The 67,419-nt window shown below is 35.0% G+C and overlaps 1 protein-coding gene across 1 annotated transcript; it reads left to right on the top strand.

The window, feature by feature from the left end:
* Positions 1 to 11,249: 11,249 nt before the first annotated feature.
* On the top strand, positions 11,250 to 58,562 carry Qser1 (glutamine and serine rich 1). The gene is made up of 12 exons (XM_015477743.2): positions 11,250 to 11,584; positions 11,944 to 12,105; positions 15,348 to 19,040; positions 39,104 to 39,429; positions 40,643 to 40,759; positions 41,337 to 41,470; positions 42,285 to 42,499; positions 47,395 to 47,532; positions 49,572 to 49,669; positions 51,214 to 51,366; positions 52,572 to 52,667; positions 54,833 to 58,562. Exons 2-12 carry the CDS (start codon positions 11,955 to 11,957, stop codon positions 54,971 to 54,973), a joined length of 5,262 nt encoding a protein of 1,753 aa, XP_015333229.1. The 5' UTR covers positions 11,250 to 11,584; positions 11,944 to 11,954; the 3' UTR covers positions 54,974 to 58,562.
* Positions 58,563 to 67,419: the final 8,857 nt, after the last annotated feature.

Genomic DNA, 67,419 nt, shown 5'->3' on the forward strand with positions numbered 1-67,419 from the left:
TTTTTTTTTTTTTTTTTTTTGGTACTAAGGAATTGTACCAAGGGGGACTTGAGCTATATCTCGTCTTTTTTATTTTTTATTTTTAAAATATTTTTAATATTTATTTTTTAGTTGTAGTTGGATACAATATCATTAATTAATTAATTAATTTTTATGTGGTGCTGAGGATTGAACCCAGGGCCTCGCCCATACTAGGTGAGTGTTCTACCACTGAGCCACAACCCTAGCCCCATCTGTCCTTTTTATTTTTTGAGACAGGGTTTTGCTAAGTTACTGAGGCTGGCCTCAAACTTGTAATCTTCTTGTCTCTTAAAAGCTAATCTAAAAGGCTCTTAAAAGCTTATTTTAAAATAGGAATTTTTTAAAATAGTAAGTTTGTGAATTGTAACAACTGAATAATATTTTGTGAAATCTTTTTTTAGTGTGTAAATTGTTTTAAAATATATACCCTTACTTAAATGTTCATCATAATTTCTCCCTTTACATACCATTTGGTGTGAATCAGTAATCTAGAATAAGAATTAGCCACTTAAAAGTTGATTTTCTCTACTACAAACAACAACACTTTTATTATGGAAATTTGAAACTAAATAAATTTGGAGAGCAAGGTATAATAAATCCCTATGAATTCATTACCCAGCTTTGGTTTCTATTCATAGTCTTTTCCCCTCCATATTTCTTTTTATTAGTACATTATAGCTGTGCATAATGGTGGGGTTTGTTGTTACGGATTCATACATACACATAATATTACAATATAATTTGGCTAATATTATTCCCCAGTATTTTCTCTTTCCTTTACCCCATCCCTCTTCCTGTCCCTTTTATCTACTCTATTGATCTCCCTTATATTTTCATAATTTTCCTGCTTCCCTACTCTCTTTTTCCTCACTAGCTTTCAATCTGAACGAAAACATAATGACCCTTGACTTTCTGAGTTTGGCTTATTTCACTTAAATAAGGTTCCCAAGTTCTATTTTCCTACAAATGATATGATATGATTTATTTATTTATTTATTTATTTATTTATTTATTTAGTAAGTAAGTAAGTAAGTAAGTACCAGGGATTGAACCCAGAGGTGTTTAACCACCGAGCCACATCCCCAGCCCTTCTTTATGATATTAGAAATGGGGTCTTGCTGAGTCACTTTGGGCTTCCCTAAGTTGCTGAGGCTGGGTTTGAACTCAAGAGGCTCCTGCCTTAACTTCCCAAGTCACTGGGATTCCAGGCGTGTGCCACTGCACCTGGTAATTTCATTATTCTTTATGGCTGAATAAAGCTCCTTTGTGTATATATACCACATTTATTAATCCATTCATCCATTGATGGACATCTAGGCTGGTTCCATAGTTTGGCATTTGTAAATTGTACTTCATAGTCTTGTTTCATTTACAATGTTTCCTACATTCTCTTAACTCCCAAATTTCAAAGCAAATTTCAGGCCATTTGTGTATTTCTTTCACCATATTAAGGAAGATATCTCCAAAAGGTAAAGATTTAAAAAATATTTTCTGGGGATCAAAAACAGGCTTTTGTGCATGGTGAACATATGCTCCCTCACTGAGCTATATCGCTGGTTCAAAAATGAGGTTTTTAAACATAACCATAATGTGTAGGATATTTTAAAGACTGGGGATGTAGCTCAGTGGTAAAATGCCCCTGGTTCAATTAGTACAACATCAACAACAAAAAGTATAATAGTATCAAGCACTAGGGTTTTTAAAATAGCTTGTTGACTAGTGAGCTTATAACTTTCTGGAAGTTTCTTTAGGAAAATAGAAGTATTAAATCTTTTGAGTTTTTAGGAAATTTAGATTACTTTTCTAAAAATTTGTAGAGAAAATAGTATATTGAGTATTAAAATGGATATTGTAACTTTGAACTTTGATTTACCTTAATTATTTTTTCAGGGCTAGAGGGTATAGCTTAATGGTAGAATTCTTATTTAGCATGCAGGAGGCCCTGGGTTTCATCCCCAGCACTGAACAACAACAAAACATTTTTGCTACCCTAAAATATTCAAAGATGTAGAAATGTTTATCTGTAAATCTAGTACACAGAGGTGAATTATTGTGATAAATGCATATCTTTATAGTTTTCTTAACTAATGCCAGAAATCTTATAACATGCTAATAATAATGAATAAAATTTGTCTTGTAAAATATTGGCTTCACTTGTTTCTCAAACAAGGAAGAAAATTTAATTTTGGTTAAAGAACATCATACTAGGCTATAAACAAACAAACAAAAAAAGATGCATTAAAGATGAAATAACATTTCATAGGACCCATACATTTGAGTCATGGAAATATGAACTTTATACTATGTGTTGTGAAAAGTGAGCAGGTATGTATTAATTATTTTTAAATAATTCTTTTTAGCCCAAAATGAGAGACTCATTTAGGATCCATGTGATCTTTTTTATATCACTCTTAAACCTTGTCTGAACTTTACAAATAGTTAATACGTGTGACAATTTGAACCACAGAACAAGAGGCTTTGACAGATGTTATTTCTTTTAGAAGAAAATAATTATATAAAAATAATGGGAAAATAGGATTTAAAAACTCTTTGTTCAGAGGAAAGGTTAGTGATGCAGGTATGATAGAAATACAAGAGGAAGATGATAAAAAGAATTTTTTTAAAAATTTATATTTTCTTGGGCTAGGGTTTTGGCTCAGTGGTAGAGCACTCACCTTGCACGTACGAGACCCTGGGTTCGATCCTTAGCACTACATAAAAATAAATAAGTGAAATAAAGGTATTATGTCCAAATACAACTAAAAAAATTTTTAAAAATTATATTTTCTTGATGCTGGGAGTGCAATCCAGGGCCTCACTCATACTAGGGAAGTGTTTAACCACTAAGCTACACCTCTAGCCTGATTTTTTTTTTTTTTTAATTTAGTTTTGGGTATATGCATGCTAGGCAAGCATGGTACCCCTGAGCTAAACCCCTAGTCCTGAAATGGAATTTTGGACTTGTATTCAATCCAGGTTTTGTTGTCATGGGTACAGATATGATGTATTCACACTTTAGGAATTACTCATAAAGCAACAGACAAACTCTTAGTCTTGACTTTGACAATGTTTTCTTGGGCACCTATTACAAATACCAATAATGTTTTATTGTTTTGAATCTTATTTGGACCTGAAAGATTGTTTTTTGAGTATACTCTTACCATTCTACTGAATGGGAAGTTTCATATTGTGTTCTTTATTTCGCTTATTATTTTTCCCCCCAGTACTGGTGTTTGAACCCAGGGGCACTCTACCACTTAGCTAGTTTTTAAATTTTATTTTGAGACAGGATCTTGCTAAGTTGCTCAGGCTAAACTTGTGATTTGCCTGCCTTAGCTTGCCGAGTAGCTGAAACTACCATTGCATGCCACTGCACACAATATTTATTTTTATTTTTTTAAAGAATTTAATCTTTATTTTATTTGTTGTTTATGTGGTACTGAGGATCGAAGCCAGGGCCTCACCAGTGCTAGGCAAGCGCTCTACCACTGAGCCACAATGTCAGCCTCTAATATTCATTTTTAAAGCAATTTTCATGGAACTTGGAACTACTTGGATAGTGATGTATTATATAGGTGGTTTGGTCATGATATTCAGAGGTATATGCATTTGTTTTTAGAATTTGTTCTGATTTTAGTTTGGTAATGAGGTAAGTTTTACAGCTGGTAGTTGTCTTTAAAAATATGTAATTTAGTCACTCCTATGCTTAAAAAAAAATCTTTGGTTTTCCATTGCACTTGCAGTAAAATCCATACACCTTATTGTGCCTACAAGGTTTTCAGTGTCTGAACCTTGCCTTGCCACCTCTCCTGCCTCATCCCTTCCCTCATATATGCTAATTCTGTTGGTCTTCTTTAAATTCTCTATTTTCTTTTTTTTTTTAGAGAGATAGAGAGCATTTTTAATATTTATTTTTTAGTTTTTGGCGGACACAACATCTTTGTTTGTATGTGGTGCTGAGGATCGAACCCGGGCCACATGCATGCCAAGCGAGCACGCTACCGCTTGAGCCACATCCCCAGCCCAAATTCTCTATTTTGTATGATTGTTCCCACCTTAGGCCTTCACATAACTGTACCTTCTTCTCTTCCTCTGATTTGGGACAGGACTAGCTTAATATGCTTTATTCAGGGAGGCTTTTGCTCATATTCTCGACCTTTGTATCTATTTTTCTTCAGTTTATTTGATAGAATTTGTAATTATTTAATTAGTTCATACACATTTGTCACCTCACTTCACAACTAAACTATAATCTCTTTGAAGGCACTCATCTTGTCTTTTATACTGTTAATAGCCATAGTGTCTTGCTCATTACCTAATATTTGTCGAATAATGAGATGTGTTTATCCTACTCTACCATAGTTTTTGTTTATTCTGTTTTTTAGAGAAGGCACTTATATTGTTTACTTCCTCATGATTACATGGGTCATGAAGGCTGAAACTTTGCTATGTGTATTTCTTTTCTTTCTTTCTTTTTTTTAAAATATTTTTTTAGTTGTCAGTGGACCTTTATTTTATTTATATGTGGTGTTGAAAATCGAACCCAGTGCCACACATGCTAGGCAAGTGCACCACCATTGAGCTACAACCCAGCCCTGTTATGTGTATTTCTCAACACTAGGAACATATATATACATACACACACACACTCAATAAATACATATGGACTTGAGTTGAGATTTTCCCTTGATAAAATGTTGAGCATGCTGAAATGGCTACATTAGAAATGTTCAACAGCTACACTTGCCAATATTATAGAGTTCTAGAACAATTTTAAGATCAAAGCTAAGTGGAATAAAAACAAAAAATGGAATTTGAACTCTAGAGCATAAGTTATAATTTATATACAGTTTCTTACATCTGTTCCCCATGTTCCACCTTCTTCATGCCAATAAACTACTTCTCCTTGCAGTTGACTTTCTGTTTTGATCCTAGATTTCTTGTCCACAGAACTTTTAAGCGCTAGAGTGTGGAAGAAGGGATAATATAATTATAATGTATATGTAATATGTGTATTAAATATTTTTGATTTGGGATTTGATTTGTCTTTTTTTGTTGTTATTCTGTTTTGCTGTACTGGGGATTGAACCCAGGAGCACTCTACCACTGCGCTACCTCCCTAGACCTTTTTGTTTCGAGACAGTGTCTCACTAAGTGCTGAGTCTAGCCTTGAACTTGGATCCTCCTGCTTCAGACTCTTGAGTAGCTGGGATTATAGGTGAGCACCACTGCTCCTGAGTCTTTGCTTTTAACAGCTGTTACACATTTGCTTCAAGGTTCTTTAGTTTATTTTCCAAATTTATGATAAATAATTTCTAATAGGGCTGATTATTCTTAGGATGCAGTTTTTGTTTTAATTCTCAGGCAATGATTAGCTAAAATAAAATAGTTCTACAAAATATTCTGTCTATAAGTGGGGGAGACATAAGCTAGAACTCCCAATACAAAGTTATTTTAGTGGATTCACTGTTAATATTTTTGTATAAATTTTATAGTAAATACTATCATATACTAGTTAAATAAAAATATTTATCTTCACTCAGAATATTAGAACTACAAAGAGCATTAGGCTTTATAAATAGGAAAACTAGTACTCTACAAGATTACATGCTTTGCCCAAGTCTTTAAGCATTTATTTGCAGCATCAAGACTGAATTGGAACTTCTGATTTTTGAATCCAGAATTTTCATCTTCTTAAGTCTGCAAGTTGATCTATCTAAGTAAGACTTAATATATTCTTATTTATTATTTGTTTGCTTGTATAAGACTAGTATTTCAAAGCTTAAGGAGAATTCTGTTTTTATTATATTCTAGTTTTTAGTAGCTAAATTCTTTTAACACAAAGAGAAGGAAGTGGGATGCTTCTTAAGGTAAAATCATTCATTCAGTGCTTAAGTAATTTACGTGCAAGTACTAACTTGTTTACTTGGGATTTAACATATTTCATGGAACCCCTGCTAATTGACTTTGAAACTTAGAATGTGTTTCATTTCTTAAGCATTATAGATATAAGGGTAGTGCTACCCAAGGAGTAGGTTTATACATTATTATCATTATATAAACCATAAGATAGCTTATTAATATTCAAAGCATTTTTCTTATGATCATATATCATCTTAAATGCCTGACTTGCCATTTTTGGTGAGTTTTTTGTTTCAGCTTTCTCATCTGCCTTAAAGCAATTTTCTTGGTGGGCATGGAGGTGCACTCCTGTAATCCCAGTGACTCAGGAGGCTAAGACCAGAGGATCCCAAGTTTGAGGCCAGCGTCAGCAGTTTAATGAGGCCCTAAGCAGCTTAACAAGACCCTGTCTCAAAATAAAAAGGGCTGGGTGTCTAGCTCAGTGGTAAAGTGCTTCTGGATTCAATCCCCAGTACCAAAAAAAAAAAAAAATCTTATTTTTTATTAAAGTAAATTAGCCCATTAAGTTCCAAGTTTTCAGTTCTGTGAATATTTCAACAAAATTGACACAGGCATATTAAAATACGTTGGGAAGCATAATCTAGAGCTTATATATAATTAATTAATATTATCAATGTCATTATTGTAATTATTAAAATTATAATCTTTGTATTATATTACATATCATAGTTATATATTGTATACTGTATTTAAACTTTTGTGGGTGTTCTACAACTGGAACCATGTGGGTTAAATGAAAATGCTAAGGAAAAGATTTTCATACTTAAACAAAGTAGAAAGTGGTAACTAAATAATCTGGTTTTGTTTATTTTGATTTTGAGGAAAAGGTTAAAAAAATATCCAATTGAAGGGAGATGATACTTTCTCCTGCAAAATTCTGACCCTCCTTATCCTTAAGATTGAGTCCATAACCCACTTACAAGTATATAAGAAGAGGAAGGAAGATTGAAATTTTTATGCTAGGCTGGGAATAAGAAGATTGAGGCATATTTCTTAGCTCATTCCTGCTCTCTAGGCCTCAGCTCAGGTAATGTTTACAGCTTGTAGGGGGATGGTAAAAGTTTCCCACCCACCACCACCATTCAATCAGGCCTTTCAGGTCTTGGGTGTTAGGATCTACTGTGGCTCATAGATCTTCCTATCTTAAATAAATATACATTTATTCAAAAGACATCATTTGTAATGGTTTAAGGAATTAGAAACAAAAAACATGTTTGAGGCATGTTTTTCCTAGCAGAATTAAGGAAAAAAAATCTAACTTTTGTTTAAAAAATAAACAACCTCAACAAACAATGAATATCAGATTATTTCAAGGATTAAACCTTCTGAAATCTATTTTAAAACCATAAGCATTATATACAGATATTTTTGGGAAGCAATGCTGGGGATCAAACTCAGGACCCTCCTGTGTGTTAGGCAAGCACTCTCACTGGGCTGCATCCCCAGACCTTTTTTCATTGTCTTTTGCTATGTTGTTTGATTGAACCCAGGAAGTTGCACATGCTAGGCAAGGGCTCTACCACTGAGCCAAACCCCCAGGACCCTATGTATAGATTTTAAAAAATTATTGTATGGTATATGGAAATGGGTCAGCTGTGGAAGATTGAATAATACATGACAAAAGACATATTAATAAACTGCCTTCTTGTTTGATATGTTGCATAGTTCGTGAAAAATTACCAATGATCCCTAAAGTTGGAAGACTATAGTTTTTGTTGATACATAACATATACCATATAATTGGCTACTTAAAAGTATATAGCTCAGTAGTATTTAGGATATTCACAAGGTTGTGCATCTATCACTACTATCCAATTCTGAAGCAGTTTCTTTGCCTCATAAAGAAACATACCTATCAGCATCCTCTTCCTATTTCTCCCCTATCTCCAGTTCCAGGCAGTCTCAGTAACTCTGTCTCCATGGGTTTGCTTATCCAGGACATTTCATATAAATGGAATTATATGTGATCTTCCGTGTTTGATTTCTTTCACTTGTATAATATTTTCCAGGCTTGTTAATTTGTAGTGGCTATCAGTATTTATTCCTTTCAGTGGTTGAATAATACTCTATTGTATGGCAATATCACGTTTTGTTTACCCATTTATCAATTGTTGGTTATATGGATTATTTCTATATTTTGACTCTTTGTTCTTGGCAGTGCTGGGAATTGCTCTCTGGGCCTTACACATGCTAGTCAAGCCCGCTACCACTGAGCTATATAACTCCAGCTCTACCTACTATGAACATTCATGTACAAGTTTTTGTGTGAACATTTGTTTCAGTTCTCCAGGAGTGAAATTGCTAGGCCGTATGGTAACTGTGTTCAACTTTATAAGAGAAGCTTGGGATTTTAATTGGTTTTCTTGATTCAGTAGACTGTTGTTGCTTTACTGAAACCAAATTTTATATCACAAATAATCTTTCTTCCATTGTACTTACAGATAAATTGACCCACCATATCATTCATATATAAACATATGAATGTATGTATACTAAATACTACTGAGCTATATATTTTTAAGTAGCCAATTATATGTTATATGAGTTATGTATCAACAAAAATTATAGTCATCCAACTTTAGTGATCATTTGTAATTTTTCACAAACAATGCAACTCTATCAAACGAGAAGGCAGTTTATTAATATGTCTTTTGTCATGTATTATTCAATATCCCACAGCTGGCCCATCTCCATATACCATATAATAATTTTTTAAAATCTCTCTCTATATATGTATGTATTCCACACACACACCCTGCAGTGGTAGAACCCAGAGCTCTACCACTGAACTATATCTCCAGCCCCAAAACATCATATCTTATAAAATTGTTGAGAGAGGCCAAGTGTGTTAGTGCAAGCCTATAATTCCAGCCTGGGAAGGCTGAGGCAAGAGGATTGCGAGTTTGAGGCCAGCCTCAGCAATTTAGGTAAAATTCTGTCTCAGAATTTTTAAAAAGGCAGGGCAGGGGCTGGGATTGTGGCTCAGCCGTAGAGCGATCGCCTAGCACGTGCAAGGCCCTGGGTTTGATCCTAACCACCACATAAAAATAAATAAATAAAGGTATTGTGTCCAACTACAATTAAAAAATAAATATTTTTTAAAATAATAATAAAAAAATAAAAAAGCAGGGCACTGGGGAACTGAGGATGTTATTCAGTGGTAGAATGCCTCTAAATTTCAGTCTCAGTACTGCAAAATAGAGCTGGTGATGTAACTCATTGGTAGAACACCCTGGGTTTAATCCTTCATACCAAAAGAATGGACAAAAGGAATTGCTGAGGGTTCTCTAAACAGCATCTCTTGTGTTGCTCTCTTTGTTACTTGGTGTAGAATTTTTAATTTGGGTTCCAGAAATAAACCCATCGGATAATGGCTAAGGTAGGTTTTAACCTGGGTTGAAAACCTTCAGGCAGTACTTAAAATTAATACAAGTCTTGAGTTATTAATATTTTTATTATCATGGACTGACCTACTTACAATCTTTTATTTTTGAGTCCCCAGCCCTTAGTAGGATTCTTGGTAATTGATTAGACACTCAGTGAATGTTTGAGAGATGATTGAACTCAAAGATGATTTCTTTTCTAAAACTGAACATAGACTTTAATTATTTTTGAGTACCTACTAAGTGTCAAATACTATCCTTTGTGCTGGAGATGTAGCATTAAACAAAGCAAAGACCTTTTCCTCGTGGAATTTACATTTTAGTGAATAATAAGCAAACTAGTAAGTATATAGTATGTTGAGAAAAAATAAAAGAGGGTTTAGGGAATGTGGAAAAAGAAGATAGAAGAAAGATCGATGTTATTTTATATGAGGTGGGTCAGGTCAAGTTTGAGCAGAGACCTGAAGGAAAATGAGGTAGTGAACCACCTTTGAGTTTGAAGGATGAGACACACCTATGTGGCTGGAATCAAAAACTGGGGTTTGTTGGCACACCTATAATTTGAGCCACCGGAAAGGCAGAGGTTAGGAGGATCACTTGAGCTTAGGAGTTTGAGGCCAATTTGGACAACAACATATTGCAATGCCCATCTCAGAAAAACAAGGTAAGTAAAAAATAATAAAATAGGAGATACAGAGGTGTAAGAGGGCAGCAGATAGATAATTTAGTGCATTGAGGGTCAAAGAAAGAAGTTTGGCTTTACCTGGGGTAAGATGGGAATCATCTGGAAAAGGTGGAGCAATGGACTTCTCAATGGCCTTCACTTTTCATTTCTCCAAGGAGCCCCAGATCCTTTTTCTCAGAGAATATTAGAGACTGAATTTGAGTAGTAAGTGTGCTCTTTGCTCCTAGAGTATCGTTGCTTTAAGGCTCTGTTTGTTGGCTGACAGAATAAAACCATAATATGTGTGTTACTTTTGCCTGAATATGCAATATGATAGCTAGGATAATTTGAATAGCCGATAAAATGGTAGGGGTGATTTGAAAATAACTATTGGATTTTTGTTGTAGTTGTTGTTGTTAAAAAAAAAAAGAATTACAAATTTCACTAGAAATGAGTAGCAAATGGTTTAGAGAGAGGGAAAAAAACAAACAAACAAAAAACCACCATGTATGTGTCTGTGTATAAGAGACAAAATGTTAACAATTGCCAAATTTTCATTTTGGGAGTATGGGCATCACATTGTATTGTTTTGAATTTTGTTTAAAAATGTTCAAAGTAAAAATCAAAAGAGGAAAAATCTTGTTCTGAATTGCTCTCAGAATGTTTGAGTTCAATTTTTTAGGTGAGTTATTAGGAAATAATACTAATTATTTATTTGAACTATCCGATGTTCCATAGAATTTTAGAACTGAAGAGGCTTTTGAGATAATTTGGTTTTTTTCTTCATATATATGAGGAAATTAGTATGACAGTAATTGAGTCACTTATATATATATCACACTATAATCCAGAGGTTTGGACAGTAAATTAGGCTCTCCTGGTTTCCAGGATGTTCTTTGTACTATGTCATGTTATCTCTGCTAGTAAAGACTGTTCAAGGTAAAGTTGAATTAAGGAAAATGTATGCATCATTCTTCTGTGTAGTAAATTTTCAATTAATTTTTCTTTGTGACAGTATTGTTAAATTATATTTGATGTACTTATCTGCAGGTTAGAATTTGGTCAAAGATTTCTACTATTTTTGTTTTTTATTTGCTACTTCCAGGTGCTTCTTGGTTGAGACGTTTACTGTTTTTTTGCGGGGGTGGGGGGGACACCGGGAGTTGACCCCAGGAACACTTTACCACTGAGCTACATCCCCAACCCACTCCTTCTTTCTTTTTTTAAATTTTGAGACAGGTTCTCACTAATGGCTGGCTTCCAACTTGCAATCTTCTTCCTTCAGCCTTCCAAGTCCAAGCTTACAGGTGTACACCACCACTCCTGGCCAACTTTTATGACTTTTAATGGTTTTTCTAGAAATTTGTTGATGATATGGTTTGGACTCTGTGTCTTTGGTTATTGATTACTTTACTGGTGCATTATAATTATACATAACAGTGGAATCCATTGTATGGTTACTGATTTTTAATATCCTCTAGTTTAAGTTATGAAGAAGGACATCCCTCAGAGTCTGAAACAGATCTCCTTCAGAGACAGACATTTGTAGCCTCTCATCAGATTCCTGGATATGCCTCCACACCTCAACCAACTGGTAACAGTTCTATTGTGAAATATACTATGAATCTGTATACATTTAGTAAATAAGAAAAAAATCAATTTTCATCTTTTGGGTTATAAATATAATGTGTAAAGGAAATATCAGGGGAAATGTTAAAATGAAAATGACATTAAAAGCTTTGTAATTAATAGATTGAGACATCTTTTATGCATCTTTAGGGATTTTAAGTTATGAATATGCTTGGTCAAATTAATACTTGCTTTCTATTTGAAAATAAAACAGTTTAGGATTATAGAATTATTTTACCTCAATTTTCAGAAATAGAGTAGGGAAATAATTTTATTTAAAGTATTTATTTTTACCTTGAGATATATTTTATCCTTCATTTGTAGGTCTTTCGGGAATGTTTGATACTAGCTTGAACAGTGCCAGCACTAACACTAAGGAATCTTCCGTGATGAATTTTCTCTCTACTGCTGAGTCCCGAACTGCTCAGGCTGCTTCTTCAGGAACTACTCTTTTACCACAATTCAGGGCTCCATCCTGGCAGACAGGTGATTCTTTTTTGAAGTCTTCTAAAAATTACTGGTCAAAAATACACTTCTTGGGGCTGGGGTTGTGGCTCAGTGGTAGCACACATGCCTGGCATGCATGAGGCACTGGCTTCGATTCTCAGCACCACATACAAATAAATAAAATAAAGGTCCATCAACAACTTAAAAAAAAAATACACTTCTGTATGCCTCCAATTTGAGTTCCTCCTGCCTTAGCCTCCCGAGTCACTAGAATTACAGGCATGTGTCATTGTGCCCTATCATTATGGTAGTGTGCCTGAGAGTGAATTCCAAAGGCTTTAAAATGGAATTTTTTTCTTTCTTTTTTTTTTTTTAATAATTTTAAGGTAGATAAAATTCAAGAATTTGTAAACAGAAATTCAGTTTTAGCATTCTGAAAACTAGCAAGTTCATATTGAAGGGTTGGCAATCATTTACTGTTTTTTTTTTTTTTTTTTTAAGGATTCCTGGGACTAACTTTAAAAAAAAAAAAAAAAAAAAAACTTCCATTTTATTATTTAATTTATCTTTATGTGGTGCTGAGGATTGAACCCAGTGCCTCACACATGCTAGGCAAGCACTCTACCACGGAGCCACAACCCCAGGCCAGGGTTGGTAATTATTAAAGATAAACTCAGATGTAAAGTTTGTATTTGGCAGTTTAAATACTTGTTCGTTTGGAAGGAGCAAAAATTAAATTTCAATTTTTTTAATGTCTTCTGGCTGGGTATGTATTGCAGTAAAATAATAATCTTATGACCATTTCATTTTTAGTATTCTATAAAATTATCCTTGATCAAAGAGATCAAATCATCACTTAATAAAAACACTACAAGTTTGGGAGTAAGGTTGTAGCTTAGTGTTAAGATCACTTGCTTAGCATGCTTGAAGCCCTGGGCTCAATCCCAGCACCTTAAAAAAAATTCAAAAGCATTACAGTTGATATTATGTTACACTCATTTCCTTCCCTCCTCATTTCCTCCCTTCTGCTCTCCCTCTTCCTCTCTTTCTCCTTCCTTCTTTCATTTCTTTTTTGATAGTGGGGTTTAAATCCAGGGGCGCTTTACTACTGTGTTTTCTTTTGAGGCAGGGTCTTACTAGGTTGCTAAGGGTCTTAAGTACTAGTTTCCCAGGCTGGCCTCCAATTTGAGTTCCTCCTGCCTTAGCCTCCCGAGTCACTAGAATTACAGGCATGTGTCATTGTGCCCAGCTTATTATACTCATTTTTAACAATAATTATAAGGCCCATATGAACTTTTTCTTTATTTGATTTTTCAATTTAAATTTTCAACATTTTAAAAATTACTGTATATTTTTATTTTTTGTAGAATGACATGAAATTTCTTGGGAGAGGCTGTTTGTTTTAAAGAAGAAATGTCAGCATATTTAAGGGTTTTGTTTATTGTGTTGAGTGTTGAACTCAGTGCTGTGTCCATGATAGGCAAGTGCTTTACCACTGAGCTATACCACCAACCCTGAGAAGATATTTTTAAGTAATAACTCATTCTGATATAAATCCCATTAATAGAGCTTCTTACCATTTCTAGCAACATTTTCCCCCTGCTTCTAAAGAGATCATTAATGATTAGTATAAGATAGAACAGTATTTTAAAACCATAGCTTCAGTTTTTCCTTCCAGAAATAATTTTCTTCCTTCCTTTCTTCCCTTTTTTTGGGGGAGAAAGTTGGTGGACAGGGATTGAAGCCCTGACCTCCCCCCTTTTTTCTTTATTTTTAATTTTATTTTGAGATAGGGTGTTGCTTAGTTGGCCAGGTAGTTTTTGATCCTCCTGCCTCAACTTTCTTAGTTCATGCCACATAGTTCCACTTTTTTTAGAGAGGAAGTAATAGCTTGGTATTTATTCTTCTTGACTATTTTTCTGTGTCAAAACATATATTTCTACCTAATCAATATTTATTGTTAGGATATGCCATAAGTTTTTTATGTGTTTTGGTTGTTTGTACTTATAATTGTAAGAACTATAGTACATCGCTTATACAAATCTCTTTGTGTCTAGTTATTCCTATGGAATAATTTTCTAGAAGTGGAACTTTGGGATCAAAAGGGTATGTATATTAGGGCTAGGGTTGTAGCTCAGTGGTAGAGCACTTGCCTAGTATGTGTGAGGACAAAAGTTATATCAGCAACTAAAAAAAAAGAAATTTAGGAAAAAAAAAAGTTGTAGGGGATGGGATTATGGCTCAGCAGTAGTGCACTCGCCTAGCACGTACGACACACTGGGTTCAATCCTCAGTACCACATAAAAAAATAAATAAATAAAGGTATTGTATCCAACTACAACTAAAACAAAATATTTTTTTTTAAAAAAGTTGTATACTTGTGTGTGGCTAGAATGCTGTCCAGGTATGTTAACAGCCTACTGACATAATTAATTTCTGATCAGTCTTGCATAATAATTATTCATTTATTGTTATTGGGAAGTCTATTGTTATATAGGAAGTCAACCTTGAAATGAGAGAGATTTTCAAAATGAATATATTTTGGTAAAAAAACCTTTTCGATGTTAACTTCACTATTATTTTTAGATTGATTTATCATGTTGGATATAGGCAGTTTACTGTTGATTTTCACTTTTATTGTTTTGTACATTTTACCTTATTGGTATTTTGCATTGGGAACTTAAGGTAAATTAATCACTATTGATTACATACATTTTTACTGGTTTCTTAATTTTTTTTTTTAGTTGTTGATAGATATTTATTTCATTTATTTATATGCGGTGCTGAGAATCAAACCCAGTGCCTTACATGTGCCAGGCAAGTGCGTTACCGCTGAGCCCCAGCCCCAGCCCTAGTCCCAGCCCCAGTTTTCTTAATTTTAATATGGCCATGTCCAACTGTATTCTGTTACAATAAAGATATGAATTACTGATACCTTTATAAAATTATTTTTGTTTTAAGAAAGAGAGCTACTTTGAAATATAGTTTTCAATATTTACATAGAGAACTGACTTATGAGGCTTTTAACCTTACAGTACTTTTTTAAAAATATTTTATTTAGTTGTAAGTGGCCCAATACCTTTATTTTATTTATTTATGTGATGCTGAGGATCAAACCCAGGTCCTCACATGTGCGAGGCGAGTACTGTAACACTGAGCCACAACCCCAGCCCAACCTTACAGTACTTTGATGAATTGAGGGTTACATAATTCACTTCAATGAAAGCATTTATTTATTTGTTCTATAACTGCATAATAATCTTTTTGCTTTCTCTTCATAGGTATGCATTCCTCAGCAGCAACTGAGCTGTTTGTTGCTGGACCTTTGCCAACCACTGGAACTCTTCCACCATCTGCCCCTTCTGCTTATCAGCATCCTACCACCTTTAGCAATAGAAACTTTGCCACCTCCTCACCTTTGGTGCTTCAGGATTCAACTTTTAACACTACATCAAATGGAATTTTAAATCCTCATGACCCTTTGCTACAAATTAAGACTTCCCAGGGAACTCTTCCAACTGCTTTGGCATTTGAGCGCCTGGGCAGTTCTGCATTAAGTAACAGCATACCACCTCAGTCTTCAACATATCGTTCAGCTCAAGAGTCTGCACCCCATCTTTTACAACCTCAATTTAGTTTGTTGCCTTCAGCACTTGGGGGAGCCCAGCAGACTCCTCAAGCCTACAGTTCAACCCTTTTCACTAATTCTACTGCTTCCATTGAAAGAGCTCTTCTTCGAGAATGTAGTGTTATTAAACACCATCAGCGGCCTTCAGGTACCCAGTCTATTCAGTCACAACTGACTGGTTCACAGCATTCCTTACATAGTTATCTATCAAATACAAGTGTAGTTAGCTTTCAGGAAACAACCAGGCAGTCATCCTTATCCTGTAGCCCAATTGGAGATTCTCCTCAGGTGAGCAATGGAGGATTGCAACCCAAGACCCCACAGGTTTCAGTGGAACTTGCTCAGTCTTACTCATCTGCAATTCCATCATCAGGGTATGCTGCTCCTACTACAAAAATAAACAGCTGTTCTACAAAACAACCACTAATATCAACTAAGATCCCAAAACCTCAAAGTATAATTCCTCCTGTACAAACACTAACCTATGCCAAACCTTTACATAACCAGAGTTCTGTAATATCAGGTCAAGCACAGATTTATTCTACAGCACAGCTACCAAGCCTGTTATCAGTTAGTCAGTCCCAAAATTATGGTTTAGTACAGCCACACAATGTGCCATCTATTGTTCATTCACAGGTTTATAGGTCCAGCAAAGTGGAGAAATTGCCATCCTTGTATAAAACATTGACTTTTTCTGGGTCTTCTCGGCCTATAACTTCTGAAAGTCAGACACTCAGTTATTCATCCAATCAACAAGAAGTATTAACTTCAGTTACAAATGAGAATTACCCTGATCATACAAGAGATCTATCTTCAGTCAGTCAGTCTCAAAGTTATTCATCTAGTCACTCTCAGGGTTTATCACCAGTTAGCCAGACCCAGGTTAGTTATTCATCTCAATCACAAGTGTTGTCAGTTGTTAGTCCTTCAGAAAGCTATGCTTCAGGGCAGTCCCTGACATTGACAGCCCCTTCTCTTTCTTATTCTTCTGCCTCACGGGCTCAGAAATTGCCAGACTCTAGCTCAACCCAGAATTATATTTCCATGCATTCTTCTCAAAATGCTCAGACTCAAGATTCATCATCTTCCCAGTCCCAGAAGTTTTTGCCTGCAATCCAGTCATCATCTTTTGCATCCTCTACTCATTGTCAGACGTTACAGAATAACATACCTTCCCCAGATCCAAAGTCTTATGCTGAAAGAAAACTTGACTCAAATGTCTATACATCTTCAAAGCAAGAAGATGATTTTCCAATTCAAGAGTTACAGGCATTGCAGCCACAGTCGTCTTTAGAGACATCAACCTCAAGGCTATCTGATGGGGAAATCAGTGCTCAAGAATCAACTTATAAAGTGTCAAAGGCAGATGACAGATATTCTCAGAGTGTGATCAGAAGTAATTCCCATCTTGAAGATCAAGTTGTTGGGATTACTCCACAAGGGTCAAAAAAAGAAGAAAACTTGGTTGGTTCAGTGACACAACTTAACCAACAAATTGGCCAAGCCAATAATGGAGCAACCCTTGATCTTAAAAAAACTGATTTAATGCAGACTCCACAAATAAGGTTAAATGCTAAAGACCTAAGCCAACAGCATTCTCTTATACATAAGGTTCATGAAGCCAAGGTCCAGGAACAGCATGATCAAATAATTAATGCATCTCAGATTCAAATTCCAAATCATGCTTTAGGACATGGCCACCAGACATCTCTTCCTAATACACAGCTTCTTTTAGATTCTGCCTGTGATTTACAGATTCTTCAACAGTCAATACTACAGGCAGGTTTAGGACAAGTAAAGGCGTCTTTACAAGTTCAGCGTGTCCAAAGTCCTCAACAAGTAGTGAATCCTTTCCTTCAATTGGATGGTCATATTATTCAGAGCAATGGTGATCATTCTCAACAGCAGATCCATCCTCAAAATCCTGAAATTATGAAAATGGACCTCTCTGAATCCTCAAAACCATTACAACATCTTCCAACAAAGGGTCATTTCAGTGAAACAAATCAACATGATTCAAAGAACCAGTTTGTTTCTCTTGGATCAATATGTTTTCCAGAGGCAATGCTTCTCAGTGATGAAAGAAATATTTTATCAAATGTAGATGATATCTTAGCAGCTACAGCAGCAGCTTGTGGAGTTACACCTTCTGATTTTCCCAAGTCAGCTTCAAATGAAAGCATACAAGCTGTTGAAGGTGGTGATTCTAAATCTCATTTTCAGCCAGCATTAGATGTCAGGCATGTGACCTCAGATTTTAACTCTATAACAGCTACAGTAGGAAAGCCACAGAATATAGATGATATTTCTTTAAATGGAAATCAGGTTACTGTAAACCTTTCATCCATACCTACCCTTCAGTCAAAAATGACTCTTGATCAACAGCATGTTGAAACACCTGGTCAAAATATATCAACTAAAGTAACTTCGGCAGTAGTTGGACCAAGTCATGAAGTCCAGGAACAAAACTCTGGCCCATTCAAGAAACAGTCTACTACCAGTAATGAATCTGAAGAAGACAGTGAAGTTCCCATTGATAATACATTAAATAATAACAGAAACCAAGAGTTTGTATCTAGTAGTAGAAGCATAAGTGGAGAAAGTGCTACATCAGAGAGTGAATTTACTTTAGGTGCTGATGATAGTAATGTGTCAATGAACCCCACTAGAAGTGCACTTGCACTGTTGGCCATGGCCCAACCTGGGGATGCAATCAGTGTCAAGATTGAAGAAGAAAACCAAGATCTAATACATTTTAACCTTCCAAAGAAAAAAGCTAAAGGAAAAGGACAAATTAAAGATGAAGACAACAATAATCAGAAACATCTGAAAAGACCTTCCCAAGGCAAACGCCAGAATCCCATGGGAACAGATATATATTTACCCTATACTCCTCCTTCCTCAGAAAGCTGCCATGATGGTTATCAGCATCAAGAAAAAATGAGACAGAAGATCAAAGAAGTAGAGGAAAAACAACCAGAAGTCAAAACAGGATTTATTGCTTCTTTCTTAGATTTTCTGAAATCTGGACCCAAGCAACAGTTTTCTACTCTTGCTGTCCGAATGCCTAACAGGACCAGACGACCAGGAACCCAGATTGTTCGTACGTTTTGTCCCCCACCACTTCCAAAAACTTCATCTACAACACCCACACCTTTAGCGTCTGAAACTGGAGGCAATAATAGTCCATCAGAAAAAGCTGGCAACAAACTTAAAAACTTGGAGCATTTATCTTCATTTTCTTCTGATGAAGAAGATCCTGCTGTATGCAGTCATGATGTTTATAAAAACATCTCTACTCCCTTAACTGCTTTGGATGCAGATTCTGATAAAAAGAAGAAAACAGGTAAAGTTTTAAATAATTCACAGTTAAGACTTTCTACTATTATTTTTCTAGCTATAACCTACCATTTACATTTTTTTGTTTTGTTTTGTTTTTAGCTTAAAGCACGTTTGCAAAATAAATTTTCAGAACATAATGCCTAAACATTTAGCATTTGCCCTGCCTAGGAGAGTTTTTGTTTTAGGTTGAGTAGTTCTGATTTTTCTTGGCTTTTTGCCACAGATAGCTTAACACACAGCATGCTATCTAGACTTCTAATCTGAGACATTTTAAGGTAGCTTTTAGATATGAGGTATGGTATTGGGGGCCCTGTTGTGTAAACCTGGCATATTTTCTTGATATGCCAATTTTACCTGAAGATTGGCATTTTACTTTTAAATACGGTTGTGTGCAGCATGCACATTACTGATCTAATTAAAATAAAACTTTACAATTTTCTACTAGCCTCAAATCATATATCAAATCTTTGGGTATGTGTTTCACTTTATTCTATGATTAATAGAGGAAATGTTTTAAGAAGCACTGTCTTTCTGCAAATAATTGACAGGTAAGTGTAAAAGTTACTATTTTAAGGAGGATTCCAAGAAAAAAATATTTATAACAGGAGTGGAGATATAGCTTAGTTGGTAGCGTGCTTGCCTTGCATGCACAAGGCCCTTGGTTTGATTCCCCAGCACCACCAAAAAAAAAAAAATTACTTATAATAATAATATAGTTATTAGATGTGCATCATTACTTCTGATATACAGATGGTATGACTGAATAAATGAGAACATGGAATCTGAACCCAGATTTGTCTGCATTCCTGCTGAATTCTTTTATATAATCAGAGTTGTGCTTTAAGACTTAATCTCTGTTTCATAATGTACTTCTCAACTTCCTTCCAGACTTGGGACCAGTTGTGACTGCTAGATTGATGTGAAACAGCTGATAATCCAAATAATCTATTAGCACAGGTGTTTGATAATACATACATTTCTAAAGAATTCTCATTTTATTAAACAAGGAAATTAGCATAATAGAAAGTCAGTTTTAGATTCAAAGAAATTACTATGGATATGGGCATCCTAGTAAACTTATAACTTCTTTCCCAATTCAGACTGCTTTGCCATTATTATTATATTTCCTTTTTTTGTTTCTAGAACAAACCTTTAGTAGTCTCTGATCTAAAACATGAATCTAAAACTAGTTTCTTCCAGATGACCATGATTAAATTTTTAATTATAACCATCCCCATCAACTCAATCCTCACTATCAGGTCTCTCTTTACCATCTCTGTTGCTTCATCTACAAGAACTCAGCATTTCACTTGAGCTATTGCAACAGACTTCTAATTAGGTATTTTTTACCAGTCTCTATATCAATCCATCCTCCACATTGTTGTCAGATTTATCTTTATAAAAAAGGAATTTTTTAATTTGATGATGTGAGGGCAATTTGGTTGTGACATCTGTCACACCATTGATTGCTAGAGTTGATTTGAATGATCTGACTGGCTAAGTGAGTGTCCCCTTTCTACCTCACTGCTCTGTGTGCATCCCTCCTAAAGCTGTGCACTTGGTTGAAGAGGACAACCTTCCCCTATAGAGGACTGTTCTTCAGTCAAGGGATACAAGTAGCTATACTCTCTTGCTAGAACCTCCAAATAAGCTCTCAAAAAAGGAAAGTTAATTATTACTTATGCTTTGAAACATTCCTTTGCATTTCATAGGAAAATACAATGATGAGAGGTGACAGACAGGTTTTCCTTTTTCTGTGTTTTACTGTCTTGCTCTTCCAGAATCCTTCTTCTATGATAACTGATTCTTATGTCTTGGATACAAGATCTTGGATATCTGAACCTCTTACACAATTGTGAACCTTTGAACATATTTTTACTTACACTATTTTTTTCTCCATTTTTCAGTCCAGCAGATAATTCATTATAAGTATGTGTTCCTTTAGGCCAGCAAAGGGTTACAGTTAAGAATTTGAGCTTTGGAGTTAAATCACCTGAGGTTTAAATTAATTCTATGTAACTTCAGACATATTCCTTATCTGTAAAATGGGGACATTTCCTTATCTGTAAACAGCTGACTGTGTTAGTCAGCACTTTGTTGCTGTGACAGAATGCCTAAGAGAAAAACTTACAGGAGGAGAGATGTGTTTTGGTTTATGGTTTCAGTCCATGGTGAGCAGGCTTCATTGCTATGGCCTATGGTGAGGTAGAATAACCATCATGGTGGAACAGAGTTGCTCACCTTATGACACCCAGGAAGCAAAGAAGGAAAGGAAAAGAAGATAAAGAGACAGACACACAGACACCAGGGATAAGATGCAATCTTCTAGAGCATGCCCCCAGTGACCTTCCTCCAATAGGGCGTGACCTCCAGTGGTCTTCACTATCTCCCAATAGTCGGTTCAATTATGAAGCCATCAGTGGGTTAATCCATTCATGAGTTCATAGTTGTCATGATTCAATTACTTACCTAAAGCCCTACCTTTGAATATTGCTGCATAGAGGATCAAACCTTTAATGCATAAGCCTTTGGGGGACATTCCAAATCTAAAATATAACAGATAACAATATACGTTATGCCTCTGCTAGGGTTTTTGAGAAGATTCAGAGATGTAAAGCATTAGTACAGAAAAGGACACTTTTTTAGTTATCATACTATGTTCATCTTTGTCCTTGAAAGCCTGAAATATGGTAGATGCTTAATAAATGGCTGTTAAATGCATGAAGTTATTTAAAAGAAAAGTGAGGACTGGGGGTATGTAACTCCGTGATACAGCACATACTGAGCATGTGCAAATCCCTGAGTTCAGTCTCCAGTACCAAAACAAAATTTAAAAAGTAACAGCCAGGCAGGGTGGCTTACACTTCTCAAGTATCTGGAGGCAGGTGGCAGGAGGATCTCAAATTGGAGGCCAGCCTGGGCAACTGTCTTGAAAGGAAATAAAAAGGGATAGGGGTGCAAGCCAGGGATAATAGTTTGCCTAACATGCTTGAGGCCCTGAGTTCAGTCCTCAGCTCTGGGGGGAAAAAGTGGAGTATGAGTTAAGTTATGTTCCTTGATTTCGCTCTTTTAAATTTTGTGACTAGAATTCTGAATTTTGACAGTTTCAGTGAAGTCACAGAGTATTATGGGCCTGTGGTCCTCCAAATTCCATGATTCTTTGGAAAGTAAGAAGTTTAAAAAGTGGTGGGGGAGGTCAGGGATGGTAGGAATATATCTCAAAATAAAAAAAATAGAAAGTACTGGGGATATAGTTCAGTGGTAAAGCAACCCTGGGTTCAAACCCCAGTACTGAATTAAATTAATAAATATACATCAATCACTGGATTATGAAAAGAAGAACAAAACTATGAAATCTTATCTAAGATTAATTTAAATTATCTCCTGTCCTCTTTTAGGCAAGATGGAGCACAGTCCTATAACACTTTGATTTCTATATTTGCATTAAAATGACGTGGAGGGCTGGGAATGTAGTTCAGTGCCAGAACACTGGCTTACCATGTGAGGCCTTGGATTGGATCTCTAGCACTTCAAATTTAACAACAATAAAAACTGACAAATGGAATATAAAAGGAAGGGAAAATCTGCTTCAATTTTGGAACTAGGAATGGTCACTGTTTTCACAGTTCCCTACTCTCTTCAAATTGAATCCAGTTGCAGTATAAAACTAGTTTTTGCAGAACTATCAAGTGTGAGCTATGCCATTAACGTAGACCTGACATATTTGCATCTTTCTACAATGTCAGAATTTACCAACATATTCATAAGGTATATCACTTCCATCAGTTTTAATTCATTGAGTACTTGTGGGTCACTGGGTAGCCATGAGCAGGATAAGCACAGGAAGTTTTGGTTTTCTTTTGCAGGGGTGGTTGGTACAGGGGTTGAATGAACCCAGGGATACTTAACAACTGAGCCATATTCCCAGCCTTTTTTATATTTTATCTAGAGACAGGGTCTTGCTGAGTTACTTAGGGCCTTGCTAAGTTGCTGAGTCTGGCTTTGAATTCTTGATCTTCCTGCCTCAGCCTCCCAAGCCACTAGGATTACAGATATGTGCTACTGCACCCAGCAAGCACAAGTTCTTTGATTCCAGCTATTACTAATATCTATAACACTCGAGTCACACATCACACTTTATACATACACGCACACACACATATATATATGTATGTATAGATTAACTGGGTAGTAAATATGGGCAGGTAGGGAGTAGCTAGAGGAAGTGAGTGACTGGGGGCATGCATGTGGGGGTATATATTTTGTCCCTGGTAAGCAGAGCTCTGTCTAATCTTCTTTCTAGTGGCCATGTCTATAGTTCCTTTCCTCCTCCACACAGGCCCAGAGCAATGATGTTGGACAGCCATCTATGAACTGAGATCTCTGAAACCATGAGCACCTAATGAACTTTGTCTCCTCTACCTTGTTCTTGTCTGGTGTTTTGATCATAACAACAAAAAAGCTGACTAAAACAGGGTGCTTCTTCCTCTATGGGTTTCAGTATGGGGATTATGTCTGGTGATTCTGGTAGGCTTGTGGGCCTCGTTTTTCTGATATCAATTTAATATGTTTACACAGCTATGTGCTTCTGATTTAGTTTAGTAAGTTTCCAGGTGGTCATTTTTATTAGCATGATTAATTTATCTGTTTGTGATTTATGATTGTGCTATGCAGATGATGGTGGTTTACTTGTACAAACAGTATAGAGTCATTCTACCTTAGCACTTGTACTCAAAATGGAGTAACTCATGGCAAACTCTTGCTTTATAAAATGGACTCAGAGCAGGGTACAGCCTGGTCTCCACAACTATTAAAATGTTTCTGAATCTGTGTCAAATACCGAACTATATGACCTAGCCAGTGGAACAGAATATTAGAGGTTACAATTTCTAGTTACAATTAAGTATATCATTCAAAGTAAATGATATATTTCTTCAAAGTGGAGTCCAACTAAATAGCATTCAGCTTGGACTTCCTGGAGGAGCTCTAGGAGTGCAAAGTAAACTGTTAAGGACATAGGTGACTGAAACCCCAGAGCTCAAGAACATAGTGAAACCAAAAATGCTGTTTCCTTTCAGTTTGTCTGTATCTCTGTGAATAAAATGCATTTGGCTGAAATGTGTTTTAAGCTTAAAAATGAAATGCAGGAGTCCTTTGGTTTGTTTTTTATGGTTCTTGAAGTGTTTTTAAAAACTTTAGGTTTTAATTTTGTTTTGTTTAACTCCTTGCCTATGAAATTTGTTTGAGGTTGTGGGATATTGTAAGGATTTAGCATTTTCCCCAAAAATGGATGTTAAATTATTTAAACACATTTATTGTCTAGTCCATTTCCCCCTATTTGTCTGAAAAATCACTTTTGGTAACTAAATTCTCACACTTGGGGGTCTATTTTTGAACTTTATTCTTTTTCCACTGATCTAGTTGTCTGTTCTCTCTTCAACAATATGTCAGTGCATTAAGTCCTCTGCAGTTACTTCTTTTTATGGTTCTTTTCACTATTATTAGATTTTTCTAATCAAAGAACTTTAGAATCAGTATGTCAAATCCTATTAGGCATTTTGGAAGGATTGTGTTTTTTGTTTGTTTTTTGTTGTTATTATTTTTAAGATATTTTTAAAAGATGCACACAATATTTATTTTTATGTGGTGCTTAGAATTGAACCCAGTGCCTCACATGTGCAAGGCAGGAGCTCTACCGCTGAGCCATAACCCCAGCCCTGGCAGGATTTTTTTTTTAATTAATAGTTTTATAAGGAACTATTTTTGATGTTTGAGCAAGCTGTATAGAAACTGCAAGTGCTATTACATTGCCCTAGCATTTGGGCCGTTCTACTCCTTAGGCTTTAAAGACTAGGGGGAGAGAACAGTGACAGATGTTTGAGACAGATTTAGGATCCAGTCAGAGTTCACTACCATATTTTATTGTTGTATCTCCTTAGTTTTCTTTAGCCTATAGCACAGTCTGCTTCCCCACCTCCCACATTATTATTGTTATTATTATTTTTGGATCCAGGGAGTGTATTCTTCCACTGAGCTACATCTCCAGCCCTTTCTATTATTTGAGATAGGATTTGGGTAACTTGCTGAGGCTGGCCTCAAACTTGTGATCCTCCTGCCTCAGTCTCCTGGGTTGCTAGGATTATAGGTGTGCACCACTGCACCCGACTCCACACTGAATTATTGAAGAATCAAGAAGAGTTTTCTTGTTCAACCCAGTGACTCATGCCTATAATCCCATCATTTCGGGAGGCTGAGGCACAAGGACTGCAAGTTTAAGGCCTTCATGGGCCACTTAGCAAGACCCTGTCTCCAAATTTAAAGATTTTTAAAAAATATTTACTTTCTAGTTATAGTTTGACACGATATCTTTATTTTATTTATTTATTTTTATGTGGTGCTGAATATCAAAACCAATGCCTCACACATGCTAGGCAAGCACTCTTCCACTGAGCCACAATCCCAGCCCCTAGTTTTAGTGTTGTTGTTTTTTTTTTTTAATATCTTTAGTTGTGATGGACACAATACCTTTATTTATTTATTTATTTTTATGTGGTGCTGAGAATTGAGCCCAGTCCCTCGTAAGTGTAAAACAAGCACACCACCACTGAACTAAACCTCAGCCCCAGTTTTAGTATTCTTAATAAGAGCTAATCTCCCCACCCCTTTTCTCTTATTTTTACATTTTACAAATATCACCATGGATACTGTATTTTTAAGTTTCCATACTATAAAATTTATGTACAATTCTGTGCATTTTGATAAACACATAGTTTTATAACAGTCAACCCCCAACTTTTCTTATGTTGTGCCTTTTTAATCACTCCTACCCCCATCCTCAGACATTCATTGATTTATTCTTTCTCCATATTGTTTTCTCATATAAATGGAATCATACAATATGTAGTCTTTATAATGTGGTTTCTTTGACATAACATAAAGCAGGTATTTGAGGTTCATGTGGTAGGCAATCACTCTACCACTAAGCAACACTCCTCGGTCTTTTTTATTTTTTATTTTTAGACAGGGTCTTGCAAGGTTGCTGAGGCTAGTAGCTTCAAACTACTTCAGTCTCCTGAGTCACTGGGATTACAGGTGTGAAGCAGCACACCCAGCTGGTCTTTTTATTCTTATTTTGAGTTTTGAGAATTCTTTATATGTTTTGGAGTCTGGCTCATTTCTAGTTCTCTGTGATTTGTCCAGTACTGGGGATTGAACCCAGGGGTGTTCTACCACCAAAGTACATCCCCAGCCCTTTCTATATTATTTTGACACTACGTTGCTTAGGCTGACACCAAACTTGGAATCCTCCTGCCTCAGCCTCCTGAGTCACTGATATTACAGGTGTGTGCCATCATACTTGGCATTGTTAGCAAAAGTTTCAAGTTATGATAAGCTCTAGTTTAACAATTTTTCTTTTTATAATTATGCTTTTTTTGTATCATAAGAAGCCCATGGTCACAAAATTTTTTTCCTACAAGTTTAGTATTTTATATTTCAACAGGAAAATTTCATAGATTTTAGCTGTTAGTGCCTGTAGCAAAGGATAGGTTAACAAGAGAAAAACAAACTTATTAACAATTATACCTCATGTTTGTTCCCCAAAAAAGCCTAGAGAAATCATTTCTGGAGGAGGTCCAAGGAATTCCCAGAAAGGAGGACCTGAACTCAGGATGAGTGAGATTCTTGACAGTGCAGAAAATAATTTAAGAACGTGTCAGAGGCACAGACAAGAGATGATTTAGAAAACCAGAGATGCTTTCAAGGATGAATGTGCACTATCTCTGGATTAAGAAACAACACTTTGGTCTGGGTGTTAATATTTACTGAGGGACAGTAGTTAGGGACTGGACAGGTGGAGTCAGGGAGGAGTTAAGCAATTTTAAGCCAGTTTTTCTAGAGCTTGCACATTGCCCTCTTATCTTGCTACTTTGTGCAGGCGAGGATGTGTGCTGGATTGCTTACAGGTTGCTTATTTGGCATTCCAACGGTTCAGGCGTATAGGCTTCATTCCAGTGGTTCTTGGGTGCTTCCCTTTCTCTGTATCCCCAAATTCCTATCTCAAAATGAGCAAATCTCTAGAATGGATCTCAAAAGAAAGCATTTAAACACAGGTTAAGTATCATCTTTCTCTGAATCAGTATGGAGAAAGGCCATATTAAAAAGAGATGGTCAGAAAAGCCCCTTTTAAACAAGTTTCTTATTTGTGAGGCTTTTTCTGCGGTGTGTATGTATTGCTAGGGATTGAACCCAGGACCTTGTGCATGCAAGGCAAGCACTCTACCAGCTAAGCTATATCCCTAGCCCTTGTTCTGCAGGTTTGAGTTTGTGCCTTTTCCATTGATTAAATATATCTGGTAACTTTGTCATCCTTTTTTTTTTTCCTGGTACAGAGAAGGATACTTCCTTTCCATTTTGATACATAAATTTCTCATCAAAATATTTACTTTTCAGAATTTCTTTGGTCTCTAGTTTCTCAAAATAATTTATATGCCTATTCTGGTCTCCTAAAGTCATATTTTGAGGTGATTTGTTTTGAATCTTATTAATGTTTAGGTCTGTGATTCATTTTGATTTGGTATTGGACATGGCCTGAGATGTGGGTTGAAGTTAACCTATTTCATACTTGGAAGTTCAAGTTTTCCTGAACCAGTTATTGAAAAAACCGTTCTTTCTCCACTAATGACCTCTTTTTGCTTTTCATTGCTGCCATGTGGCCAGGTACAGTGCCATGCCTATAATTCCAGTACCCAGGAGGCTGAGGCAGAAGTATCCCAATTTCTAGGCCACCTTGGGCAATTTAACAAGACTCTGTCTTAAAAAGAAAAAAAGAAAGAAAGGGCTGGGGGTGTGGCCCATTGTTAAGAGAATTTTCCTGGCATGTATGAGACCCTGGGCCCAATCTTCGATACTGCAAAAAATAAAAACACCCTAGAAACAAAACAAAAACAAAATAATTATATAACTGCTCACAGGGATTAAATTTTTAAAAAGCTTAAAATTGTTTTATATCAATCAATGAGAACAAAGTCACAGATAAGATTGTAATGCCATAAAATTAATGTGTTGATCTTTACAAAAGAAATACATCTTTAAGCTATATAACAATCTAAATAAAAACTTGCCTGCTGGATTATGATTTCATTGAATCTGCAGCAATTTGAATTTTTTTTTGCTGGGGTCAGGGACTAGGGATTGAACCCAGGGGTGATTTATACCAAACTACATCCCCAGTTCTTTTTATTTTGAGACTGAGTTTTGCTGAGTTGTTGAGGCTGGCCTCAAAGTTGGAATTCTGTCTCAGCCTCCCAGAATTTTCAAATTCCAATTATTTACTGTAGATTATAAATAAACCATTGGTAGATTATAAAAAATACAGTTGAGTTTTGCATATTGATCTTAATTCATGTGGATTTGTACAACTCGTTATTCTAGGATTTTTTTTTCTTTCTCTTTTTTCTTTTTGTAGATTCTATAGGATTTTGTCTCCAGATAATGATGATATCTGTAAATAAGAAAGTCACTCCCCTCCCCTTTCCTCTCCTTTTCCCTCCCTCTTCCTCTCTCTCTTTCTCCTTTTTGCTGTGTGGAACCTAGGGCCTTCTGTGTGCTTGGCAGGCAATACTGGCTCCTGCTGACAGTTTTTATAATTCATAGAGGTTGAATTTTTTCAAGTGCCTTTCCTTCATCTGTTGAGATGGTCTTATTTTCTTATTTAGTCTGTCTCTATAGTTAATTACACTGATCAGTTTTTAAATATATTCTCAGACTTGTATTCTCTAGATAAACTCCACTGGTTATGATATGTCATCTAATGAGTGTATAATACATTCCACTATTGCCATGTATATAAAAATCAATAAATAAATAAATAAATAAATAAATATTTTTCAGTTGTAGTTGGACACAATACATTCATTCATTCATTCTTACACCGTGCTGAGGATCAAGCTCAGGGCCTCGAATGTGTTAGGTGAGTGCTCTACCACTGAGCCACAGCCACAGCCCTCCCCCCATATATCATCTTTTAAAAAACATTGATGGGCTGGGGATGTGGCTCAAGCGGTAGCGCGCTCGTCTGGCATGCGTGCTGCCCGGGTTCGATCCTCAGCACCACATACAAAGATGTTGTATCCGCCAAAAACTGAAAAATAAATATTGAAATTCTCATTCATTCTCTCTCTCTCTCTCTCTCTCTCTCTCTCAAAAAAAAAAAAAAAAAACATGGATGCAACTTTCTAATATTTTTGGAGGATTTTTCTTATCTGTGTTCATGACAGTTATCTATAATTTTCTTTTCTAATGCCCATTTCTGTTTTGGTATCAAGTTATTGCTGGCCTCACAAATGGGTGGGGAGTTTCCCTGTCTTTCCTATTTTGTACAAGAGATTGGGGTGGGTGGTACTATTTCTTCCACATATGTTTGGTCAATTTTGCCAATGAAACCATCTGGACCTGGAGTTTTCTTTATCAGAAAAAAAGTTTATGAATTCAGTTCTTTCATTAATAGAAGTGTTCATTTTGTCTATTTCTTCTTGACTGTAGTTTTGGTAGTTTTTATCATTCAAGGAACTGGTTCATTTTATCAATTTATCCAATTTACGGATATAGAGTTGTTGCTGGTGGCATTTCTGCCATTATCTTTGTAGTGTCTGTAGCTTTGTAGTGATTCTCCATCTTTCATTCCTGATGTTAGTAATCTGCATCTTCTCTCATTTTGTCTTGGTCAGTGTGCACAAAATTTTATGGATTTTATTGATCACTTCCAAAGATCAGCTTTAATTTCACCAACATTTCTCCTTTGTTGACAATTTCATTGATTTCTGCTGTTTTCATTATTTCTTCTGTTTGGTTTAGTTTATTTTGCTCTTTTCTAGTATTTTTCTTTTTGGTATTTCTTTGCTACAGTAAGCATTGTTTTAGGTACCTCTCACCAGTTTGGATATGTTGTATGTTTATTTTCTTTAGTTCAGAATTTGAAATTTTTCCTTTAATGCTGCTTTTTCAATTCATAAGCTCTTTAGATTAGATTGTTTGAATTTCAAATATGTGAGGATTTTCTGGATGCCTTTCCTTCATTGATTTCTGGTTAAATTCCATTAAGATCAGAGAATATACATTGTGAGATTGCAATGCATTTAAATATGTTTGCGTTGTAGCCCAGAATATGGTTGATTTGGTGAGTGTTCTCCATATACATTAAAAGAGTATGTATTTTGTTATTGAATAGATTATTCTATAAGTGTCCATTAGATTAAGTTGGTTGTTAGTGTTGTTCACTTTGCTGATTATCTATTTTTAATAACTGAGATAGTGTTGTAATCACCAAGTACGTTTGTGGATTTGTCTTTTACTTTCAGTTATTTTCTATATTTTGAGCTGCCTTTAGATGTATACACATTTAAGATTAATTCTTGCTTGGTAATAATTCTTATTCTGAAGTCTACTTTTTTCTTTCTTTCTTTTTTTTTTTTTTTTTTTTTTTTTTTTTTNGGAGCGCTCAACCACTGAGCCACATATCAAGCCCTATTTTGTATTTTGTATTTTATTTAGAGACAGGGCCTTACTGGGTTGCTTAGCACCTCACTTTTCCTGAGGCTGGCTTTGAACTTGTGATCCTCCTGCCTCAGCCTCCCCCACCACTGGGATTACAGGCATGCGCCATTGTGCCCAGCTATACATGTATTATATTTTGGAGGAGGATAACATGTCTGGGATTTGCATTTTACAGACACACAGTGATAGATAAAACAAGTATATCAAAAACGTTTGTGGTAGAGCTGGGGTTGTGGCTCAGTGGTAGAGCGCTTGCCTATCATATGTCTTGGGTTCCATTCTCAGCACTGCATACAAATAAATAAAATAAAGGTCATCAACAACTAAAAAAAAATTTTTTTTTAAGTTTGTGGTGGATACACAGCTGTAATCCCAGCAACTTGGGAGTGAGGAAGGATGAGCACAAGTTCAAGGCCAGCCTCAGCAATTTAGCAAGACCCTGTCTCAAAGATAAAAATAGTACTGGGGATGTACTCAGTGGCAAGGCTCTCCTTCGTTCAATCCCCTATACCAACCTCCTATCCTCCAAAAAAAAAACCCTAAGAAACAAAATGTTTATGCTTGTTAAGGTTGAGTTATGTAGTACATGAAGATTTGTATTCTCTACTTTGTGTATGTTTAAAATTTTATAATAATAAAAAGATTTTTAAAATCCTCTCTATCCTTATTTATTTTTAGATTGCTTGATCTGTTGATTCCTGAGAAAGGTGTGTTAAAGTTTCCCACTATGTTTTATTGTTTTTCTAATACTGTTTACTTGTTATGTTTTAAACTCATAAGTAGGTGCATAAAATTTTGCTACAGTTAAATTTCTTATTAACATAATAAAAATATTCTTTTACTCATTTAATGATTTCTAACATTGCCATACTAAAAATACCATTGTTCACATTTTTCAGTGTTTTTCCATATCTGTGTTTTCTTTCAAAACATGTTTTTCTTGTGAAATGTAACTCACATATGGAAATATAACAAAGTTAAAAGTATACAAAAGAATTTCCATAAATTTGAAAATTGCAGACATTATTCAAGTCATATTCTCTGACCACCATGCAGTAATTTCATATATTTGCAAAAGGAAAAAAGAAAGAAATATCCACCCTTCTAAATCTTGGCTTAAAAAGGAAGCCAAAACCAAAATGACATATTGCTTGGAATGGAGGGTGGAGCATTGAAATTAATGGGATGTGGCCAGAATGAGGAACAAAGAAGAAAATTTGTGGCATTAAATTCCATTAATTGGAAAGCAAGAAAATACAAAAATAAATTGAGTTTTAATACCCACTCATAACCCTTAGAGCTAACCACTAATCACTAATTGATTTGTATGATATTCCGCTTTTCTTTCTCTTTTTTTTGGGAGGTGGGGTGGGGCGGGGACAGTATTGGATATTGAACTCAAGGCCTTGAACATTGAGGCAAGAGCGCTACTGCTTTTTTATTTTGAGACAGGGTTTCACCAAGTTGCCCAAAACTGGCCTCAAATTTGGATCCTCCTGCCTCAGTTTATTTTGTAGCTGGAATTACAGGTAGCCGGAATTACAGGCTTGTGCCATAATGCCCAGCATTCCCTAGCTTTTTTTTTTTTATATATAAATTTCCCACTTTAGTATGCATCGCTATACACTATACTTCTGTTTAGTGTGTTTTAAAACTCATTATAAAGGACATTGTACAATATCAGTAAATTTCCCTCAACTAATTTAGAAGTTACACTTTTTTTTTTTTGGCTTAACGTGTGTGTGTGTGTGTGTGTGTGTGTGTGTGTGTATGTGTTGGGAATTAAACCCAGTACCTCACACATACTAATAAAAGTATGCACTTTACCACTAAGCTGTATTCCCAACCCTGTTTAACTTTTTAAAATAATATTTTAATTAATTTTTTATTCATTACAGACATTCACACACAGAAATACTAGGTCATGGACGAAGTAGTGAAAACTAACGAAATAATGAGAAGTAATTAAGATGGGTACTGTTCTTGAGTCTCAGTCTCTTCAATTGCTTAAAATTCTTCCAGTCACATTCTTTTATACAGCATCCAGTTGTAGGCCTTGCACTGTATGACAACCTAAATTCTCCATGACTACACTGACTTTTTTTTAGCTTTGGATCTATGCTTTCTTATTTTTACTTTTTTTATTAGAGCATTATAATATATAGTGGGTTCATTTTAACAAAGTCATACATGCATGGAATTTTATTTCAGTCACCATTCCCTCCACTCTCTCTCCCCTCTTCCCTCCCCCTATTCTCCTTTCTCTACTCGATTGCTCTTCCTTGCCCAGCTACTTATTTATTTTTAATTGGTATTTTCCACATACATAAAGGTGAAATTCCCTGTGGCACATTTATATATGCATGTAATGTGATTTTGTTAAATTCCATTCCATATTTTATTCTTTCCCATCCTTTCAGCAATGCTGTTTTATTTTATTTTTTATTCTTTTTTGTTACACAGAACAGCAGTATACACCCTGTCATAAATACAAAAGCATGGAACAAACCCACTCCGATTCAGTCCCTAGCACTCCCCACTTACCACTCGCCACATTGACTTACATTCACCACCAATCAGTTTACATGCTTCCCACCAATTAAAGGAAACGTGAAACTCTGTTTCTGGGGTTTCAGAAATTTCAGTACATAATCAGCTGGCTTCATTGCTTTGTGCTCTAAATGAGGCAGAAGAACATCATAGTGGAAGAGTGTGCTGGAGAAATGCAGCTCAGGATATAGCACCAGGAAGCAGAGAGAGACCTGCTTAATTTTTTATAATGGAAAATTTTAAACATAAAAGTAGAGAAATTAGCATGATGAAATAAACTTATGTATCACTTGGTTTCAGTAACTATCCATAGAGGGAGAGGGTATAGCCCATGGTTCATGCATGAGGCTCTGCATTCAATTCCTAGCACTTTGGAGAAACAAAACCAAAGAAGTGTCAATACATGATCAGTCTTCTTTCACTTGTTTCATTCTTTCCCACCCTTTTGATTGTTTGGGTGAAGTATTTCTGTTCTTTTCCTGGTTACAATATGCATTTTCAGCTTCTCAAAATCTGTCAGTATCTTCTTAGGCAATACTGTCTTTTGAACATTGACAAGCTCATTTACTCTCCTTCTATCTTAAATATTACTGTTACTACATATTTATACTCAAGGCATCATTAATAGTGTTTTAAATAGCACTTGTTGAGATTTACCTATGTATTTAGCACTTTACCCTTCATTCCTTCTTATACCTTTTATCTTTTGGGGGGTCATATATCCTCTTTTTGCATCTGGCTAAAGCATGTTGTTTATAATTTATTTCTCTCGGGGTCTGCTAATAGCTATCTCTGTAGATAGCTATGGGATTTGTTTTGCCATGTGACTTAGAAAGTATTTCCCAGGACTGGATATATAGCTTGGGGATAGAATACTTGCCTAGTGTGCATAAGGACCTTGGTTCAATCCCTAGCACTGCAGAAAAAAGAAAAGAAAAAAAAAAAGCGGGAAGGGGGGGATATTTGTAGAATGCATTGTCATTGCTATTTTTAAAAAATCCCTTTTATTCTTTATTTATATGAACACAGTTTCTCAATTATTTTTCAATAAAAATGGACAAAAATAAAATATTGTAAAACCTGTCATAGTAAGTACTATTTATTCATGGATCCATGCACAAATAATCTTTAAATGCTGTATCCACCCAACAGAACATTCTTTTTCATTAAAATTTGAAATACTATTTTTGGATTCACAATTATTGTAATGTGAGAAATGTCTAATATTTAGAACCTGTCACAAGTCAGTGTTCATTTATATACCGATTTTTGTGGTAGAAAGTATTATAGTGTAATTATAGTTTTACAGATACATTACATTTGGATAAAATTCTATAGTATGGACTTCTAATATCAGATAAACTTATTCATCTATACTTTCTCAACTGGACTTTTCCCTTAACTGGTTTAGGGATAGATTTAATTGGGTAAGAGAACAGGTTGGCTAGCTGATAACAAAAATCAGGGCTTTACTTAAGCTGAGAAGTATTTTAGAATGTGTTTCTGAGGTCTGCTTTAATTCTCTCTCAGTTCTCTATCACTCTAGGCAAGTAGAATTCACATTTTTAAAAGAAACAACTTTTACAATTTAACCTATGATCAAATGCCCCTGCTGCATAGGTTAGTATAAGTGATAGGCTCACTGGCTTTTGTGTCTTTAGTACTGTTTTTGTTTATATTATCATTATCTTATTTCATTAGTATTATTCAGAATTACCACTGGAATGCTACATTATATTTGTTCCTCAGCCTAGGATTTGTCTATCAGGTCTGGCCCTCAAAGTTTTTTCATCAGTTGTATTGAATTATAATTTACTTGCCATAACATCTACCTATTTAAAATATACTAAGTGGCTTCATAGAATTGTGTAACCATCACCACAGTCTAATTTTAGAACATTTTCATCATTTCCCCCCAAATGCCTGTATTCCCTGTACTCATTAGCAGTCAATCCCAACACTTTATCAAGCCGTAGGCAACCACTAATCTATTTTCATTTTTTATAGATTTAACTATTTTGGACATTTCATATAAAATCATATAATAGGTGACATTCTCTGGATAGCTTCCTTAATTTAGCATGTTTTCAGCATTTATCCATGATGTACCTACCATGTATCAGTACCTGATTATCCATTCATCATTTAATGATCATTTGGGGTCCCCCCCAATTTTGGCTGTTTTGAATACCACTGCTATGAACAGTCATGTACAAGATTTTGTGTTTGTTTTGCATTGCTAGGAATGGAATCCAGGGCCTCACACTTGCAGGGTAAGCATTCTACCACTGAGCTGCATTCCCAGTTCCATGTACAAATTTGTTTTTTCCCCCATGTACAAGTTTTTGTGTGTGTGTTTATTTTTATTTTTCTACATGTCCAGAAGTGAAATTCTTCAGTCATATCATATGTCCATGTGTAATGGAAGAATGGCTGTACTTGATACCCAAAGAGCCTGTACTATTTTACATTCCCATTTACATTGTATGAGGGCTGCAATTACTCCACATTCTTGCTGACACTTGTCATGTGTATTACTAACTAAAGCCATCCTATAGGTGTAAAAGTTGTATCTCATTTTGATTTGCATTTACCTAATGACTCCTTGAGTGGCCTTTCATATGCTTTTTTTTTATTTTGGTGGAGAGAGGGCAGGCACCAGGGATTGAACTCCGGGGCACTCAACTACTGAGCCACATCCCCAGCCCAGTTTTGTATTTTATTTAGAGACAGGGTCTCACTGAGTTGCTTAGCACCTCGCCATTGCTGAGGCTGGCTTTGAATTCGCCATCCTCCCATCTCAGCCTCCAGAGCCGCTGGGATTACAGGCATGCACCACTGCCCCTGGCTGGTTATTTTTAATATCTTCTTGGGACAATGTCTATTCAGATCCTTTGCCCATTTTTTAAATTATTTGTCTTTTCATTATTGAGGTGTATGAGTTATGTTAGTATTCTGGATATAAATCTTTGATAAGTATATTATTACTATTTATGATTGTTTTCCATTCTGTAGGTTATCTTTTCACTTTCTTGATGGTATTAGTTTTACATTTGGATGAAGTTTGTTTTGCTTTCTTTGGTCACATATGCTCTTGGTGGCATTTCTAAAACTTTATCTCAAGGGCACCCATGGTGACACACACCTGTAATCCCAGTGACTTAGAGGCTGAGGTAGGACAATCACAAGTTCAAGTCTAGCCTAAACATTTCAGTAAGGCCCTAAACAACTTAGTGAGACTCTGTTTCAAAAACAAAAACAGATTTACACCTGTTTCCTTTAAGAATTTAATTATTTTAGCTTCTAGGGGGCTGGGATTGTGGCTCAGTGGTAGATTGCTTGCCTAATACCTATGAGGCACTGAGTTCCATCCCCAGCACCACATACATCCATACATACATACATACATACATAAATGGATTGTGTCCATTTATAACTAAAATTTTTTTTAAAAAAAATTTAGCTTCTATATCTAAATCTATATGGTATGAGTGAAGGTCCAACTTTGTTCTTTTGTGGCTGTCCAGGCGTCTAAGCACCATTTGTTGAAAAGATTGTTCTTTCCCTACTTAATGGTTTTAGTACTTTTGTTGAAAATTTTTGTAAATACAGGAGTCCAGAAGGTCTTTCTGCTCCACTACTTTATGACTATATTTGACTATGACTATATTTGTGTATGTTAATATCATGCTGCCTTGATTATTGTAGTTTTATAGTACATTTTAAAATTGGAAGTGAGTCTTCCAAATTTGCTCTTCTACTATTCTGGGTTTTTCAGCTATCTGGGTCTCTTTCATTTCCATGAATTTTAGAATCAGTGTGCCAATTTATGGGGAAAAAATACAGTTAGAATTTTTATAGGGGTTGAGTTGAATCTGTACATCAATTTGAGGGGTATTGCCATCTTAACAACGTTAAGTTTTCCTTTTTTTTAATGTGTATATATATATACTTTTTTAGTTGTAGTTGGACTCAATATCTTTATTTATTTTCATGTGGTGCCAAGGATCGAACCCAGGGCCTCGAACATGCTAGGCAAGCGCTCTACCACCGAGCCACAACCCCAGCCCCAATGTTAAGTTTTCTAATCCACGAACATGGGGTATTTTCCTAATTATATGGTTGGACCTTTAAAATTTTCTTTGAACACTGTTTTGGAGTTTTCTGATCCATGAACATGGGATATTTTCCTAATTATATGGTTGGACCTTTAAAATTTTCTTCCAACACTGTTTTTTAGTTTTTACAGTGTAAGCTTTGCACTTCTTTAAATTTATTCCTAAATATTTTGTTTCAGTACTGTTGTAAATTATGTTTCTATTTTCATTTTGGGATTTTTCATTTTAAGTATTATGTATTTTAAGTATTAAGTATTATAGAAATACATTTGATTGTTAAATATATTGGTCTTGTTCCCTGCAGTCTTGCTGAACTCATTTACTAGTTCTGTCTTAGTAAATTCCTTAGAATTTTCTATATATACAAGATCTGTCATCAACAAATGGAGGTAGTTTTTTTTCTTTAAATATCTTTCTTAGGAGAAAGCATCCAGTTTTCAACATTAAGTATGGTGATAGTGAGTTTTCTCTAGATATCTTCTATCATTTGGGTAAATTCTCTTCTGTTTTTAGGTTTGTTTCTTTGTTTGTTTTATCATGAAAGGGTATTAAATTTTGTCAAATGTGTTATTTCATGTGTTGAGATGATCCTTTGGTTTAGTTCTTTGTTCTGTTAACATAGTATATTGTGTTGATTGACTTCCCCCTCTTTTGTGGTACTAGGATTGAACCCAGGGGCACTCTACCACTGAGCCACATATGGTAGTAGAGTGCCACTGGGTTCAACTCTATTTTTTATTTCAAGGAAGAGACTCACCAAGCTTTAGAGGCTAGCCTCGAACTTGGGATCCTCCTACCTTAGTGTCTAGAGTCACCGAAAGGGGGCAGCATTGATTTGAAAATATTAAGCTAACCTGTATTCCTAAGATAAACCCCACTTGGTCATGACTGTGTGATTCTTTTTTTTTTGTTTTTCCTTTTTTGGTTCTAGGCATTGAAACCATGGCCTCATGCCTGCTAACCATGCACTTAACCACTATGTCCCTAGCTCCTATATAACTCTTTTTATATATTAGCAAATTTGCTTGTATTTTGTTCAGGATTTTTGTGCTTATGTTGTGGTCTGTAGTTTTCTCATGTTTTTGTATTAGAATAATAATGGCCTTATAAAATGAGTTGGGAATTGTTTCCTCCTATTTTTTGGAGTTTGTAAAGGATTGGTGTTAATTCTCTGTTGATAGAATTCATCATTAAAGCCATTTGGCTTGTTGTTTGTAGGATGCTTCTAAACTACTTTATATATATTTATTTGCTCTTCTACTATCCTGGGGGATGGATGGATATATGGATGGATATATATATATTAGTCTATTTAGATTTTCCCTTTCTTCCTGAGGCCTTTTTAGTAGTTTGTATCTTCTAGGGACACATTTCATCTAGGTTATTTGATTTGTTGACATATTTCTTTATACCTTCCCTCCATTTGTTTCTAGTGTTGTTTTATAGTATTTGGGGGATATTTTCCTCTCCCACATCTAATTGGCCTTTCATTTTCTACGACTTCTTTATAGATTTAGTTGCCTGACCTTTCCGTATATCACTTTTATGTGATTATTCTTTTAATATGTCTTTGTTCTACCTAAAGTGGAGTTGAGGATAAAGATACATACTACATACATACATACGTGCAGGTTTGCATTGCAATCTTCTTGTCATCCAGATTCAGTTCTCACAACTTTGATTCTTGGAAATTGTCAGCTATTCTTAATTTCTTCCAATGGTTTTGACTGCTTCAACTATTTCATTGCAAAAATAATCACACTTTTCTTTTTAAATTGTTCAGATTTTACTCAAAACATGTAAATTTTAAATATTTGTATTACTGATTTGCATTTACTTTATTTAGTTTCAGAAGCCCTACAGGTGGCAAGTACTAGCCCATCTGCCGGTACTCCTAGTACCACTACTACCTCCACCACTGTGGGTACAGTTAAGCAAGAATCTCTCCAATCTACTTCATCTGCAGTAAACATTCTGGAAAATATAAATTCTACAGAACCCCCAAAAGCCGTTGATCATGATGATCTTCCTTCACAACAGTTTGCAAAAGAACAGGACACTGTTGCCATAGAAGGTTTTACAGATGAAGAAAACACAGAAAGTGGAGGAGAAGGCCAATACAGAGAGCGTGATGAATTTGTGGTAAAGATAGAAGACATAGAGACTTTTAAGGTGATGTGAACATTCACACGTTTAAAGGTTGTAGTTCACTTACAGTGCATTTATAGCCTTCATGATGACTTCATTAGCATTCATCTACCTTCCATTACAAGTGTTATATTTTTACAATTATTCTAAGTGTAAGTAGATGTTAGATATTTTGAAAAAGGAAATCATTGAAAATGGTTTTAACTTTATCTTGATGTGATGTGTTTCTGACCTGTCAGATTCAGTTGATGCTAGTAATTACCGTAGTTTTGAAATGTTAAGTTTTTCAAGGCTTCCAACTCAATATGTTATTAGAACTTTTTATAGAAAATGGTAATTTATATAATTTTAAAGCTTAAAGAAAAATAACAGGACTATCATGTAAAAATATAATTTAGACTTAATTTCATAACTTTAAATAAGAAAATTTTAGTCATGCTTAAGATAATACATTTTTGAATTTTTGTTAGCTTGCTTTTGCTTTTATCTTTTTTTTATTATTGGTTGTTCAAAACATTACATAGTTCTTGACATATCATATTTCACACATTTGATTCAAGTGGGTTATGAACTCCCATTTTTACCCCTTATACAGATTGCAGAATCACATCGGTTACACATCCACTTTTTTACATATTGCCATACTAGTGTCTGATGTGTTCTGCTGCCTTTCCTATCCTCTACTATCCCCCCTCCCTTCCCCTCCCCTCCCCTCCCATGCTTTTATCTTTTTTTTTTCTTCTTACATTGGAGCAGAGCAGAATGGCATTAGCTAGAACAAAAACATAGCATTCAATAACTATATTCCTTCCATTCATAATCAACTACTGTAAATATTTTAGCATATTTGTTTCTGGTCTTTTGAAATATGTATATACTTTTATAACATTGCATAAATAATATATGACAATATCATTAGCAGAAGATTTTCCAACAAAAAGTTAATGTGCTACTTGTGTTAGTGAGCTCCCTATTTTTGAAAGAATTTAAGCAGAGACTGAATAACATAACCAGCTTATAAGAGTTATTGCTAGGGGCTAGGGGTACAACTTAGTGGTAGAATGCTTCCGTAGCATGCTCGAAACCCAGGATTTGATCCTAACACTGCAAGGGAAAAAAAATAATTATAACAGAAATACAGTAGTAATTAGAAATAAATGATCGAAGAGGTTTTTAATATTTCTTTCAGCTCTAAGATATTCTATAAATCTAAAATATAAATAATTTCTTACAACAGGAGGCTTTAAAAACAGGAAAAGAGCCCCCAGCTATTTGGAAAGTACAAAAAGCTTTATTACAGAAATTTGTTCCAGAAGTTCGAGATGGGCAAAGAGAATTTGCAGCCACAAATAGTGTAAGTAAAATGCTTGTTTATGTTAGCCTTCCTATATTTCAACAATGATCCAGGAGAAAATATAGAATGATTTTAGATTTAAATAAATTTTATATTAAATATTTTAAAATATTTGAACTACATAGTATATGAAACTCTGATAGTGTAATTTAAAAATAAAATCAGTAAATCCTAGCTATTTAAAATTTAATGACTGTTGCTTAACTTTTTTTTTAAATAAAGGAAAGGGATTAGTGTTAGACTAAAGGTTTCACATGGACTCGTGAGCTCTTGTATTGATTATTGTACCAAATATCCTGAGTTACCAGAAGACTGATAGAAGTTATTCTTTTGTACTTTCATAGCTGTTCAGTAGATTTGAGTAGCTAAGCATCTGTCAAATGAGATTGCTTTTATAACCATATGGATTGGCTTACAGTCAAAAATGAGCCTAGAATCATTTTTATTCAGGGTAAAACTAGCTTGGCCAGAGCTGCATTTCAGGGAAGATGAAGGATGCAAGTGAGAATCCAGACAACAAAGTAATATTTATGTGTAGATTGTACAATTATGTAATTCAAGGTGTTTCTTTCCTTAGTACCTTGGATATTTTGGAGATGCAAAGACTAAATACAAAAGGATATATGTGAAGTTCATTGAAAATGCAAACAAAAAGGAATATGTCCGTGTGTGTTCCAAAAAACCAAGAAATAAGCCTTCACAAACTATTAGGTATTTGTTTTCTTTTGTAATATTTTTACATTTTTATAGGCCTATTTTTGGCAATATCATTGTACAAAAAAGATTGTATCAGTTGAAGAGACTGATTTGTTTGTTTATTTATTTGTTTGTTTGTTTGCTTTTTGGTACCAGGGATTGAAACTCAGGGGCACTCAACCACCGAGCCACATCCCCAGCCCTATTTTGTATTTTATTTAGAGATGGTCTTACTGAGTTCTTAGCGCCTCCATTGCTGAGGCTGGCTTCGAACTCGCTATCCTCCTGTTTCAGCCTCTCCAGCTGCTAGGATTATAGGCATCTGCCACTGTGCCTCGCCTGACTTGTTTTTGATGTTACAATAGATAGTTCTGAAAATTTTAGTACCTGTTGAAATAGTGATTCTTTTGAAAGAATGAGGTGGACACTAGAAAACTCATACTGTGATGAAATAACCATTCTTTTCTTTGCCTTAGTCCTTTTATGGAAACATATAGTATACAGAAAATAATTGAATTTTAGAGTGAAAAGGTCTTTGTAACATAGAGAAGAAATTTTTCTGAAGTCCTCTTTTTTGTCCATAAAATGAGGCTGGCTTTGAACTCTCGATATTCCTGCCTCAGCCTCCCAAGCCTGCTGGGATTAGAGGCATGCACCACCACACCCTCCTGGGAGTCACTATTGATGTATTGGGCATATATTTTAGTTTGGAAGAGTTGGTGAGGGTTTTTAAATAATTTTTTCTTCTGTGATTCTCACTATTTTTTCCTAATTTATTTTAGTCTTACAAGATTTAGTGTATTAATGAAGTTTGTTTGTAACATTACAGAACTGTTCAGCCTAAGCCAAGTAGTAGCAGTAAAACTTCTGATCCTCCAGCATCAAAAACTGCAACAAAAGCTCCTTCTGTGAAACCCAAAGTTAAACAGCTAAAAGTAAAAGCTGAGCCACCACCAAAGAAACGCAAGAAATGGAAAGAAGAATTTTCATCTTCGCAGTCTGATTCATCTCCTGAGATCCATTCTAGTAGTAGCGATGACGAGGGTGAGTGCTCCGCACAGTGAGCACCTTGATACCTCCAGACAGTCTGCATGAAGGGAAGGAACAATGATGCTGAAGATGTAAAATTCATTTGTTCTTTACAGCATTTATCTACCTTACAAGTTCTGCTTATGCTTTTAGGGGGGAAAAAAACACACTAAGTAAAGTTCAGATGGCCCACACACTCAGCCTTAATAGAAAAACAACTCATCTTTTTGAATTCTAGCCTCAGTTATGTCAGTTTGTAGATAGAATGTTCTAACAGTCTTCCAGTTCTAAATTTCTAAGTCTCTGTTAATGCCAGAAGAAAAGCATTAAATAAGAAGCAACTTAAAACTATAATTAATATGACATATATAAACATATAAAATAATATCTACTTCTGACATATATACAATGCATAATAATTGTATATGCTTCTGCCAACCATGTGCCCATGACTAAGATATACCTTCATTTTCTTTTTTATAGAATGAGAAAATTGCAATGAAACAGATAAGCAGTTATCAAACTTTCTGACCTTAGAATCCTTTGTTACTCTAAAAAAAAAACTGTAGAAAATCTTAAAGGGCATTTATGTAGAGTATTTATATTTGTTAATATAGTGTACTGGAAATTAAAACTGATATAATTTTTAAGACATAAGAATATACAGCACACATTCCATTTTCTATCAAACCTTGGTGTGTGATGTATGCAAGAAATTGTAAGCAATTCAAGGGCAGAGACTGGCAAACTATGGCTATAGACCAAATCTTGTCATCAGCCTTTTTTATTGACTGGGCAGGGGAATTACTGAAGATGGAAGTCAGGGTCCCTTTACCACTGAGCAGTGTTCCCAGCCCTTTACGTTATGTATTATTTTGAAACAGGGTCTCGCTAAGTTGCTTAGGGCCTCACTAAGTTGTTGAAGCTGATCACGAGGTTGCAATCCTCCTGCCTCAACTTCCTGAGTCGCTGGGATTGCAGGCGTGCACCACTGCAACCAGACTGTTATATAACAGTGCTATTGGAACATGGCCCAAAGACACTGTTTGGAAATGTATGTATTTCCATACAGTTTCTTTTCCACTACAGTGGTAGGTTTGGGTAGTTTCTGTAGAGACCTTATGACCAACAAAACCTAAAATATTTAATATGGTCCTTTACAGAGAAAATATGTTGTTCTCCTGGAGCATAAAGTTAAAGATAGGAAGAGATAAAGGGGTGATGGAAGGCCAAGTATGCCACACCTAAACTGAAAAGCAACGGACAGTCCTTGGAGGGATTTAAATAGGGAAGCAACATGGTAAAATTTGAATTTTACAAGGCATGGTTTCAGGCACAAATTGAATCTGAAGCTAAATAGAGGCAATAAGGATGAAGGAAAGAAGACAGAGTTGAAATTCCGGATGTAATCTTGGGAAAACTTGAATGATAAATTGTTTGGTGGTTGTGGTTAAGGTTGTTGTCAAGAATGGTTTCTGAGTTCCAAGTATCACTGCTTGAGAGATGATCTTAGAGATTATTTGATTAGAAATAAAGTCATAATAAAAATTCTTTCAGTGCTGAAGTCTATTTTAAATGTGTTGTTTTAAAAAGCTGTTTGTGAAATAAAAGTGTACACATGAGAATTTTTAAGAAGGTTCAGTACTTTGAGTATGTATTTGAAAGCATTATGTGTAATTTTTGTAGTTAGCTGCCCTGCCTATTGCTTATAATAATAGAACGGTTTGAGGGGTCTGGAGGTATAGCTCAGTCTGGTAGAGTGCTTACCTAGCAGGCAGAGGCCTGTGTTTAATCCCCAGCACTGCAAAAAGAAAGAGGAGGGGTTTAAAAAGAATAGAGGGGTTTGAGTTCTGAATTTGCAATTAGCAGTTTCTTCAAATGACAATGAGAAAAAAATTTCTTCCATTGGTAACTTGAGTGACCACTAGATGTCACTCATAAGTAAGTATTTTAGTGCTTTTAAGAAGGTAAATATTGATAACAGATTTATATTCTGCTCATTTGTAAATTATTTGTTTCAGGGCACCTTTAAAGTCCTCAGATTATTGAGGATTTCAAATACTTAGGTTTATGTGGGTTAAATCTATTGATATTTACTAAATAGCAATTTAAAACAAAATTTTAAAATATTTAAAATAAACTGGAGTTCTACTTATTAACACTTTTTTTTAAACAACTGTTTTTTAAAACTATTAACATGAATTCTACTTTCAAATCTGCTTCTATCTTCAGTTATTATATATTATTTTGGTTAATGTATATGAGCAAAACTTAGCACCATAAAGTTATATAGTTGGGAAAGGGAATAGTATTATAATCATTATGAATATTTTTATTTGCTACTCAAAACTTAACAAATGACAGTTTTTTTTAACTTTTTTAAATAACTTTATTTTATTTACTTATATGTGGTGCTGAGGATCGAACCCAGGGCCTTGCACGTGCGAGGTGAGCGCTCTACCGCTGAGCCATAACCCCAGCCCAACAAATGACAGTTTTTTGAACTGTTCATGCTCTGTTGTTACATTAAAACCTGTTGATTTGTCTTGCCCTTTGAATGTATTTTTCATGCATGCGTGGTTTCATGGCATATTAATTGACCGTGTGGAAATATTATCTCAGTGATATAGATCTTCCAAAAATTCACACATTTTATTTTTTTCAAATTAAAAAGTTATAGTTAAATACATAAACATAAAATTTGTCATTTTGATGATATTGTAGTTATAAGTGTACAATTTGGTATTATTAATTACATTCACATTGTTCTGCAACCATCATCACTACCTATTTCCAAAACTTAATTAGCCAAACAGAAACTCTGTGCCCGTTAAGCAATATCTCTCCATTCACCCTTTCTTCCAGCGGATGGTAACTTATATTTTTTTTATCTCTATTAATTTGACCATATATATGAAATCATAGAATTTGTCTTTGTGTGTCTGGCTTCTTTGACTTAGAATACTGTTTTTGAGTTTTATCTGTGTTGTACCATATATCATATCTTCATTCTTTTTATAGCTGAATAATTAGAATATTCAATTCTTTTTATGGCTCTATAATATTCCATTGTATGTTACATCATATTTGGTTTACCCATTCATCTCTTGATGGACACTTAGGTTGTTTCCATTTTTTCACTATTATGAATAATTTGCTGTAATGAACATTGGCATATAAGTATCTGAGTTCGTATTTTCAATTATTTTGGGTATATACCTAGGAATAGAATTACTGTATCATGTCAATATTCATTGATGAAATTTTTGAGAAACCATCAAACTGTTTTTCATAACGGTTGCACTATTTTATATCCTAAGCAGGAATGCACGACAGTTTCAATTCTCCACATCCTAACACTTTAAAAACAAAAAACATAGCTATTCTTTTAAATGTGGTATCTCATTGTAGTTTTGATTTTTCTTTTAATTTTGTTATTAAGATGTAGGAGTTCTTTATATACTCTAGACTTTAAACTCTTATCTGATTTGAAATATTTCCTTCCATTAAGTAGGCTGTTTTTTCATTTATTTTAAATTCTAATGAACCCCAATTTGTCTTATTGGGTTTTTTTTGTTTGTTTGTTTCTTGTGCTTTGTTGTAATAGTTAGAATTCATTGCCAAATCCAAGGTTATGAACATGGATCCTGTGTTTTCTTCTAAAAACATTATGATTTTAGACATTATATTTAGGATATATATTTCATTTTATAGTATCAAAAATAACATTAATCTTGCTACCAATCTCATCAGTAAAGTCTTGAACACAGTGTAGAATAAAGTACATCAGATTTTATCACTGACAATAAATACAAATACTGTCAGTTGTTTTCCTTGAAGCAACAGATTCACTTCATTAATTTTAAAGAAAATACTCAAGTCTAAAAAACATAGTATGTCATTTTTCCAAATTAAAAAAAAAATGTTTTGGGAAAAACTAGTTAATTTGTCTCATTACTCGATCATATGGGTGCTCTTAAGGTAATAGTTTTTACTGCCTCATTGAGGATTATTCTTAAGTGAAACTAGCTTTTTCCCCCTGCAAATGCTTGGCACTAATGAGACAAAGTTGTGATGAAGTGTATAACTACTAGTATAATTTGGTGACACTGCCTTGATTCATTGTAAGGAATCTGTAGTTTTACCTAATATTTCTTCTGCAAATGCCCACATAGTGAATAATATACATAGCATCTTAGTATTATGAAAAGAGCCTTGATGCCAGAGACTGCTAAAGGGCTCTAATAATAGTTACAGAAATGTCAAAATTGAAGCAAACTTCTTAAATCATAGAGTTGTTGCCATTGAATTTAAGTAAAATTTCCTCTCTATATGGGCTATGTTTACATTTTTTAATTTTAATATTACTGTAGTAATATTAGAATTCTGAAGTAATTTAAGTGTAGAAATGCAAGAGAAATCTCTATATATTAACTCATAAATGGGTTTCTTACCAAACTAAACAGAGAAACCATCAAGACTAGAGTGGCATGACAGAACGGCAGGTGTCTATGGTATGGGCCAAGGGGAGAGACATGGGTTCTTACCTGGCCTATATTTCCAGATGGCAAACTGGTGCTAGGTCTCAGAATCACATAGAAGCTTTTTAAAAGTATAATGTTTAAACTTAATTGTCACTCTTACCACACCACTACCAAAGATTCTCTTTTAGTAAACCTAGCAGTCTGTTTTTTTATTCTGTTGTAAAAGTTCTTCAGTGGTTGTGATGTGCAAACCAACTTTCAAAGTATCTTACCTAGGGTGATTTTAAAGGGAGGCTAAGAAAGCCTTTAATTGAAAGAAACTGTATCTTGAATCATTCATCTGCTTGTAGGCTCCTGTTATAGAGAAAAATATTATAAAAGTTGTTAGGAAGGAAAATTTAATTTTTCATCTTTTCTTCATCCCAGAATTCGATCCTCCAGCTCCTTTTGTCACTCGCTTTTTGAACACAAGAGCAATGAAAGAAACTTTTAAGAGTTACATGGAATTGCTTGTTAGCATTGCCCTGGACCCTGACACAATGCAAGCCTTAGAGAAGAGCAATGGTACAGTCTACTAAGTAGTGCTTTCTGGACTTTTTAAAAACTTGTTACCTATTAGTTATATGTTTATGTGTGGTTTGTATAATATATATCTGTAAATTGTCAGTTAAGTTCATTATGCCTTCACTCTAGAAAATGGTCATATTCTTTTCATTCATTGTCTGAAGACTAGAGAAACTTTATATTTAAAGTATTTCTATTACTTCCTACTCAGGGAAAAATTATTATTCATTTGTTTCTTTGAATTCCTTCCAAAATGTATATGATCCTCATTAGTATTTTACTGAGTGTCTCTGTTACATGAAAATCCATATTTCGATATACTGTTTTCTAATAGTTGGATAAATGAACCGGATGATAAAGGCATAAAAATTGTATATTTTTATCTTTAGTTAAAGAATTTTCTTGTAGTAGTCATTTTTGTCTATTATAAAAGATTTTTGGCTGGGGGTATAGCTCAGTTGGTAGAGTGCTTGCTTCGCATGAACAAGGCCCTGGGTACGATCCCCAGCACCACCACTATCAAAAAAAAGATTTTATATACTTATTGCTTATCAATGCTTTCTGATTTTCCTCTATTTTATATAAGGGGAAAGAAATCAAAAAGGTTATACTGGAAGATAAGTAATTTAACAGATGTTTAATTTGTTTCTGTGAGCTGGGTGTGGTGGCACACACCTGTAATCCCAGCGACTGGGGAGGCTGAGGCAGGAGGATTTCAAGTTCAAAGCAAAAAGCGAGGTGCTAAGCAACTCAGTGAGACACAGTCTCTAATATAAATACAAAATAGGGCTAGGGATGTGGCTCAGTAGTCGAGTGCCTCTGAGTTCAATCACTGGTACCAGAAAAAAAAATATTTTTTGTTTTTGTGAAATGTAAATAGCATTTGGTTAGATTTAATCCTTACTAGTCAGGCAAAATTAAACTATGAGGTATGTTGCAGCAACCTTAGGAAGTATTTCTCAACAAGGACTTTTTTGTAAGGAGCCATTCTCTCTCAAGTTGCCATGCTTGTATTCATATTCTAAATATGTAAGCATTCATTTTATTCAGCTATGAAGTTTATAACCTAGACTCTGAGAAGTATTTATATTTTTTCAGAAAGATCATTGAAAACAATTAATAGTATAAAATATTATGTATTACTATGTTGGTAAATTAAGAAATAGTTTAATAACCTAAAGTATTTAATTCTGTACTAGGGGCAATTAATTTATATTTTGAAAGTACTTTTCTTAAAAGCTTAAAGTTCAGAGAGGTAAAAAAAAAAGGAAGTAAAATGTTTCAAATGGGGATCTTTTTCACACTTTTTCTCCTTTTATAAAATTTGACTTTTTTTTTTTTTAGTTGCAGTTGGACCCAATACCTTTATTTTATTTATTTATTTTCATGTGGTACTGAGGATCGAACCCAGTGCCTCACATGTGCTAGGCAAGCGCTCTACTGCTAAGCCACAACCTCAGCCCTTTGACTCTTATATTTTTGACACTGAGTTTTGCTCATTTTTCTCACCCTACTTTTTCTTTGCTTCAAATGACAGTGAATTAAGAATACCTCAGCACTGGGGTTGCAACTCAGTGTAAAGCACTTAACTAGCATGCATAAGGTCCCAGGTTCAGTCTCCAGCACTGCATTTAATAAAAAGGAATGTCTCTTGGTCATACTGGTGATTTATAAAACTAATGATGACCAATTTATACTGAGTAATCACTGTTATTGTTCAGACAGTAAATGAGATGTGTAGAAATTGGGCACCTTGCCAGTTGATCACATTGCTGTCATGGATTAGTTCTAGTTCAACTAAAACCCAGTACTTTTGCAGAACATATCCCATTATCATACTATGCTGCCTGTTTTTCACATTCTATTATAAATTTATTTTACAAGTTAGCCTTTATTCAGAAATCTTAATTTCCATTTTCATAAGCAATATTTTACATAAGCCAATGAATTTAAATTTTAACATATAAATGTTTTGAGAAAAAGTTGGAATTTTAACAAGTTGATAGTTTATTCTGTTAAAATAAATTATGTTATTTCAGATGAGCTACTTTTACCTCATATGAAAAAAATAGATGGCATGCTAAATGATAACCGAAAGAGACTGCTTTTGAATCTTCATTTGGATCAATCATTCAAGGTATTTCCTTTAGATTATTTATTAGCAAAACTCAGTAACAATCATAGCCCTAAATACAATAGGAAGGAAAATGTATGGCCAGGTGCAGTGCTGCATGCCTGTAATCCCAGTGTACTCCTGGGGTTCAATCCCCAGTACAAAAAAAGAAAAAAAGTTCTGTTCCTTAGAAATAATTAGCACAGTTTCTCATGATGTTCATGGTGATTTTTGGAGTGAGTCCTGAAGCCTTTGAAGTTAATGATATTCTATTTTCCTCCCAAAACCACATGCTTTATGTTATCTTTAGCATCTTGTGCTCACTGGAAAGTTTTATATTTTCTTTCATCTCCACTGACCTAGTGCCAATGGTTTCTAAATTTAGAATCCAGTTATAGTCTTTAGATTCCATTTATTGCAATTAGTAATCTGGATGCAAAATTACTCTGGGCATGTTTTAAATGCAAAGCATGAGAATTCTGATAAAGTACAAATAATCCAAGAAAAGAACAATACTAGAAAGTAGTGATAGCTCACTCTAATAGGAAATGCCAAAAGTTTTATTGTTTGCATCAAATGACACTTTGTTCCATACTACATTTACATAAGAAAAATTTATCATTTTTGAAAATGTACTATTATCAGGGCCATAATGCCAGTGCTAGGGAACTATATGTGTTTGGCAAAGAATGGCCTCAAACGTTTTAACAGTTAACAGTTGAGATTATCAAATAAGGACCACATTCTGAATTGTAAATATAGTGGCAGTACTTTAATCCTTTTAGTGTCAAAACAATAAATGTTCCTGGTACCACAGTCTAATTTATAAAACTATAATGAAACTAGTTAAATTTAGCTACACGTATCATTCAGTTATTGTTTGTAGCTTTTTATGTCGGGATGATTTGCCAAGTAGGTAAGGGCATAAATATGGCAGTGGACTTGGTTCTGCCACATGGCCACCATATTATCAGTGTTAGCTACCATAAGCTGTTTTTATGTACAGAAAATTCATCAAGCTGTGTTTTAAGATCTTATCTTAGCAGTGCTTTTTGTGCATTTAAAAGAAGAATGAGAAGTGTCAAAGCCAGAGAAGGATTATAAGCTTTTTGTTGTCTTTTGTCCTCATCTTCATCCGGGATCAGATGACTGTTTTATAGCAGGGCTTGGCTTTATTTCAGGGTATTAAAAATTCTTAAAGTAGAAGAGCTTTGAAGTAACTTATATGTGTCCCTCTTTCTCCTGCCTTGAAGCCAGTGAGGCATAAATAGGAAGAATTCTGTCTTGTTCAAGAGTCCCTACGGTGTAGTGTGCTTTTGCTTTTGCTTTAAAAAGCAGGCCATACAGTTGGCCCAGAGAGTCAAGGGATGGGAAAATAGATTCCACATCTGATGGGAGGAGGTGCAAAGAATTTGTAGCTGTGTCTATACCCCCTACCACGTACACGTGTGTGTGTGTGTGTGTGTGTGTGTGAGAGAGAGAGAGAGAGAGAGAGAGAGTATTTTGAATATTGAAAATAGTTCAGGTTAGTTTTCTTCTGATAGTTATTATGCTTCATTGTTTTAAAGAATGCTTTGGAAAGTTTTCCTGAACTAACAATAATTACTCGAGACTCTAAAACAAAAAGTGGAGGATCTGCTATTTCTAAAATCAAAATGAATGGCAAAGCTTATAATAAGAAAACTCTAAGGACTTCTAAAACAACCTCTAAATCTGCACAGGTAAGGATATATTGATTAATGAAAGTATACCTTTTCCAGTTAATAATACAGTTCCCACCTAAAACATTGAAATAAGCAAGTATTTTATACTATGTTGTCATTAAGTATAAATACTTTTTAGGTAGGAATAAACAACTCTAACCTGAGGAACAGGGACTTAGTATTGTTTATTGTTTTTCTCCAGTGCCTGGCACAGTATTTAGCATATAGTAAGTGCTCACAGAGTTTTAAAATAGACTAATAAGGAAAGAATAATCCTGTGCTTATGCTTATACATTTGTATATGATTGTTATTAATTGAAAAATTAAAATTATGTATATATTTATCATGTACAACATATTTTAAAATATTATACTTTTGGAATGGCTAACAAGCTAATTAATGTATGTATTACCTTTTTATAATTTTGTCATTGAATACACATGTGTACAGATAAATGAGGATGCCCATACTTCATAAGATGCAATATTGATTTCATGCCTGCAGAGTCATTAAAATTGGAATTTGTTCATCTTTAAACACAGTATAAATTCTTATAACCTTTTGAGAAAACAGTTTCACATAATAACAGCTCCATCAAAAAATGTATTCTAGGGCTGGGGATATAGCTCAGTTGGTAGAGTGCTTGCCTTGCATGCACAAGGCCCTAGGTTCGATCCCCAGCACCACAAAAAAAAAAAAAAAGTATTCTATAGAAATAACATTCACAAATGCCTTTGGCTCATTTCACAATTGTAAGAGCAATCCAGTTTATCAGCTGCTAGTATGAAGTTAGATAAAGGATCATGGGGACAATGTAATATTTACTTTTGAAGAAGAGACAGATTTATTAATTCTTTCAAAAAATTCTTTATAGGCTCTTAGTGTGCCAAATAAAATTCTAAGTAATAGGGATACAACAGTAAAAACTAGTTAAAAAATTCCTGGCTTCATATAATTTATATTTGAAAGGGTGGGGAGGTAGAAATAAGTCATGTTTTTAATTAAAATTTTCTATAGTGTTAAAAATTTTTTCTATTTTGTTAATTTTTAAAAAGAAGACTTAAAAATAACTTATTTTTAATGTGCCTCTGTACCATCTAATACCTAGCCACATAAATCATTTTTAGAATTACCATGAGACTTTTGATCCAGTATTTTCCCAAAAGTATTCTTATCTCAGATGTTACAGAAAATATATCTATAAACTTTTTTCTTTTTATAGGAGTTTGCTGTTGATCCAGAGAAAATACAGTTGTATTCTTTATATCATTCACTCCATCATTATAAATATCATGTTTATCTGATATGTAAGGAGGAGGTAATGTCTTTTCATTTATTCAAAAAAGAAATGTGTGCTTTTCTGAACTTAAGGAGACTCTACCTATAGTATTTGTGAATGCTTTAGAAAGAATTGTTGTAAAATGTGTGTGTGAATATTATATATACATATACATATATACATATATATATATATATATATATATATATATAAATAAAATTTCCTATATACTTCTGTGACAACTAGATATGTTGGTTTGAGTTTCCCTGCTGTGTTTTGTACTGACTCATCAGCTTTACCACCTCTTGAGTATGCAACTGGTAAGGTTTTTAAGCTGCTAGTGCTTGCTTTGCCTTGCCATAATAAGTAGTTTTATTGCATTTTGTTCTCTCATAGAATGATCCTGTTTTAATTCAGTTTAGTCACTGCTCTGCTATCTCACTGCCTTATCCCGCTTGATATCAGCTTTTTAATTGTAAAAGGTTAAGTTGTCGCAAAGCTACATCTGATGTTTTAGTAGTCTAGTATAGTCTAGCAAAGGTGGTGACGCAAAATATGTTGACTATTTTCACAGTGATCTGAAATACAGAATTAAACTCAATATTTGTCATTTGGTTTTTAACACAATTGGAAGGAATTGAGAAAGTCTGAAGCAGTTTTTCTAGCCTTCCTTTCTGCCCCCATGGAGCCAATGATAATAGGATTGGACTTCACTTAAATTTATCTGAAGTAAACATTCTCCATGGTTGGGAATAAGAAAAAAATCAGTACATGTTGATGAATTAATAAATTCATCTTTTCATTGAAGATATAGAAAGCATATGGCCTTGTGAGGGGGTTGAGTATAAAGTGAAGTAAAAGTTAATGTGGTACTTTTTCTTTTTCATTTGTTCTTTTTAGATATACAAGACAGTAGAGTGTATTTTGACATACTATACATACAAAGAATACAACTTATTCTATAGGATCCTGTTTTTGTAGTTGTATATGATGTGAAGTTTCACTTGTATTCATATATGAACATAGGAAAGTTATGTCTGATTAATTCTACTGTCTTTTCTAGTCCCATCTTGCTACCTTCATTCCCCTTTGTCTAATCCAACGAACTGTTCTTCCCTCCCCCTCTGCCCTTATTGTGTGTTGGCATCCACATATCAGAGAAAAGATTTGGCCTTTGGTTTTTTGGGATTGGCTTATTTCACTCCACATGATATTCTGCAGTTCCATCCATTTACCAGCAAATGCCATAACTTCATTCTGTACACCTGAGTAAACATTCCATTATGTATATGTACCACATTTTCTTTATCCATTAATCTGTTGAAAAGCACCTAGGTTGGCTACATAGTTTGGCTGTTATGAATTGAGCTGCTGGGGCTGGGGTTATGGCTCAATGGTAGTGCACTTGCCTGGCATCGGTGAGGCACTGGGTTCAATTCTCGGCACCACATACAAATAAATAAAATAAAGGTACATCAACAACTTAAAAAATATATTGTCTAAATTTAAAAAAATGAATTAAGCTGCTATGAACATTGTTATGGCTGCATCACTATAGTGCTGATTTTAAGCCCTTTGGGTATATGCTGAGGAGTGGTGGTTCCATTGCAAGTTTTCTGAGGAATCTCCACACTGCTTTCCAGAGTGGTTGCACCAATTTGCAGTCCCACCAGCAATGTTTGAATGTACCTTTTCCCCAGTCCTCTCCAACATTTATTGTTACTTATATTCTTTTTTTTTTTGGTACCAGGAATTGAACTTAGGGTCACTCAACCACTGAGCCACATCCCCCAGCCCTATTTTGTACTTTATTTAGATACAGGGTCTCACTGAGTTGCTTAGCACCTCTCTGTTGCTGAGACTGGCATTGAACTCACAATTCTCCTATCTCAGCCTCCCAAGCCTCTGGGATTATAGTGTGCCACCACGTCTGGCTTTATATTCTTGATAATTGCCATTCTGACAGTCTCAGTGTAATTTTAATTTGTATTTCTCTAATTGCTAGAGGTATTGAACATTTTTTCATATGTTTGTTGACCATTCATATTTCTTCATCTGTGAAGTACCTGCCTGTTCAGTTCCTTTGCCTATTTATTTATTGGGTTTTTTCTTTCCTTTTTTTTTTTTTTTTTTTTTGATTTTAAGTTTTGTGAGTTCTTTGTGTATCCTGGAGATTAATGTGACACTTTTTTTTTTTATTTTAGATTTCCTCTGTGCAGAAAAAAAATGAAGATTTAGGACAAGAGGAAATTGTTCAACTTTGTATGAAAAATGTAAAATGGGTAGAGGATCTGTTTGAAAAATTTGGAGAACTTCTAAATCATGTACAGCAGAAATGTTCCTAACATTTCCACAAAAATCCCATCTTTTTATAGCACTAATGAAATAGCAGAGGTGGAGTGGTCACAGATAATCAATTGTCAAGCAGAGGCCTCCTGCAGGTGTGCTACTTCCATCACCAAACTTTCACCAGAACCTCTGCAGAAGGATAGTGGTGCTGTCAAGGAAGTCAGTCCTTAGAAATGGACCTTAATCCCACCACATTTTTATCCTAATGAATGATCTTTCTATTTTGTAAACCATTGAGTAACTGAATTTTATTTTCAGAAATTTTTTTTGACAAATGATGAAGCATGCACTAAATATAGTTTTTCTTTATTATTAGAGAAAGAACACTTAAGTAACTTCATTATTTCTGACTCTGGCTACACTACATGCCAGAATGAAAGAGAGGTGGCAAAAAGCATGCATTTGTATTCATGTCTGGCCACAAAACTGAAAGTATTGTACATTATGTAAACAGATCTGGTATGTGATGTAACATCCTATATGGGAATATCATCGATTTAAAATATAAAATTCAGAAACTGCATTCTGCTTTATGAACTCCTTTTAACATGTTCAGGAAACTGGATATGGAATTGGTGCAATTCTATGACTGCTTTTTGTGTCAAATTATATTGTAATGAAAAAAAAACAGTGACAGACTATTTTCCCTATCTCAAAGAAAAGTATTTTTGTTTATACTGTGTTTTTTCCTCTGGAAATTTTTCAATTGTACATTTTATTTTACTAATAGCTGTATTTTTCACAAGGAAAATGCTGTGGTTATAATTATGTTCTCTGTATCTGTGCTATACTTCATGGCTTTCAGTAAATCCTATTTAGTTATATGTTGAATTTCTGTTGTGAATTTCATGTTGAGGTAATCATTTTTGTTCATACAGATTTGCTCCAGTGTTATCCAGAATATGCATTCAATGCTAGAATTCATTTAGCTTTATAAATGGGGCTGTGTTAGACACTGCAGCAATTTCCTATTTCATTAAATAAATTTATTATTAAACTAGTATTTCATTCACTGATTTGTTGAAGTAAAAATATAACTACATGATACATTTGAAAGAATAAATGGATAATCAGATGACATTGCAGTGTTGCGCACAGCTTCCTTAACTCTTAGAACTGGAAGTGATAGAGTTCTCTTTGTGGTGCCTTTTCAACCTTTATACACACTATTATAGCTTTCTTAAGTTTGGTAGCTAGAGATTCAAGTAGTTTAGCTAAGACAGTGAATGTATTAGGTTCAATATGACCTTGTGTTTTATTTGTGTTTGCCAACAGGATGCCTTATTTGTTTGTGGAAAAGATTTACTAGTGTCATTCTAAACTATCTCCTTTTTTAGGATTCTAAAGAAGTTGTTAATCTTCATACTTTTGTTTATTTTACCACCATTTAGTGCCTTAAGTCCTATCAAGAAAGCAGTGTTCCTGCTCAGTGCCCAAATAAGTCATGATTATGTGGATATTTCTGTTGTCTTGATATCAAGTTAACAGACCAACTTCTTATATTTAAAACTTCAGTAAACTGGCAAAGAATTGAAGGCAAATGTCACTTGATTTGTGAATAAAACATGGTAGCATTGGGTTAAAAATAAGTATTTGAGTTTAGCTTAAATTTATTTCTATTGGTTATCTTATTAAAAGCAATAATCCTTAATACTTGTACCTGCCATTAGATAAGGTATTCAATAATAGAAATTTTCCTTAAGTGTTAAATATTCCATTTCTGAAAGGTTTTTTAAAACATTGTGAAAACAAAGGTAATCTATTAGATTAATTTGCCTAACTCATGAGAGAGATGGAGAATATTAGCAGTGGGAAAATCATAAAATTAATTTTGCATGTAGAGAAAAGTAGGAAGAAGCCATATTTCTTGCTTGTAGTATTGACTCTGGGCAGAATTGGTTTCTTTCATTTTCAAAGTACAGAGTAGAGAACTACATCTCCTAATGTAGTGTTGTAAGTATACATCTTTACAATTCTCCCCTGGCTTACTTTCCTCAATCATTTATAGTTTAAATATTATTAAAAGACACTTTGCGTTTAGGTAATCATTGAAGTAGACATTTGAAATTATAGCCACATTTTCCTCATGGGTAAGCCCCATGGAAAACGAAGATATTTCTTTAAAGTTAATCTCATTTGCCATAGAACATAGCCCATTTCCTTTTAAACTGCAGTTGTCCTTACAGTGTTTACAGCAGTATTCATATGAGTTAGTTAGTAAAACAAGTGTTTTCTTAATATGGGAGGCCAAGTCCTATGATACTGCCTCAGAGAAACCCTAGTAGTTTAGATGCATCATCTTCTCTCATTTGTTCCATATAGCATAGGCAAAAACATCAACCTCAGGCCTTAGGGAAAAGGGGGACTTTACTCTGAGAATCATGCCCAAGTCCTCTGTTTATATCTAGCCTGTTAGCATTTACATTCCTGCCAGGGAGTTGAAATTTATAATATAGAAATAATTTAGGTTGTAGATAGATTTAAAGAGGTAAAGCACATCTTACCACAACCCAGGAAAATATTTTTAAGAAATATTGGATTTTCCTACCTATAGATTTCTGGAAATAATTTAATGTAAAAAAATTCAGTGTGTTGGTGCTTATTACTAGTTCAGATGAGTGGTTGGAGAAAGGGGCCTCCTTCCTTATCATTTTCATTATAACCCAATTTCCAATTACTTGACCTTCTAATGAAGTCATAAATTTATAATTATGAATTATCACAGTAAGTTTAACTAGAAGCTGTCCATTTTTCTGTTAAGTTACCAAATAGGAAACATTAGTAAGATGGAAAAAATCATATTTTAAAAAGGTTTAGAAGTTTTTCAGATTGCTTTCAAAATTCTGAAGTTCTTTAAATTCCTAAAACTTGAAAATATATAGGTGGACTCATGCATTGGGACTATTTTTGAAAATTCATATTTTTAAACCATAATTTTTCTCTTAATATGCATATTTATTTTCTTTAAAGCAGCTATATTCCTACCCATAATTTTGAAGATATACCCGTAAATCCAATACAGGAGCAGGGATATTGAAGTAACCTTCCTAAAAGCTGCTTCAGATGCTTAAATTGTGAATTTTATTGTATTTGTAGAATACAACTTTTGTTTTAAACTGTATTTCCATCTGTTTCACAAAAATGCTTTTCAAATAGAGTGGAATATTCCAGGGTAACTGGTTCTATGTCAGTTATGCAGTTATACTTGACACACAACTGTATAAACAAACAGTGTACACTATTGTCTGTGCATTAATTTACATGCACAACATCTGGCATCTGTTCACAAATGCATGTTTTTGCAAATTGCCTTTATTTATAAGTGACAATAATTGAAGTCAAGGACACAAGGAGGCTGAGGATATAACTCAGTGGCAAAGCACTTGCCTAGTATGTGTAAGACCTTGGGTTCAATCCTCAGCATAGCAACACCAACAAAAAAGGATACAAAGAAACCTGCATTTGTAGTCCAGAGTTTTCATTCGGTCCATAGTACAATGTATGGAAATGTGAAAGACAGTTTTGTATATTTGTTTGTTACTAACTCAGACCATTAAAATGAAAACATTTTTTTAAACAACAAAATCAGAATGTTTGGGTTTTTTGTTTTGTTTGTTTTTTAAGAATTAACAACTGAGCTACTAAGTAGACAAAAGCACCAAGTTCAGATCCCTCATAGAACATATACCAACATTACTAAACAGTTATTATACAAATGGTATAGGGCCCACCCATTACTTTCTCAGATGATAGTTAAGTAAATTTTACAGCTTTGAAGTTAAATCTTTTTAATCTTATTAATTTGAAGATAATGCATAGCTAGAAATAATTGATAATACCAAAATATTCTTGTTATTTTTTTAAACTGTTGCCTAAGTAAGACAGTTTTCCCTGTCCATTGATTTCTAAATACGATTCTGTCTTAACTTACATCTAATATTAAAAAGTATTCAGTATTGCAAGTGAAGTAATTCTCAGTACATTGACTATCTTGTAACTAGTTTTGGTTGTAAAAACATTATTTTACACAGGAAATATAAATCTTTAATCAGTATCTATGCCAATATTTAAAAATTCTGTAGCATCTTTGTTTTGTTCACCATTGGTTGCTAAAACTGCTGTTTATTTTAGTATTTTCATATATTTGCCAAAATAGTCATTATCCAAGTTACAAACCTAGAGGATAGCTCTTATAGTATTATGCTTTGTTAACGATTTGTTCCTGTCGGGCTTTTTCTACTAGTATTTTTTTAAATGTGCTTTGTATCAGAGAAGCTCTCTAAACGCAATTATTTAATCTGATCCTTTTCCAGAAAAATGTAAAAAAGAGGATACTTACACTCTTTGGTTTTTCAAATACAAATATTTTATTACTAGAAAAATAATAAAGCTACTACTACTTGGTATTTTTAAAAGTCAGTGTGGAAAAGTGTAAAGAAAAAAAGCTACTCCATTAAGTCTGATATTGGCCTGAAACATACTTTCAGTTCCTAGTAGAGGATGCATCATAAGACTTTGCACAGTGGATTGCCCCTTTTCTCTGTTAGAGTTTTAAATAAAGTCTAACATTTCAGAGATACTCATGTTTAATTGAAAATTAAAAAGCATATTCCAAAGTAAAATCAAAATGATCTTGGTTATTGATCATTTTAAGTTATGCATATATCTGTTCTTGAGCTAGGATGAATAATTTAGAGCTGACTGGTTTCAAATTAAAGGAGGATACAATTACGTATTGGTCTATTGTTAAATGTCTTATCTGTTTTGTAATATTAATCAGGAGTCAAGAAACTGCTTTGCAGAAATAACTTGTATTTTACATATAATTTACCTGTGATACTTGGCAAGTTTATTGTTTTTACCCAAACTAAATATAGATTTTCCTTTGACTCCTTAAAGTGTAAGAATAGGGCAACAACAAAAATTATTTATCTTTCCACTTTCCCCCGCCCCTTTTCACAATTTTTTCATGGTTTTTCATTCCTTTTAACCTGACATTTTTTATCCTCATCCCCAAATTCCTGTATTAAATGGTCCCTCCTTACTCCTGCCCATCTTCATTGTGGCTCAGTCTTGAGGACCATCCTTCATTCCTCAAATATATGATTTTTTTCTGTGCCCTCAGTTTTTGTTTGTTTGGGGTTTTTGTTTTGTTTGGTTTGGTACTAGGGATTGAATTCAGGTGCACTCAAACCACCGAGCCACATCTCCGGCCCTATTTTTTGTATTTTATTTAGAGACAGAGTCTGACTGAGTTGCTTATCACCTTGCCAATGCTGAGGCTGGCTTTGAACTTGTGATCCTCCTGCTTCAGCCTCCCCAGCAGCTGGGATTACAGATATGTGCCACCACACCTGGCTTCAGTTCTTCTTGTTCCCTCTTTGAAACTATTCTTCCTTTAGTGAACTCTTTATTTTCCATACTTCACTTTAACATCACTTCTGCAGAACCCAGTTAGGTTTTAATCCTCTAAAACAGTTTATGCACTCTTGATTCCTTCAGTGTAGTATTTATCATACTTTGTTGTGATTGGTGTTTTCTCTTCTGCTGGTTCTTGTCATCTCCACGTGTTTTGCTCACCATTGCATTCCCAGCATCTAGTTAGTACACTATCTGAAACATGGTATATTCTTATTAAATAGTTGATGACTACTTAGATATGAAAGAAAAATCACAGGGATTTAAAGTAGGTAAAAACAAGAAAGTATTTGTTGGATTTTACAGGTAAGGCATAAATAATATTACTAAGCAATAGTAAGTGCTACATCAGAAAAAAATGACTATACCAATAGTTTGTGTAATATAAAAAAAATGGTATTTTATGAAAAACAATACAGTGACCATCATTTTTTACCTTTGATCCTCAGATCCAAAGAGAGCCCAGGGAGTACACATGTATTCCTCTTTTGGGCTTGAGATTTTCCAGACAGAATAATTAGAAAAGAAAGTCTGATGAAAACTTTAGTATATATAACATGCACTTATGAGCAAAACACTCTGGCGGGAGAGTTATATTTACTTGGGGAGGGTCAAGGAAGGCTTCCTGAAAGCACTAACCACTTGGCCGGGCCTTGATGTTAGAAGATTTGACACAAGTGGACGATGGAGGGGGTGGGCTACCTACCTAGTTTTCAGGAGAACAGTTCCTACTTCAGTTCTGCCACCGCTGGAGCTCCATCAGGCAGGGCATGAAGCCTAGTCTGGAGTCATTTCCTCATCCTGCAAGTGAGGTAAGAAACAAGTCCTTTTTAAACTTAATATTCTTTGACTGTAGATACACTGGAATGTTTGGAGAAATATAAAGAGCTACCATTCAGCAGCACTCAGAGCAGCATAGCAGAACCTTAAGAATGGAAAGGTCTTCGTTATGTTAGGCAAAATAAGTCAAACTTAGAAGGTTGCCAGGTGTGGTAGCATGTCAGGGACTCAGGAGGCTGAGACAGGAGGATTTAAGTTCAAGGTCGTCATCAGCAATTTAGCTAGGCCCTGAGCAATTTAGCAAGATCCAGTCTCAAAAAGAGATGGGAGGTAGCTCAGGGGTTAAGCACTCCTGGAGTCAATCTCCAGTACCCCAAAACAAATTCAGAAGGTCAAGGGACATATGTTTTATGTCATATGTGGAAGCTAGAGAGGAAAAAGTGAAAAGAAAGGTAGGGGCAGATTTCATGGAAATCAAAGGAGCAGTAGAGGGAAGGGACCAAGAGGTGGAAGGTGGGGTGGGGTGGGGGTAAGGGGGGAAGTGCTGGGGATTGATATTGACAAATTATATTGTGTGCATGTAGGAATATGTAACAACAAATCCCATAATTATGTATGACTATGATGCACCAATTAAAAAATGGAAAAGTATTGCTACATTTTTTTACTATTTTGCAAGACTAACTTCAAAATCACTAGGCTTCTATTTTACACACACACACACACATACCCCCTTAATACCACTTAGTTCCTATTGTGATATTAATGAAATATTAATTAGAAATGTCACTAGGTGAATTCACTAGGAATTATGATGTGCTTAGAGTCTATATCCACATAACCTTCATCCTTATATCTCCAAGAGCACAAAGAATTTTATGCAATAGGAACTTAATAGGTATGTATTGAATAGATGGTATATAAATAGATGAATATACAAAAGAGTTTGAAGTCAGTTTAGTATTTTCATATTGGCTTCTTATAGTAGTTCAAGATACCGTGTTGTCACAGTCCCTTCTTTCCTTCCTTCCTTTTCTATCTTTAAGAGAAAAATGTCTCCTTAGAGTACCTGTCCTTTTCATGCTACCCTCTTAGTTCTCCCTGTGCTTATTTTCCAATAGGCCAGAATTAGTTTTCTTGATTCTTATATTTATTTTCCATTTAATCCATGGAAGTGAATGGGCTATCATTAGAGAACAGGTAACTTTGAGCAGTGAAACAAGACTAGCAAAACTCTAGCAAGCAAAGAACCTGGCTTTAGAGTGAATTCCTCAAGTTGGTGTTCTTCCATAGACTTTATGAATGACTTAAAAACTTTGTGGGCTAATCAGTAGAAGGTCTTTTTTTTAATCTTTTAGTTGTCAATGGACCTTTATTTAATTTATTTATTTATGTATTTATATGTGGTGCTGAGAATTGAACCCAGTGCCTCACACATGCTAGGCAAGCACTCTATCAGCCTCAGTAGAAGGTCTTTTTAATGCCAATCCTCCACTATGTGGGGTAACCAGCACCCTGCCAGGGTAGTTTTCTGCTCAGGAGGTGATAAGCCATCTGAGAAAATGAAAGTCTGAAATAATTAGTAAAGAATTAAGAGACAGAGCCAGAAAGTAGGTTTTAAGGAATGCCTGGTATAGATCCAGTACACATAGGAGCTGGAACTGAATGAATGAAAAATGGCTCTGGTTCTTTATTTAAGGAGAGTACATCAAAGGCAGAGATAAAGTTTCAGTGAGTGGAGTCTTGCTTCTTGGTGTCTGGCAGGCAACAGGTTGATTGGCATCTTGGCAAGCCACACCCATATCTGAGAGTCTATGTGGCTATGTGGCTCCAGCAGGTCACCTACCCCATCTCCAGTACTGTGCAGAACCTGTGGCAGAGCTAGATAGGAATTCACATGTATTGGGAATTTCATCTGCAGTAGTGCTGCTGTGAGTTCCCAGATATCAGACTTCCCTACCCAAAGGCTTTCATTCTGATTTTAGTTCACACACAGTTCACGGATGGTTCCTGGCATTCCACTGAGTTTATTACTATGTGACTTAAGTGAAATCAAGAATTTAGGATTTTTAAACAACTGTTGAGTCTCAAAAGTGAAAAGCCCATCAGCCTTTGGGATACAGGGAAGTCAGAAATCATTGAAATACAGAAAAATGCCCTTCCAACCCCTCAGCACACAGCCCATTCCTTGGCCTGTACCTCTGACCCATGCCCTTGCCTGCAAAAACTAATGCAAGGGCAGTGTGCAAGCACAGGGAAAACCTGCCCAAAATTGTGTAACTGCCCTGACTCCACCTCTAGACTGGCCAGCCCCTAGCAATAGTCCCTTTATAAATAACAACTCACACCAAAAGATTGCTGGTCTGCACTCTCCCTTGAATGTGTATTCCTTGCTCTATCCCAAAAGCTTCTTCTTCGAGATAGCTCACATTCTTCCTTGAATGTGTGTGTCTCTGCTTTCCTAAGTAAATTTTCATCTGTGTCTCTGGCACATGCTAAAATTCTTTTCTGGCACATATGCCAAGAACTCCACTTGTCCTGAGTTGAGGTTCCCTCTGGAAACTGTTCAAACTTCTGGTGACAATAATGTGAATGTATTAACGTTATCACAGGAGCTTACAAACAATTCACCATCAAGAGTATTTTTTAAAGCATCATTCGAAAGCATTGCAAAAACTTACCTCCTTTTAGGTATGTTCATACTAGTAATGTACTCTGCCTTCCAAGTGAGAAATATGAAACATCATCACTATGCCTACAGCTCAAGCTGAGTTTGCTCAGGCTGCTATAACAAAACAGCATAGATGAGGTGGCTTGGACAATACGTTTATTTTCTCACAGTTCTAAAGGCTAAAAGTCCCAGAGGGTTCTAGCTTGCAAACAGCTGCCTTTTCACTGTCCTCACATAACAGAGCAGGCTTTCTGGCATCTCTGTGAATGTAACCTTAGTTGGAAATAGACTGGAGATGTAATGAACTTAAGAATCTTGGTATCATCTTGAATTATCCAGGTTGGTCCTAGCTCTAAAACAAGTGCCGCAATAAAAGATGGAAGAGAAAAAGACATAGAAGTGATATAAAGATGCAGGCACATGGAGTTACATAGACCCAAGAAACACCTGGAACTCCTCTTGGAGGGAATGTGGCCCCTGCACCTTGATTTTGGACTTCTGCTCCTGTGAGAGAAGCATTTTCTGTTAAGTCTTCCTTTGTGATAATTTAGTGGGTGTAATAGCTCATGCCTGTAATCCCAGTGACTTTGAAGGGTGAGGCAGAAGGATAACAAATTTGAGGCCGGCCTCAGCAATTTAACGAGGCCCTAAGCAACTTCCCAAGACCCTGTCACAAAATTTAAAAAGAGCTGGGGATGTGACCCAGTGGTAAAATGTCCCTAGGCACAATCTCCAGTACCAAGAAAAACAAAACAACAAAAAAAACCAGTTTGTGATAATATGTTATGGCAGCCCTAGGAAAATATTATACAATGTACTTAGTAACCAAAATAAAACTGGATAGGCTATATTTCAGTAGACCCCACTTTTCCATAGGGGATGTGTACATTCTCAAGACCTCCAATAGATGCCTAAAATTATGGCTAGTACTAAACCCTATATAGACATTATAATGGTGCTTTGGGGCAATTACTAAGTAAAATAAGGGTTATCTGAACACAAGATCTATAATATCACAACAGTTGGTCCAGATAACTACCACATGACTAATATCATGCAGTGAGGGTACACTGGATGAGGTTGAGTCATATCCTGGGCAGGACAGAGTGTGCACAAGATTTTATCATGCTACTCAAAACACTGCAATTTGAAACTTAGGGATTGTTTGTTTCTGGAATTTTCTATTTTCACACTGTATATATAGATAACAAATTTTTGGAAAATGAAATGGCAGATAGGGCAGGAGTACTACTCTAGCAAAGTAGATTACAAGGCAGAAACTACCACCAGTATTAAAGAGAGTCAATTCATAATGATAGTGGGGTCATTCATTAAGAGTACATACCAATATTGCCTGGCATATTGGTATGTATATATAATCCCAGTGACTCCTGAGGCTGAGGCAGGAGGATTGCAAGTTTAAAGCCAGCCTCAGCAACTTAGACCCTATTTCAAAATAATTTTTTTAAAGGCAGTGGGGAGGAGCCAGGGATGTGGCTCAGTGGTTAAGTACGCTAGGTTCAATCCCTGGTACCAGAAAAAAAAAGAACATAACAATCCTAATGATTTTGTACCTAATAACAGCTCTGAGATATATGAAGCAAAAAGTGATATAACTGAAAGGAGAAAATAGACCCACAATTATAGATGATTACTTCAACACCTATCTTTAATAATTGATAGAACAAGGAGGCAGAATATCAATAAGGATATAAATGACTTAGTACTATCAACTAACTTAATTGTTTTTTTGTTGTTGTTTTGTTTTCATTGTTGTTTGGTTTTTATTGTTTGTTTGGGTACCTAGGATTGAGCCCAGAGGAACTTAACTAGTGAACTACCTCCCCAGCCCTTTTTGTTTTCTTTTGAGACAAGGTCTCTCTTAAGTTGTGTAGGCCTCACTACATTGCTGAAGCTGGCTTGGAACTCCCACCTCAGCGTCCCAAGTTGCTGGGATTACAGGTGTGTGCCACCACACCTGGCTTAATTGATATTTATAGAACACCATGCCCAACATCCTTCTTGTCAAGTGCACACAATGCTTTACCAACAATTATTCTGGGACATGAAACAAAATTCCTTGAACAAAAGGAACAAATTCCTTGAACAAAAATTCAATGAATGTTAATGGACTCAGTCATATAAAGTATGTTCATTCTCTGACCATGCTGAAATTAAATTATAAAACAATATCATAGGGGCTGGGGCTGTATCTCAGCAGCAGATCTTTTGCCTAGCATGCTGAGGCACTGGGTTCAATCCTCAATGCCATATAAAGATAAATAAATAAATAAAATCATGCTGTCCATCTACAACTTCAAAAAATTTTAAAAACTATCATAAAATAATGGGAGAAAAATTTACCTCTAGATAGGGAATGGGGTGGGAGGGAAAGGGAGGAAGAAGGGGAATAGCTAGATGGTGGAAGGAGAGGGTCATTATTATACAAAATACATGGATGAAGATGTGAATTTGGTGTCAACATACCTTATATACAAATAGAGATATGATAAATGGTGGTAAAAAGGTGTATTAAGAATTGTAGATTTTTTATTTGCTCCTTTTCCTAGTCCAGGAACACACCTTGGCCTGGGAGGGAAGCTGAAACTATGGCAGTCCCTCTGTCAACCTCAGGATCTCTGACTCCCAGGAGGGCATGTCCAGAGACCAACATGCCACCAGGCCTGAACCCAGAGCAGGTGTGGGCCTGGGCAATGGATAATTTTCCTGCTCTGAGCCGCCACTCCTGCCAGTGCCTCCAGAGCTGTGGAGATGTGAATGTTTCGGAGCAGAGAGTTGAGAGGGGCCAAAAACGAGGTCTAGACCTGAGCATTCAGGAGCCAACGGCTGAATCCACTCAGGAGTTCCAATCACCTCAAGAAGAGGCAAGCCCTACCATCAGTGTAGCCCAATGGGCACTGAACCTCCCAGGAGGTGCCAGTGCCTGGGCTATTGGACAGACACACATTCAGGCTGCCTCTTGGAGCCCACCTCATCCCTGGAAGCTGCTGAAAACCGAGGCTTACAACCAAGAGGAACCCAGAATAGAAAGGAACCCCAGCCTGGAGGATGCCTTGCAGTACAATACCCATCAGCCAATGCCCTGGAAGGAGCCTGAAGGACTCCAGTGGGGACCCTCATACTGTCCTTACGGACTCATGCCCTGGGACTGTGCCCTGTATGCCTAGGAGCTTTGGCTGTGCTGATCATTCTTATTTTGTTCTTTCTCTCCTGAATGAATTAAAGGTTCTTCAATAAGAAAAAAAAAAAATTGTATGCTAAAAAAAAAAAAATAAGAGAGCTCATGTATAATGGCATAATTTGGCATGAACATACTTTATATACAGAGTTACAAAAAATTGAGCTGTGAATGGATAATCATGAATGTAATGCACTCCACTATTGTCATGTATGTAAGAAATAATGGAGTATTACTCTGCATTAAAAAATGACAAAATCATAGAATTTACAGGGAAATGGATGGCATTAGAGCAGATTATGCTAAGTGAAGCTAGCCAATCCCTAAAAAACAAATGCCAAATGTCTTCTTTGATATAAGGAGAGTAACTAAGA

The sequence above is a fragment of the Marmota marmota genome, unplaced genomic scaffold, assembly GCF_001458135.2.
Source record: "Marmota marmota marmota unplaced genomic scaffold, marMar, whole genome shotgun sequence".
NCBI lineage: Eukaryota > Metazoa > Chordata > Mammalia > Rodentia > Sciuridae > Marmota > Marmota marmota.

Excerpts from the sequence above, each read along its gene's own strand:
- Qser1 (XM_015477743.2), top strand. The coding sequence starts at position 11,955 with ATGTTTGATACTAGCTTGAACAGTGCCAGCACTAACACTAAGGAATCT. Across the intron at positions 40,760-41,336 it reads AATTTGCAGCCACAAATAGT|TACCTTGGATATTTTGGAGA; the intron begins GTAAGTAAAATG and ends TTCTTTCCTTAG. Across the intron at positions 51,367-52,571 it reads CAACCTCTAAATCTGCACAG|GAGTTTGCTGTTGATCCAGA; the intron begins GTAAGGATATAT and ends TTCTTTTTATAG.